The sequence below is a fragment of the Hypanus sabinus genome, chromosome 29, assembly GCF_030144855.1.
Source record: "Hypanus sabinus isolate sHypSab1 chromosome 29, sHypSab1.hap1, whole genome shotgun sequence".
NCBI classification, from domain to species: Eukaryota; Metazoa; Chordata; class Chondrichthyes; order Myliobatiformes; family Dasyatidae; genus Hypanus; species Hypanus sabinus.
The window spans coordinates 27640624-27712712 of record NC_082734.1 but is presented as its reverse complement, the minus strand read 5'-3'; the positions used below and the strand labels follow the sequence as shown (position 1 = coordinate 27712712).

At 44.7% G+C, this 72089-nt stretch overlaps 1 protein-coding gene across 2 annotated transcripts; it reads left to right on the top strand.

The window, feature by feature from the left end:
- The first annotated feature begins 38677 nt into the window (after positions 1-38677).
- On the top strand, positions 38678-71880 carry LOC132383159 (guanylate-binding protein 1-like). Of its 2 annotated transcripts, XM_059954029.1 has the most exons (11): positions 38726-38814; positions 51333-51421; positions 52222-52433; positions 52951-53078; positions 57276-57385; positions 59782-59969; positions 60599-60844; positions 62481-62761; positions 63254-63466; positions 64643-64745; positions 70279-71880. In XM_059954029.1, the coding sequence occupies exons 2-11, from the start codon at positions 51402-51404 to the stop codon at positions 70626-70628; spliced, it is 1851 nt and encodes a 616-aa protein (XP_059810012.1). In that variant the 5' UTR covers positions 38726-38814; positions 51333-51401; the 3' UTR covers positions 70629-71880. The 2 variants fall into 2 exon arrangements, with proteins under 2 accessions (XP_059810013.1, XP_059810012.1); XM_059954030.1 differs by lacking the exon at positions 51333-51421 and having other exon boundaries at positions 38678-38814.
- Positions 71881-72089: the final 209 nt, after the last annotated feature.

The following is a 72089-nucleotide window of genomic DNA, read 5'->3' as shown; positions in this document are numbered from 1 at the left end:
AGAGAGATCTACAATTAATATAGGCAGCATGGAGTAAATCAGGTGCTCGAGGAATATAAAGAATGTAAAAAGAATCTTAAGAAAGAAATTAGAAAAGTTAAAGGAAGTTAAGAGGTTGTTGTGGTAAGTATGGTGAAAATAAATCCAAAGGGGTTCTACAGTTATATTAATAACAAAAGGATAGTGAGGGATTAAATTTATCCCTTAGAGAATCAGAGTAGGCAACAATGTGTGGAACCAAAAGAGATGGGGGAGATTTTGAACATTTTTTTTCTTCGGTATTCACGAAGGAGAAGGATACTGAACTGTGTAAGATAAGGGAAACAAGTATTGTAGCTATGGAAACTATGATGAATAAAGAAGAGGAAGCATTGGCGCTTTTAAAGAATATAAAAGTTGATAAGTCTCCGGGTCCTGACAGGATGTTCCCTAGGACCTTAAGGGAAGTTAGTGTAGAAATAGCAGGAGCTCTGACAGAAATATTTCAAATGTCATTAGATACAGGGATGGTGCTGGAGGATTGGCGTATTGCTCGTGTGGTTCTATTGTTTAAGAAACGGTCCTAAGAGTAAACCTAGCAATTATCGGCCTGTAAGTTTGACGTCAATGGTGGGTAAATTAATGGAAAATATTCTTAGAGATGGTATATATAATTATCTGGATAGACAGGGTATGGTTAGGAACAGTCAACATGGTTTTGTGCGTGGGGTCATGTTTGACAAATCTTATTGAATTTTTTGAAAAGGTTACGAGGGAAGTTGACGAGGGTAAAGCAGTGGATGTTGTCTATATGGACTTCAGTTATGCCTTTGACAAGGTTCCACACGGAAGGTCAGTTTGGATGGTTCAGTCGTTAAGTATTAATATTGAAGTAATAAAATTGTTTCAACAGTGGCTGGATGGGAGACGACAGAGAGTAATGGTGGATAACTGTTAGTCAGGTTGGAGGCCAGTGACTAGTGGTGTGCCTCAGGGAACTGTACTGGGTCCAATGTTGTTTGTCATATACATTAATGATCTGGATGATGGGGTGGTAAATTGGATTAGTAAGTGTGCAGATGATACTAAGATAGGTGTCGTTGTGGATAATGAAGTAGTTTTTCAAAGCTTGCAGAGAGATTTAGGCCAGTTAGAAGAGAGGGCTGAAAGATGGCAGATGGAGTTTAATGCTGATAAGTGTGAGGTGCTACATTTTGGTAGGAATAATCAAAATAGGACATACATGGTAAATGGAAGGGCATTGAGGAATGCAGTAGAACAGAGTGATCTAGGAATAATCATGCATAGTTCCCTGAAGGTGGAATCTCATGTGGATAGGGTGGTGAAGAAAGCTTTTGGTATGCTGGCCTTTATAAATCAGAGCATTGAGTATCGGAGTTGGGATGTAATGTTAAAATTGTACAAGACATTGGTGAGGCCAAATTTGGAGTATTATGTACAGTTCTGGTCACTGAATTATAGGAAATATGTCAACAAAATAGAGAGAGTACAGAGGAGATTTACGAGACTGTTACCTCGGTTTCAGCACCTAAGTTACAGGGAAAGGTTGAACAAATCAGGTCTTTATTCTTTGGAGCGTAAAAGGTTGAATGGGGACTTGATAGAGGTATTTAAAATTATGAGGGGGATAGATAGAGTTGACGTGGATAGGCTTTTTCCAATTGGAGTAGGGGAGATTCAACCAAGAGGACATGAGTTGAGAGTTAAGGAGCAAATGTTTAGGGGTAACACGAGGGGGAACTTCTTTACTCAGAGAATGGTGGCTGTGTGGAACGAGCTTCCAGTAGAACTGGTGGAGACAGTTTCGATTTTGTCATTTAAAAAAGCAATTTGAACAGGTATACATAGAGGAAAGGAATGGAGGGTTATGGACTGAGTGCAGATAGGTGGAACTAGGTGAGAGTAAGCGTTCGGCACGGAGCAGAAGGGCCGAGATGGCCTGTTTCCATGCTGTAATTGTTATTTGATTATATTCTTGTTTAACTGTTGTCAACTTTCAGAGATGACGAGATGGGAAATGACCCATCACGAAAGTGGCCAACGAGATGATGGATGCTGTTTAATCCTCAGCAGTGTGGGCGCTGGGCCTTGGACAGAAGGGATAGGAGGAGAAACCATACTGAAGATGGAAGTGCTAGATCAGCCGATGAAGTGAGGATTTTTGGTTTTGCTGTGTCCTCAGTTCAGATCTTGTGTGTGTGTGAATTTTCTCTTTCTCTCGAAAGAAGATTACAGAATGGATATCAATATGTGAATCTGACAGCTAAAACATGACAGAAATGGCATTACATTCAGGCACAGAGAGGATGTCTACGTAGAGCCTCGGAGAGGGCCGGAGATGGGGGAGCAGGTAGGAGGGAGGAAGTGAGGAAGGAGAACTACAGGAGTAGTGTGCATCATGCCGGGGGATGGGTGGTGAGATGACCACAGCAGCAGGATCAGTCAGGAGAGAGGAAGCAATATGGGACAAGCAGCGCGCAGAGAACGCTTCAAAAGGGGAGTAAAGACAGAAGGGTATTGAGAAAGGGACCATTATGAGGGTGCGGGAAATTAAGGGTTATGGAGGAAAGGAAGGTAGGTGGATCTGAGTCCATAGGCAGATCAGCCATAATCATATTAAATGGCAAAGCATGCTCGACGGGCCGACTGCCACTCCTGTTTCTAGTTCGTAGGTTTCGGGTAGGGAGGGATGTGGAAACATGAGTTATGGAAAAGGGAGGGTTCACTGTAAACGGTATCAGAATTTTTTATTTTCGGCTTCAAACTGAATTAGCTCTTTACTTCCTTTATGTCATCCTATTGCAAACCTACGGATCAGACACTGAATTTAAGCTCCATCCCCCCCCACTCATCCCATCACACACTCTTGGGATTAGACACAGATCGAAGCTTGCTCCACCCCATCCTGTCACACACTCCCGGTATCAGGCACAGAATGAACCTCCCTTCACACCGTCCCATAACACACAACTGAGGTCAGACATAGAGTGAACCTCATTAATTTTCTGTCATCTCATACTCTTGGTGTGATACACAGAGTGAAGCCTCCTCAGCACCACCTGGACGTGTGAACATCCTTGCAGCTAGTCCGAAGGGTAGGACCAGCCAGGATTTTTCACTCCCCAAGGCACACAATGTCCCTCCATCGCGCTTGGGGCTAAGACTCATCCATACATTGAGGTGGCAGCTCCCTTCAGATACTCCGACGGGGGCTGAGTCTCGTTGAAAGTTCCGGGCTCCTACGAGCAGACTGGGAACGAAAACCTGCAATTCGGATCAACCAGCGTCGAAAGTAAAATGTTCACGCACCTCCGCACACTGATCAGCATCTCCCACCACTACTCCTCGCATCCCCGAACTCGGCAGAGCCCTGATAGAGCAGGGGAGGTACCTTTGGCAGCTTCAACAACAGCAGGCTTATGGACACAAACTAACAACGAATTCTGCGAAATGTTCTTGCGGCTAATGAGCAATGTCACGGGAAGCATCGATAAGGAAGTGAAACTCGCAAGCTTGCAAGTTCAAAGTAAACTTATGATGATCAAAGTTGGCATAATTACCATATACTGCCTTGAGATTTACTTTCTTGCAAGCATTTACAGGGAAAGTACAAAGCCAATGTGGTCCTGTTTGCCACAGTTTCTGCATTCTTTGTCTTTAAACCAACACTCATCAGGGTCATGTGACCTGTTCCCACAACGGTCACATTTCTTTCCTTCATTTCTGTTCAGTGACATTTTATTTGTAGCATATTCCAGAGATGTTTGTTGTATCTCTGAAGTGGGTTTGATAATACTCTCAATCTTGAATGGTCCCAGGCAGCGAGGGGCGAGTTTCCTGGGTTCACTCTTGAGGAATGAGAGAAGGCGCGTAAATGGGAGGAGAACGAGTAGAGGGAAGGAGGAAGGGAGAGTAGAGATGGAAAAGGGAGACTGCAGGAAAAAAGTGGAAGAGAAGAGTGAGAGAATGGGGACACCGAATGAGGGAGGGTGGTGGTGGAGAGAGTAAGGGAGAGGAGTGGAAGAAAGTAGGTGTGAAGGAGATATGGAGGAGAAGCAGGGGACGGCTGAGGAGGGGTAGATAGGGTGCACAAAAGGGACAGACGGATAGAGAGGGTAAGATAGAGTGCCGGGAGAAATAAGGAGGAGAGTGGGGTGGGGAAGAGATGGAGAGAGAAGTGAGGAGTGGGAGAGACAGAGCGCAGAGAAAGGCACGGAAACAGGGGAAGGATATACCAGAGATTGAGAGAAATCGTACTAGGGGACCATTCAATAATCTTATAACAACGTGAGAGAAGCTGACCTTGAGCCTGGTGGGATGGGTCAATTGTAACTTCTGTACCATGGGCGGGGGGGGGTGGGGGGCAGAAGACAAAATGTACGGTATGGGTCGGGATTGTGATAGTACTGTAGATAGAATCCGTGGAGGTGGCACTGTTTTCACAACGTGCTGAATTATGTCCACGACATAATGTCCATTATGTCCACGACCTTCTGCGAAATGTTCTTGCGGCTAATGAGCAATGTCACGGGAAGCATCGATAAGGAAGTGAAACTCACAAGCTTGCAAGTTCAAAGTAAACTTATGATGATCAAAGTTGGCATAATTACCATATACTGCCTTGAGATTTACTTTCTTGCAAGCATTTACAGGGAAAGTACAAAGCCAATGTGGTCCTGTTTGCCACAGTTTCTGCATTCTTTGTCTTTAAACCAACACTCTTCAGGGTCATGTGACCTGTTCCCACAACGGTAACATTTCTTTCCTTCATTTCTGTTCAGTGACATTTTATTTGTAGCATATTCCAGAGATTTTTGTTGTATCTCTGAAGTGGGTTTGATAATACTCTCAATCTTGAATGGTCCCAGGCAGCGAGGGGCGAGTTACCTGGGTTCTCTCTTGAGGAATGAGAGAAGGCGCGTAAATGGGAGGAGAACGAGTAGAGGGAAGGAGGAAGGGAGAGTAGAGATGGAGAAGGGAGACTGCAGGAAAAAAGTGGAAGAGAAGAGTGAGAGAATGGGGACACCGAATGAGGGAGGGTGGTGGTGGAGAGAGTAAGGGAGAGGAGTGGAAGAAAGTAGGTGTGAAGGAGATACGGAGGAGAAGCAGGGGCCGGCTGAGGAGGGGTAGGTAGGGTGCACATAAGGGACAGACGGATAGAGAGAGTAAGATAGAGTGCCGGGAGAAATAAGGAGGAGAGTGGGGTGGGGAAGAGATGGAGAGAGAAGTGAGGAGTGGGAGAGACAGAGCGCAGAGAAAGGCACGGAAACGGGAAGGATATACCAGAGATTGAGAGAAATCGTACTAGGGGACCATTCAATAATCTTATAACAACGTGAGAGAAGCTGACCTTGAGCCTGGTGGGATGGGTCAATTGTAACTTCTGTACCATGGGCGGGGGGGGGGGGTGGGGGGCAGAAGACAAAATGTACGGTATGGGTCGGGATTGTGATAGTACTGTAGATAGAATCCGTGGAGGTGGCACTGTTTTCACAATGTGCTGAATTATGTCCACGACATAATGTCCATTATGTCCACGACCTTCTGCGAAATGTTCTTGCGGATAATGAGCAATGTCACGGGAAGCATCGATAAGGAAGTGAAACTCGCAAGCTTGCAAGTTCAAAGTAAACTTATGATGATCAAAGTTGGCATAATTACCATATACTGCCTTGAGATTTACTTTCTTGCAAGCATTTACAGGGAAAGTACAAAGCCAATGTGGTCCTGTTTGCCACAGTTTCTGCATTCTTTGTCTTTAAACCAACACTCATCAGGGTCATGTGACCTGTTCCCACAACGGTCACATTTCTTTCCTTCATTTCTGTTCAGTGACATTTTATTTGTAGCATATTCCAGAGATTTTTGTTGTATCTCTGAAGTGGGTTTGATAATACTCTCAATCTTGAATGGTCGCAGGCAGCGAGGGGCGAGTTTCCTGGGTTCACTCTTGAGGAATGAGAGAAGGCGCGTAAATGGGAGGAGAACGAGTAGAGGGAAGGAGGAAGGGAGAGTAGAGATGGAGAAGGGAGACTGCAGGAAAAAACTGGAAGAGAAGAGTTAGAGAATGGGGACACCGAATGAGGGAGGGTGGTGGTGGAGAGAGTAAGGGAGAGGAGTGGAAGAAAGTAGGTGTGAAGGAGATACGGAGGAGAAGCAGGGGACGGCTGAGGAGGGGTAGGTAGGGTGCACATAAGGGACAGACGGATAGATAGAGTAAGATAGAGTGCCGGGAGAAATAAGGAGGAGAGTGGGGTGGGGAAGAGATGGAGAGAGAAGTGAGGAGTGGGAGAGACAGAGCGCAGAGAAAGGCACGGAAACAGGGGAAGGATATACCAGAGATTGAGAGAAATCGTACTAGGGGACCATTCAATAATCTTATAACAACGTGAGAGAAGCTGACCTTGAGCCTGGTGGGATGGGTCAATTGTAACTTCTGTACCATGGGCGGGGGGGGGGGGGGGTGGGGGGCAGAAGACAAAATGTACGGTATGGGTCGGGATTGTGATAGTACTGTAGATAGAATCCGTGGAGGTGGCACTGTTTTCACAATGTGCTGAATTATGTCCACGACATATTGTCCATTATGTCCACGACCTTCTGCGAAATGTTCTTGCGGCTAATGAGCAATGTCACGGGAAGCATCGATAAGGAAGTGAAACTCGCAAGCTTGCAAGTTCAAAGTAAACTTATGATGATCAAAGTTGGCATAATTACCATATACTGCCTTGAGATTTACTTTCTTGCAAGCATTTACAGGGAAAGTACAAAGCCAATGTGGTCCTGTTTGCCACAGTTTCTGCATTCTTTGTCTTTAAACCAACACTCATCAGGGTCATGTGACCTGTTCCCACAACGGTAACATTTCTTTCCTTCATTTCTGTTCAGTGACATTTTATTTGTAGCATATTCCAGAGATTTTTGTTGTATCTCTGAAGTGGGTTCGATAATACTCTCAATCTTGAATGGTCCCAGGCAGCGAGGGGCGAGTTACCTGGGTTCTCTCTTGAGGAATGAGAGAAGGCGCGTAAATGGGAGGAGAACGAGTAGAGGGAAGGAGGAAGGGAGAGTAGAGATGGAGAAGGGAGACTGCAGGAAAAAAGTGGAAGAGAAGAGTGAGAGAATGGGGACACCGAATGAGGGAGGGTGGTGGTGGAGAGAGTAAGGGAGAGGAGTGGAAGAAAGTAGGTGTGAAGGAGATACGGAGGAGAAGCAGGGGCCGGCTGAGGAGGGGTAGGTAGGGTGCACATAAGGGACAGACGGATAGAGAGAGTAAGATAGAGTGCCGGGAGAAATAAGGAGGAGAGTGGGGTGGGGAAGAGATGGAGAGAGAAGTGAGGAGTGGGAGAGACAGAGCGCAGAGAAAGGCACGGAAACAGGGGAAGGATATACCAGAGATTGAGAGAAATCGTACTAGGGGACCATTCAATAATCTTATAACAACGTGAGAGAAGTTGACCTTGAGCCTGGTGGGATGGGTCAATTGTAACTTCTGTACCATGGGCGGGGGGGGGGGGTGGGGTGCAGAAGACAAAATGTACGGTATGGGTCGGGATTGTGATAGTACTGTAGATAGAATCCGTGGAGGTGGCACTGTTTTCACAATGTGCTGAATTATGTCCACGACATAATGTCCATTATGTCCACGACCTTCTGCGAAATGTTCTTGCGGCTAATGAGCAATGTCACGGGAAGCATCGATAAGGAAGTGAAACTCGCAAGCTTGCAAGTTCAAAGTAAACTTATGATGATCAAAGTTGGCATAATTACCATATACTGCCTTGAGATTTACTTTCTTGCAAGCATTTACAGGGAAAGTACAAAGCCAATGTGGTCCTGTTTGCCACAGTTTCTGCATTCTTTGTCTTTAAACCAACACTCATCAGGGTCATGTGACCTGTTCCCACAACGGTAACATTTCTTTCCTTCATTTCTGTTCAGTGACATTTTATTTGTAGCATATTCCAGAGATTTTTGTTGTATCTCTGAAGTGGGTTTGATAATACTCTCAATCTTGAATGGTCCCAGGCAGCGAGGGGCGAGTTACCTGGGTTCTCTCTTGAGGAATGAGAGAAGGCGCGTAAATGGGAGGAGAACGAGTAGAGGGAAGGAGGAAGGGAGAGTAGAGATGGAGAAGGGAGACTGCAGGAAAAAAGTGGAAGAGAAGAGTGAGAGAATGGGGACACCGAATGAGGGAGGGTGGTGGTGGAGAGAGTAAGGGAGAGGAGTGGAAGAAAGTAGGTGTGAAGGAGATACGGAGGAGAAGCAGGGGACGGCTGAGGAGGGGTAGGTAGGGTGCACATAAGGGACAGACGGATAGAGAGAGTAAGATAGAGTGCCGGGAGAAATAAGGAGGAGAGTGGGGTGGGGAAGAGATGGAGAGAGAAGTGAGGAGTGTGAGAGACAGAGCGCAGAGAAAGGCACGGAAACAGGGGAAGGATATACCAGAGATTGAGAGAAATCGTACTAGGGGACCATTCAATAATCTTATAACAACGTGAGAGAAGTTGACCTTGAGCCTGGTGGGATGGGTCAATTGTAACTTCTGTACCATGGGCGGGGGGGGGGGGGGGTGGGGTGCAGAAGACAAAATGTACGGTATGGGTCGGGATTGTGATAGTACTGTAGATAGAATCCGTGGAGGTGGCACTGTTTTCACAATGTGCTGAATTATGTCCACGACATAATGTCCATTATGTCCACGACCTTCTGCGAAATGTTCTTGCGGCTAATGAGCAATGTCACGGGAAGCATCGATAAGGAAGTGAAACTCGCAAGCTTGCAAGTTCAAAGTAAACTTATGATGATCAAAGTTGGCATAATTACCATATACTGCCTTGAGATTTACTTTCTTGCAAGCATTTACAGGGAAAGTACAAAGCCAATGTGGTCCTGTTTGCCACAGTTTCTGCATTCTTTGTCTTTAAACCAACACTCATCAGGGTCATGTGACCTGTTCCCACAACGGTAACATTTCTTTCCTTCATTTCTGTTCAGTGACATTTTATTTGTAGCATATTCCAGAGATTTTTGTTGTATCTCTGAAGTGGGTTTGATAATACTCTCAATCTTGAATGGTCCCAGGCAGCGAGGGGCGAGTTACCTGGGTTCTCTCTTGAGGAATGAGAGAAGGCGCGTAAATGGGAGGAGAACGAGTAGAGGGAAGGAGGAAGGGAGAGTAGAGATGGAGAAGGGAGACTGCAGGAAAAAAGTGGAAGAGAAGAGTGAGAGAATGGGGACACCGAATGAGGGAGGGTGGTGGTGGAGAGAGTAAGGGAGAGGAGTGGAAGAAAGTAGGTGTGAAGGAGATACGGAGGAGAAGCAGGGGACGGCTGAGGAGGGGTAGGTAGGGTGCACATAAGGGACAGACGGATAGAGAGAGTAAGATAGAGTGCCGGGAGAAATAAGGAGGAGAGTGGGGTGGGGAAGAGATGGAGAGAGAAGTGAGGAGTGTGAGAGACAGAGCGCAGAGAAAGGCACGGAAACAGGGGAAGGATATACCAGAGATTTAGAGAAATCGTACTAGGGGACCATTCAATAATCTTATAACAACGTGAGAGAAGCTGACCTTGAGCCTGGTGGGATGGGTCAATTGTAACTTCTGTACCATGGGCGGGGGAGTGGGGGGCAGAAGACAAAATGTACGGTATGGGTCGGGATTGTGATAGTACTGTAGATAGAATCCGTGGAGGTGGCACTGTTTTCACAATGTGCTGAATTATGTCCACGACATAATGTCCATTATGTCCACGACCTTCTGCGAAATGTTCTTGCGGCTAATGAGCAATGTCACGGGAAGCATCGATAAGGAAGTGAAACTCGCAAGCTTGCAAGTTCAAAGTAAACTTATGATGATCAAAGTTGGCATAATTACCATATACTGCCTTGAGATTTACTTTCTTGCAAGCATTTACAGGGAAAGTACAAAGCCAATGTGGTCCTGTTTGCCACAGTTTCTGCATTCTTTGTCTTTAAACCAACACTCATCAGGGTCATGTGACCTGTTCCCACAACGGTCACATTTCTTTCCTTCATTTCTGTTCAGTGACATTTTATTTGTAGCATATTCCAGAGATTTTTGTTGTATCTCTGAAGTGGGTTTGATAATACTCTCAATCTTGAATGGTCCCAGGCAGCGAGGGGCGAGTTTCCTGGGTTCACTCTTGAGGAATGAGAGAAGGCGCGTAAATGGGAGGAGAACGAGTAGAGGGAAGGAGGAAGGGAGAGTAGAGATGGAGAAGGGAGACTGCAGGAAAAAACTGGAAGAGAAGAGTGAGAGAATGGGGACACCGAATGAGGGAGGGTGGTGGTGGAGAGAGTAAGGGAGAGGAGTGGAAGAAAGTAGGTGTGAAGGAGATACGGAGGAGAAGCAGGGGACGGCTGAGGAGGGGTAGGTAGGGTGCACATAAGGGACAGACGGATAGAGAGAGTAAGATAGAGTGCCGGGAGAAATAAGGAGGAGAGTGGGGTGGGGAAGAGATGGAGAGAGAAGTGAGGAGTGGGAGAGACAGAGCGCAGAGAAAGGCACGGAAACAGGGGAAGGATATACCAGAGATTGAGAGAAATCGTACTAGGGGACCATTCAATAATCTTATAACAACGTGAGAGAAGCTGACCTTGAGCCTGGTGGGATGGGTCAATTGTAACTTCTGTACCATGGGCGGGGGGGTAGGGGGCAGAAGACAAAATGTACGGTATGGGTCGGGATTGTGATAGTACTGTAGATAGAATCCGTGGAGGTGGCACTGTTTTCACAATGTGCTGAATTATGTCCACGACCTTCTGCAGTTTTAGGTGCAGAGCAGTTGCGCACCAAGCCGCCATGCGTCCCGATGCGCTGCACGTGACCAGTGATGGATTATGGGAAGGATAGGGAGGTTACAGACAGACCAGGGAGGGGTGTTCTATGTAAATAGTACACTAACGTGACCTGTTCCCACCTACAGAATCAGAATCTGAAGAGTAGGGACCCCATGGAGTATCCGAAAGACGCCATCCAGGATCTCCTCAAGGAAGAGGTTAGTGGGAGCAAGTGCGGGGCAGCAAGGAAAGAGAGAGGGTTCGGGGCGAGACAACGGGAGAGTGAGGAGGTAGAGCCGCGGAAATGGCGGAGGGTGAGGAGGAGAGGCAACGAAGGAGGTGGGAGCACCGAAACGCCTCTCTCCTCCCTCTCCGCCCAACCTGCGAGCTCCTCCTTCCCTGATCATTCAGCCTCTCCCTCCCTCAATACTCCTACAACCCCCTCCCCCACTCCTTTATCCATCACTCTCTATTTATGCTCCACACTCTCCCCCGATCCTCGTACCCGGCCCTCCGAATCCCCACCTCTCTCCAGCCCCGACAAGTAATCCATCTACATTTGTCCCCAGAACCCACTCTTCCCCCAACCGCCACAGCCCCTCCTATCCTGGCTATATTAGCCCTTCCCTCTGCAGCTCGATTTCCCTTCACTTTCCATTCCTCCCAGACTACCCGCCGAATCCTTCCCGCCCCCCCGTACTTCACCCCACTGACCCCTCCCGACAATACACTTATCTGCCGCTTCCTTCCCCATCCCCATCTCTCCTTCTCTCCCCTGTGCACATTGTCCCCGTAACTCGACCGGCCCACCAGCACCCAGTGCTCCCTTGGTCAACACCCTCCCTCGGACCATAATGCAGGGAACTGTAGGTAGCTCTGGAGCGCAGCTCGGACAGTAGGAAGTGTTTGGGAGGTTTCTTCTGTTGCTTTTGCTGACCGCAGACCCTCCTCTTCCCCCAATCTCCGCAGGAGATACCCGGGATTCAGGTCCAGACGGCCGTCTGCAACTTTCGCTCAATCCCCAAGATGACCGCATTCCACCTGAAGGGCTTCACACAGCTGCTGGTACTGAGGGGATGGGGAAAAGGGGGTGGAGTGGGGACGGGAAGGACGTAGGAATGTCACGGTGACGGGGAGGTGCTGGGGGAATGGTGGGGGTCACGGAGAAGGATGGGGTGCTGGGGGAGGAGAAGGGCCACAGACGGGCTTAGAAGAAGGGGTTTCTGGGAGGCGGAGCTGGAGAGCCTAGGGGGACACGCCCATGATGACGCTGTTGAGATCGGCTCTCCTCTCTGTGAACAGCTGTGAACACGCCAGCCAGAATGGAGAACTCAGCCACAAGGCGATGGTATAGAACCCGGCCTGATCCTGGGCATGGCGAGGGTGTGAGAATGTTCAAGAATCCGACCCACCAGTCTCTGATACATTCATCAAAAAATCTCCCCATAGATCACTCATTCAAACATTCCCGCCTCTTCCTATTTACTCCCATCGTCCGCACTCCCAGGAGGACCCCACACTCTCACATTCACTCATTCATTCCGCCCTTCCGACGGGAGTCCGCCCTTTCACGTTGATCTCTAGTCTCCGCTCAGCGTTGGGATTTGTGTAACTCCCCACGCAGGGACAGACGGAGGTGCAAATCGACCCAAAGAACAAAAGGACCCTGATGGTCATCGGTAGCGTGTGTGGGCTGTTTATACTCCTCGTTCTCGTCCTCATCCGCTGAAAGTTTAGGGCGCTACGTCTCTGGGATGGAAGGAAGGAAGAGGAGGAGCGAGCGAGTGCTGCTGAAGGGGGCAACGAGAAAGGAGAGTTGCGCTGGGAGCGTCAAGCTGAGTGGGAGCACCGTCGGGATGTAACAGTGTAGGAGAGAGTGACGCAGGAAGGGCGGAAAGGAGGGAGTGTGGGATGGGTGATAAGGGGCAAGAAAGGATGAGCTAAGAGGTGGATTGAGGAGTGGATAGATCAAAAAGGGACGCTAGGAAAGACAGAATAGAGGGGCGGCAAGAAGGGAGAAAGGGCCGCCGGCGGGATTGCTTGGGCGTATGGAGCCCCTTATTGAATGTTTGTTTTGGAGGTAGGCTGGGATTGAACGCGCTCCCTCTGGGTCAGATCCTCACCCCCTGATTCCAGTCCTTCTCCTTGGTTCCCAGTGTAGATTCTTCAAGCGGACTTCCCCAGAAAGTTATGGCGGCGGGGTGTAAGCAGCCGGGAATCAGAAAATGATAAAGATGGATGGGAAGGTAGAGGCTTCGGCAATGGCCAATAACAACAAGGGACCGGCAAACTGCAGCTCTCCATCGCCCAGTGACAAGATGACACCACCTAATGGCGACGCACCGTTGACCAATACGGAAGCCTCCCTGTCTCTTTGATCCCCTTCCCATGCCCGTCCCTCTCTCTGTTAACCCTTACAATACTCCCGCGTCGTGCAACCCTTTTTCCCTTGCCCACTCCTCGGTTCCGTGTCCCCCCGCCCCCGTCTCGTTCTTCCTTACTGCATCCACACAATGGACTAGGGTCATATTGTCTTTGATCTGATAACTCAGCCATTCCACTTGAAGGGTGGGGGAGGAGAGGGGTTTGCCTGTTCTGTCAGGCAAAAGCGAACGAGTGGAGTGATGGAAACGGTCTCAGATAGGGGTAGAGGGGGCGGGCGGTTATCCTCAGTCTTATGAAGGCATGGCCGGTGAGAACCAGCTGGATGGGATGGAGAAATCAATGCCGAATGGGGCGGAGGAGGCCGCTCTCTGCTGTTCTAGAGGCTAAAAACAGTCCGTTGAGGGGCATCCTGTGGTAGTCCGAAAGAATCCTTCTGGACAGAACTGTGGAATATATCGTCGAGCCCCGGCTTCCATTTTCTCTGCCAGCCCTCCTACTTTCCCTTCATCCCTTCCTGTCTGTGAAGCCACTTCCACTTTCCAGTCCTCCCGTCTCCGTGACTCTCGCTTTTCCGGACTTTCCTCCTCACTGCCGTGACCACCATTATCAATCTATGCGCAACACTGCCACCTAGTGGTGCCTATTTTAATAATAGTGAGTGAAACGGCTGGGAAGATAAAGGGCGTGAGGTGTCGGGGTCGAGGATGCAGAAAAGATTTGTAACCAAGGGACATAGAGACCTTTGTGGAAAGAGATAAAATGAGTAGTATTTCAAGCATGAAGGACCCTGTAGCATTGGAATTGCCTTATAATTATTGATAGAGTAAAAAATTGACTCGCATACAGTCCATACAGATTAGATCATTACACAGTCGATTGAGGTAGAACTAGGTAATAACAGAATGCAGAATAAAGTGCAACAGTTACAGAAAAAGTTCAGTGCAGGCACAGAATAAGGTGCAAGGACCAAGCCGTGGTACTTTCCGAGATCAATTGTCCATCTTAATGCACTTGGGAACCAATTGATAATCATAACAGCGAGGTAGAAAGCAGAAGAAATTCTGCAAATGCTGAAAACTTCCAGCGATACACAGAAAATGTTGGAGAAACTCGGCAGGTCAGGCAATATCTATGGAGAGGAATAAACATTTAACTTCTCCGGCAGAGATTCTCCATTGATGTTGTCCTACGTGTCTTCAGTTGGAAGCTGTCCTCAGTATGGTGGGGCGTGATTCTGTATTTTCTGCCGGTGGGGAGGGGGAAAGGATGAAGTGAAAAATAGATTATTTTTCTTATTCTCACATGTGCCAAGCTGCAGCGAAAAGCTCATCTTGCATACTGTTTAGACAAATTCCTTGGCTGCAGCGAACACGTGGCTGGACTGGTATAGGATAGGAACTTGAGGCTCTGAACCCTCTGGACCACTGATGTAAACAGAAGCCTGTGTATCGATCCCGTTTCTGAAGTCAATGACCAGCTCTTTTGTCTTGCTGACATCGAGGCAAAGCGTGTTGTTACAGCACCACTCATCTTTCAGAAGATGGCGTCAGCGGACCAATGGCGACATCCTCAGATAGTTCAAGAAACGAGTTCCTTTAACTTCTTTTGCGTCCTCTTTCGCGTCTTCTTTCAAATTTGGTTCTGCTATTGTTGGCGCCTGTGATCTACAGTTTAATAGTTTGTTTTCGGGCCGAATGAGCGATCCGGAGCCTTGTCTCCTTCCCCTTCTCCGATAGTCCGCTCTCTTCGCCAATCAGATTGCTTCCTCTCCAGCTCTTGACCTTCTTTACCCACCTGCATTCACTTATCATCTTCCAACTAGTATCTTTCCCCTTTCCGCACCTTTTTATTCTGGGATCTTCCAACTTCCTCCTCAGTCCTGAAATACAGACTCAGGTGAAATGTTGACTGTCTGTTCATTTCCATAGATGCTGCCTGACTGGCTGAGTTCCTCCAGCGTTTTCTGTGTGTTGTCTTAGATTGAACAGTGAGTGAAGCTCCCTCTCAATGTCTTGTCACACCTCGAGAAATGACCCCTTCACCACTCTCTGCATGGACTAACCAATTCATCCTCTGCCCCTTTTGTCAGCTTTGGAAGAGGAGCTCTCAAGAGTGAAACATGAGAGGGAGAAGATGGAGGAGAAGAGGAAGGCATTTGAGGAATGCAGGAATAAGGAGATCATGGAGCTGATCAAGAAAAGGTTTGAGGATGGTAAAATGTGCAGCTTGGAGGAGCTGAAGGAAGCCATGGAGCATATGAGGAGTGAGATGAAGAAATATAAAGTTGAAGGCAGGAACGAGGATGCAGAAAGGGCTCGACAGAGGTACGAATACCTGAAGAAGAAATATGAAGAAGCAACAGAATGGAGTTTCATGAAATTCATAAGGAGACTGCAGAGATTATTTCAGAGCAGGTAACTGTGGTAGGCGCTGTGGCAAAATTGTATCCATCGCAGGAAAGCAGTCAAAAAATGCATACATTTAGAAATGTGACCACAACACCAATCCTCCGACACCCCAGCAGCTTCCAACCACTCCCCTCCACAGTCTGATCAGTGAACTGGACCCCAAGTATTGTCCACCACACACATTCCACATCCATTCCCTAGCCGGATATCAGAGGCACATGCTGGAACATTTAAAGTGGGGTCAGATTCCAGATGGTGAATCTCAAAACCCCAGGGATGTGACTGAGCCAGCGAAAATATGTCCCACTCACTAAATCTCCTCACACAGCCGACGGACACTCTCACCCATGACTGACTCTCCTCACTGACTTAATCCCCTACCACAGTCCATGCACACTCACCCCCCTCACTAAATCCCCTCCCACACCCCACAGACACTCTCTCCCATCACTGACTCCTCCCCCCATCAAATCTCCTCCCACAGCTCATGGACAATATCACCAATTACCAACTCCCCACCTCCCACTGAATCACTTTGCACATTCCATGTACGCTCTCTGTCATCACCAACTCTTCCCCCCAACTCATTGAATCCTCTCACAGACTGTCTCCCTCATCACCAACTCTCCGACCTACTGTATCCCCTCACACAGCCCACAGACTCTTCTCAATTAGCAACACTCCCCACACACAGAATCCCCTCCTGCAGCCCACAGACACTCCCCCATCACCAGCATTTCCGCACCTACTGTAGCCCACGGCCACTCTTCCCCCCCCCCATAGAATTCCCTCCCAGAACCTATCTACATTCTCCCACACCAGCTATTTCCTCCACCCCAACCACTGAATACCTTCCCACAGCCCATGGACATAAAGCTCGCTCGTGCCCATTTCTTATCCATGTGTTTTTAATCCTCTTATATGCCTGTCCGCACTGTCCAAATTACCTGTACTATCAATTATAAGGAGCTGTGTTTGTCATTCATGGCACAGAATGTCAGCTCCCACGTCCTCCTTAACTGCTGGTTCGGTGTTCTGGGTCAACGGTCAGATCTATTCAATACTGACACTGTGTTGATAATGTGGCCTTCCTCCACTCTGCTCTGTGTTCTGTGGATCCCTCTTCACCAGCAGAGTTTCCTCCCAGAGCCTGATGGGAACCTTGTCAACTCCCTCTGGCTGCTACATTCTGACCACCAGCAATGAACAACTGGAAGATGAAAAGCAAGAATGGATAAACATTCAGCAGAGATGCGTGATACTGCAGGTGCTGGAATCTGGAACAAGCAGGAAGATGGAGGAATTCTTAGTGGGTTGAGTAGCATCTGTTCGTGGGGATGGGGGAGAAGGGATTATTGGTGCTGGGTCAAGATCATGTATTAGAACTGATGGAGGTATCCTCAGCACAGAGTCTCAATCCAAAATGTAGAGAATTCCTTTCCTCCCACAGATGCTGTTTGACCCACTGAGTTCCTCCAGCAGGTTATTGCTGTATATAATTTAAGTGAATAGTTTTAGCTGATAGATTTGTTAAGTAACGTAGATGCTGCATTTAACCACAACATAAATGCATCAATAAATCAGTAATCTTTCCAATTAGCCAAACCAATGTAACTGCAATAATAAGAATCAGGATTATATATGTGTGGATGAATGTAGATATTGGATCCTCATCCCACCACTTGCAAGTGTGGATTTAAATACTAGCAGTTTGTATATACTGGTAAATCTATGAAACTTTTATAAAGGTTTGCTATGAAGCAAAAAGTTGCTCTCTATTGCATTTAGGGAGTAGAAGAATATGATGGCCATATCTTTGTAGGCAAGATTAGAGATTATTGGTTCAAGGCTTCAACTCTGAGATTCTTATTCTCCAGGTAACCATGAAACAAACCGAAATGCATGACCATACACTTCCCAGCACTATATCCCATCTGCCAATACAAACCCCATTTCCAGAAAAGTTGGGATATTTTCCAAAATGCAACAAAAACAAAAATCTGTGATGTGTTAATTTACGTGAACCTTTATTTAACTGACAAAAGTACAAAGAAAAGATTTTCAATAGTTTTACTGACCAACTTAATTGTATTTTGTAAATATACACAAATTTAGAATTTGATGGCTGCAACACACTCAACAAAAGTTGGGACAGAGTTAAAATAAGATTGAAAAGTGCACAAAATATTCAAGTAACACCAGTTTGGAAGACTCCACATTAAGCAGGCTAATTGGTAGCAGGTGAGGTATCATGACTGGGTATAAAAGTAGCGTCCATCAAAGGCTAAGTCTTTGCAAGCAAGGATGGGTCGTGGTTCACCCCTTTGTGCCAAAATTAGTGAGAGAATTGTTAGTCAGTTCAAAAGGAACATTTCCCAATGCAAGATTGCAGAAGATTTAGGTCTTTCAACATCTACAGTACATAATATTGCAAAAAGATTCAGAGAATTCAGAGGCATCTCAGTGTGTAAAGGGCAAGCGCAGAAACCACTGTTGACTGCGCGTTATCTTTGAGCCCTCAGGCGGCACTGCCTAAGAAACTGTCATGCTACTGTGACAATTATAGCCACCTGGGCTCGGGAGTACTTCAGAAAACCATTGTCACTTAACACAGTCCGTCGCTGGATCCAGATATGCAATTTGAAACTGCATTACACAAGAGATAGCCATACATCAACTCTATGCAGAAACACTGGCGAGTTCTCTGGGCCCGAGCTCATCTCAGATGGACTGAAAGACTGTGGAACCATGTGCTGTGGTCAGATGAGTCCACATTTCAGCTAGTTTTTGAAAAAACGGGCGTCGAGTTCTCCGTGCCAAAGATGAAAACGACCATCCCAATTGTTATCAGCGAAAGGTGCAAAAGCCAGCATCTGTGATGGCATGGGGGTGCATCAGTGCCCACAGCATGGGTGAGTTGCATGTATGTGAAGTTACCATGGACTCTGAGGTGTATAATTAGGCTTTTAGACAGATATATGTTGCCATCAAGGCGATATCTCTTCCCGGGACGTCCATGCTTATTTCAGCAGAACAATGCCAGACCACTTTCTGCGCAGGCTACAACAGCGTGGCTTTGTAGACACAGAGTGTGTGTGCTTGACTGGCCTGCTGCCAGTCCAGATCTATCTCCTATTGAAAATGTATGACGCACCATGAAGAGGAGAATCAGACAATGGAGACCATGGACTGCTGAGCAGCTGAAAGTCTTGTATCAAGCAAGAATGGACAAAATTTCCAATTGCAAATCTACTACAATTAGTATCCTCAGTTCCAAAATGATTAAAAAGTGCCATTAAAAGGAAAGGTGATGTAACACAATGGTAAACATGCCTCTGTCCCAACTTTTGTTGAGTGTTTTCCAGCCATCAAATTTTAAATTTGTGTATATTTACAAATTACAATTAAATTGGTCAGTAAAACTACTGAAAATCTTTTCTTTGTAATTTTGTCAGTTAAATAAAGGTTCATGTGAAGTAACATATCACAGATTTTTGTTTTTATTACATTTTGGAAAATATCCCAACTTTTCTGGAAATGAGGTTTGTACTTTGCCCATTTCTCTCATCTAAGTCTTTCTGCAAACTCCCTTCCTTCCTCATTTCAACCAGCCCTCCACTTATCTTTGTATTTTCTGCAAACCTGGCCACAAAACCAGCAATTCCGTCATCCAAATCATTGTCATATAACTTGAAAAGAAGCAGTCCCAACATCAACCTGTGCAGAACACCACTAGTCATCGGATCATTACAAATACCTCCACAATCTGTTCAGCTACCTCTTTCAGAACACTGAGCTGTCGTCCATCTGGTAGAGGTGACTGATGCACCTACAGACCTTTCAGCTTCTCAAGCAACTTCTCCTAATTAATAGCAACTACACACATTTCTGCCACCGACACTCTCCAATTTCTAGCACAGTGAAGACAGACACAAAGCATTTGGTAAATATGTCCATCATTTCTTTGATCCCATTACTACATCCTCAGTGTCGCTTTCCAGTGGTCCGATATCCACTCTCTGCTCTCTTTTACTCTTTATACAATATATGTGAAAAAAATTGATATCCCCTTTTATATTATTGGCTAGCTTACTTTCATATTTTATCTTTTCACTCCTTATGGCTTCTTCAGTTCCCTTCTATTAGTTTTTAAAAGCTTCCCAGTCCTCTAGAATCACACTAGTTTTTATTATATGCCATCTCATTTACTTTTATTCTGTCTTTGACTTCCCTTGTCAGCCTCAGATGTGTCACCCTCCCTTTAGAATACTTCATCTTTGGTCTGCATCTGTCTGTACTATTACAAGGATCACCCCCTGTAATAATGATCAGAGAAGCACAGAAAGAATCTGTGATTGCCAACAAGTACCTTCATTGTCTAAACTGACAAGTACATGAAAACTAACAAATGAACAAGTGCCTGCTTGCACACTCACTCAGTTTCCTGACTCTCCTGAATAGCCAAACAGTAGAAAGGGTCTACGCCGGACAGGTGTTCCTTGTAATCCCAATCCACTCTCCATGTGTTCCATGTAGGGTCTCTCACCCTTGTTCTGTGCTGGTTAATCTTCAAAGTTATCGCTGTTTTGCCTTTGAAAGCCTCTGCTTTTATATTCAATCCTTATCAGATGTTGCATTTCAGTGTCATTTGCTATTAATCATCTGACTGACCATCAACATCTTATTGGTTCAGTATCTATTTCAAAGATTCAAAGAGCATTTATTATCAAAGAATGTATAAATTATACACCTTGAGATTTGATTGCTTACAGGCAGACACAAAGCAAGAAAACTGAAGAAAATAATTTTTTTTAAAGGCCATAACTACTGTGGTGAGAACAAGAAAATAAAACATACACGTACACACACCATGCAAACAATCGGAGCAAACGACGGCATTCCAACCCAGATTGAGTCCTCCTCCAGGTCCTCATGCCTCGATCGAGACAGAGCGTCCGCATCGACATTCCAGCTCCCAAGCCAGTACTTCAGGCTAAAATCATATGCAGCCAGGGCGGCTAACCACTGATGACCGGTGGCGTCCAGTTTCACCGAGGTCAGGATGAGGGTAAGCAGGTTGTTGTCCATCTGTACCTCAAACGTGGCCCCGTGGAGATAGTCACTCAACTTATCCACCACCACCCTTTTCAATGCCAGAAACTCCGACTTGTAGGTGAGATAGTTCCTCTCGGAGGGTGCCCTGATCCTGATGCAATTAGGCCCCTAACCTGTCCCGACTGGCATTGGTGTGTAGCACATAGGGCAATCAGGAGTCTGCAAAGCTAGCACCGGCATCTGAGTCAGCATCTCCTTCAGTGACTGAAAAGCTGCTTCACATTGGTCACCCCATCTCTTTCCAGAGGGCTCTGTCAGTTTGAAATATTCTCCAACCTCCCATCCTTTCCTCCCTTTCCTTTCTGTCCCAGTGGAGGGTAGCCACGCAAAAGCTGGTTCGAGGGATGGCCCACCTTTGCATAGCCCTTCATAAATCTCCAGTAGTATCCACAGAACCCCAAGAATGAGTGCAGACCGCTCACAGTCTGGGGCCTCGGCCAGGTGGTCACAGCTGCGATCTTAGTCGGGTCTGTAACTACTCCATTCTGCGAGATTATATGTCCAACATAGCTAACAGACGTCTGGCAAAACTAGCACTTGTCCAGGGAAAATTTTAACCCTTCATCCTTCAGCCGGTTGAGCACCTTCATTAGCCTCGCTTCATGTTCTTCCAAGGTGGATCCAAATACTATCAGGTCATCCAAATATACCAGCACTTCAAGCAGGTTCATATCTCCCAAGGTTTTTCCATGACCCTCTGGAAGGTGGCAGGGCCCACCGATATGCACTGGGACATCCTTTCGAACTGGTAAAATCCCAAAGGGCATATAAAGGCCGTCTTCTCCTTATCCGCCTCACTCATCAGGATCTGGTAATATCCACTCCTCTAATCCAACACACTGAACCATTTCGCCCCACTCAGACAGGCCAGCACACCTTTGACCCTGGGGACTGTACACTGATCAACGACCGTGCAACTATTCAGGGTCCTATAGTCCACACACATGGGAATCTTCCCATTTTTCTTCCTGGCCATGACTATCAGGGATGCATAAGGGCTGCAGGACTCTGTAATGATCCCAGCTTCCTTCAACTTACACAAATGCTGCCGCACACGCTCCACATCTGCAGGGGCCAGTCGCCGTGTCTTTTCTTGAAATGGGGTGTCTTCAGTCACCAGGTTGGTGTGGCAAGTGCTTCTGGAACAGCCCATGTCAAACTCATCTAGGAAAAAACATCCTTCATCATCAACATCTTTTCCACCATCCTCTGCTTCCAACTCTCCAGCACAGGCAAGGCCCCAAAGTTAAACACCCCAGTGGTCAACTTATCCCTGTTTTCCAATGGCCCTCCCCCAGCGAGGCTCACGGGGGCACTATGCATCACTGTCACCGGGAACAAATGCGCCAGGGGCATCCCTTGTTTAAAAGTGACCTCACATTGTGGGGTGTTCCTGACGTTCACCACAACCTGGCATGCTTGTTCCACCTAGAGCTTCTGCAGCTCGGGTCTCACCAGCACCACAGCCGGGAATCTCAACTGCCCCTCGAGATCTTCCCAGGTTGTCCACTAAACAGGCTTCATGCTCAAGCACTCCAGAGTATCTGGGGATGCCCATCACTCTCGCTACTTCACCGGGTTGTACCACCCTGGGCTTCGACCGGGCACACCATACAGTTCCTCTTTCCAATGTCATGTCCCACCCGGTGCGACCACACACCTCCTTAAAGGCAGCTTGAAACACTGGGTGCACAGACAGGGTCTCCAAAAAGTCCTCACCCACCTTCTCCTTGCAGGCCGCCAGGAGGCTCCGCACAATAGAGGTGTTGGTCCCTACCAGAATTGACACACCTCCAGTCGCAACTGGGTCCAGGCAAACCAGCACCAAGGCCTCACGAGCCTCAGACACTTCCACCTCAGCCTCGAGGAACTCCAGCCTCACGGACAATAACCATCATATGGGTAATCACCAGCATTGATACCCCAAATTTCCAGGGCACTGAAGGGCATCAAGGGTAAATGGGACAAATACTGATCGTAGAATGACTGGTACAATAGCGTATCATAAACACGTAGTACACTGCAGATGTTGGGGTCAAAGCAACACGCTGGAGGAACTGAGCAGGTCGGGCAGCATCCGTGGAAATGAGCAGTCAACGTTTCAGGCCGAGACCCTTCGTCAAGACTGTAGAGGGAGGGGGCAGGGGCCCTATGAAGATGGTGGGGGGAGAGTGGGAAGGAGAAGTGCTTTCCATAGTGCTTTCCCTTTACATTCCTTCTTCAGCTTTCCTGCCTGTCCCCTCCCCCACCCCTTGATCTTTCCTCTTACAGGTTATTCACCTGGCAGCTACCAGCCTTCTCCTTAAGGCTCTGAAGGTCCCCTAAAAGTTCCACCGTGTCCCCCGTCAGACCAAACTCCTCCAATGCTTCTAGATACTTCTTCCAGGTGCCTCTCAGGCCTTTTACTACTTCAGCTGCCACCCCTCTCAAACTATCTCCGCCGCTTCTCTTCCTCAGGACACTGCCATTCACCCAGCAGCCGAGTGACATGTTCCATCGAGGTCTTATGATCATCCTCCCCTTCAGGGTGAGAGTCCACCCTGAGGAAATTCTTAACTTCTGGCGAGGGCCCACCGCTTTGTTCACCAAGGCTGACGCCAACTCCGAACATCCCCTTTCCATGGGAAAGGGGAACTAATTAGATTTTCCAAATCTGACCGCTCTCTTCCTTCATCCTTCAAAAACGATAGGACCCGCTCTCGAAAATCTCCGCGCCCAGCGGCTGGCAACTCCTCTGGTGACCCATCAGACCCTTCAAACCTTTCCTCCGTGACAATGTGCGCGCCCCATGGCCCCGCGTCAATGAGGTCACCGATAGACAGTGACAGTCCCAACGTCAGCACCAATCTGCGCTAACACAGAGCCTAAATCTCCCATTTTACCAATCGTTCTGCTTACGATTTTGACCTTATCGATAGCTCCAACCGTACTCAAACATCGAATTAACACTTCGTCTGAGGTACGCATATCCACCCCACTTAATACGCAGGCATGATTAACCGGTAATCCCTCGATCTCAGACCAGAATTCAATCTTATCCAAATCCATCTCCCCTCGTTTAAACCGGGGCAAATTACACCGTATCTGACAAATTCAAATTCAGATCCCGGACGAGAAACCCGACAAATGTAGCATCCGTGCCCCCAATTTACCCCCGTTCGCCTAGGGTGAACCGCCGTCGCCCCGCCAATAGTGCGATACTTCAGTGTAAATACGGTGTAATACCCCCCCCCCCCCACCAGTACACGCTCGCAACACAAATACCAGACAACACACCAAAGGCGAGTAAATAATTGCAACTTTATAGTTATTTCTTAGTGATGGGTTAGTAGAAACATAACCTAAAGGCGCCAAATCAGTAAGTTTATCAGTTTGTGCACATAATACGTTGACGCTCACGCATCCGGTTCCATCTACAACGACCTTCCGACCCTTCGCCCACCGTCCGAACGGCCGATGTCCAGTATCCGCCACCCTGAAACCGCTGTCCGCTCCTCACACGTCCGTCCTCCTCGCTCACCTCCCGAAAAGGACCACGAACTCCCGCTCAGCTCACACATACAAAATAGCATAACAATTCTCCATTGGTTAGTTACCCCCTTATCTGCCAACTTAACCCAAACATTCCAGACACAGAAACCCATTACAGCATTGAGTAACGTTACAGAGAAGCTATTTCATTATAACAATACAGAGAGGCCATTTTGTTAGCCTAAACTGTTAACACCACAGTTAATGGTACTGAGAGCCCATCGTTGCCTACGTGCAGGACAGGGGGATGGACGCCTGCCTGGTCAGCTTGAACCTGGAGAAAGCCTTTGACAGGATATCGCACACGTACATGGTGGACGAAAATGGGATTTAGAGAGGGAATCCGGAATTGAATCAGACTGCTCTAAACAGACATCTGTAGTGCAGTCCAGGTCAACGGGTGGGAAACAGACAGCTTCCCCATCAGGTCTAGAGTCAGGTCTGGCTGCCCTCTCTCCCCTGTCTTGTTTGTGTGCTGGATAGCACCCTTTGCCAAAGCCATCAGGAGGGATTAGGGCATAAAAGGGGTGACACTACCACGCTGTGGAGGGACCCAAGTCAAGACCTCCCTGTACATGGACGACGTCAGCGTCTTCTACTCTGATCCGAGGTCAGTTCGCAGGCTGTTCAGCATCTACGAACAGTTCGAGCAGACGTCGGGGGCCAGGGTCAACCACACGAAGAGTGAAGCCACGCTCTTCGGCAACTGGCCTGTCCGATCCAGCGTTCCCTTCACCATCAGGTCTGATCACGTCGTCTCCACTCCCCGCTGCCCACAGGAGGACTGCAGTGAGGAGGAGTCAGTGACCCACCACTTTGCACACTGTGGGTTCACGGAGAAAGTGTAGAGGAGGATGGAAGGGACGGTGTCGAGATTCATGCCCGCAGCTGCGAAACCGAGGACTCTCTGATCTACGGGCTGTTCCCGGGGACGCAAACGGAGGCCAACATCCGGTGCTGCTGGCAGATCATCAGCTCGGTGAAAGACGTTCTTTGGTCGGCCCGAAACTTGATGGTCTTCCAGCACATGGAGATGTCCGTGGCAGAATGCTGCCGATTGGCACATTCTTGGCTGCAGGAGTATGTGCTGAGGGACGCACTGAAACTTGGTGCAGCCACCACAAAGGCCCGGTGGTGAAGGACCACAGTTTAGAGTTCTTCTCCCACGGGAGTGGGAGCGGTAGGGTGGCGGGTAGTTTACCCCTCAACAATAGTATTTAAAGATGAACCAACATAGTGCCACCTGAGTGGCTGAAAGTGTGGAAATGTACAGAATTTAGAGGAAATGACTGTAACAGATTGAATGTCATTGAATGGTTTATTGTAAATAATTTTATTTTTGAATAAAGTGTATTTTGCTTAAAAAATTTCTGGCCACAGAACTGCCATTCAAAATAACATTCCCTTTAAATTCTAGAGACTGTTGTGTGTGAAAAGCCTAGGAGATCAGCAGTTTCTAACACACTGAAATCATTCTGTCTGGCACCAACAAGCATTCTCTGATAAAAGTCTTTTACATTAGTTCACATTTCTGACGTTTTCGCTGAACAACAACTTGACCATGTCTGACCATTCTCTTGACCATGTCCGCATGCTTTTAAGCATTGAGCTGCTGCCACGTAATTGGTTGTTTATATATTCTTCGTATTATGTGGGTTTCCAGACCAACTGTACAGCCAAGGGCTTCAGTTTCCCCAGGAACTGACTGGAAAACTTGACCCATCAGGTCTGGGAGGTTCAAAATCAGTGATCAGCCCCATTGGTGGCCTGGTTCCTCACTGATTCAGTGACTGAAATATCGTGGAAGACTGAAACATTGAGACTGGAACCCAGTGACAGCAGATGGTGTCTTTGCTGACAGCCAGCTGCTGTCAGAGGAAGGTCCCTGTCCTCGAGTGATCCCTCTCTCTCTTGAAATGGGGGTTTTGGAGTAGCAACGAGGAAGACTGTAACATCGGAACAATGAGTTGCCTTTCTCTACTCTCGTTGTTGCAGGAGCAACTGCTCTCTCTCTCTCCCTGACTGGAGAGTGAGCCTGTCTGAGATACTAAAGTTCTGCCTTGTGAACTGTAGTTTGATGGAATCTGGATCCAAGGACTCTTTGGGTACTTCAGCTACTGCTTGTATAGTAGACGGACTAGGGGTGTCGGTGCTTCTGCTGGTGCTGTTGGTTGTGGGAGGGAAGCTTCAATTATTTTGCTGCTGTTTGTGTGAATGGAGTGGGAGGGGAGTTGCGGGATTGATATTTCTATCATTCTATGGGTCTTTATTTTTGTTTTGTGGATGTCTCTGAAGAGGACAAATTTCAGGTGATACACTGTATACGTACTCTGATATTAAATGTATTTTGAAATTTTGAACTTTATTTGCGTTAATAGACAAGTGTACCTGATAAATTGGCAGAAGATCAAGGAATGGCCCAGCCCCACCCATCTTCTAACCATCAATGTCAAGATCCTGGAAATTAACAACAACGTCTGTCATGCCCAGTCAGAAATTAGTTTTTTCTGAACTTGAGTCTATGAGGTCTTGGAAATGAAGTCAATTCTCAAGTGTGAGACTTACCATTCCCAGAACCAGCCAATAAACCTTCAGGGCAGTCCACCTTTGGTAAGAATATAAGGACCTGCCTTAAAACTTTCACTGTAACCTAATCAGTCCCCTTTCGCTGTAACCTTCTCAGGCCCTTTTTCTTCTTCCTATCATTGTAACCACCCAGACGAACACTCTCTCTGAAGGTAACATAATGCCCTCAGGTGCTAAGACTCCTCCATAACTCTATAAACACGTCAAGCCCTGTCACATCCCCCAGTGCCCTACCCCAATGGTTCTCAACCTTTCTCTGTTCATGGCCCACTTGTGACTTTCATTTATGTCTGTGCCCCTCCAAACCTGACAGTCTTCATTAGGTGCTTAAGTTTTTTAAAGTCAATTGAACTAATTTTTCATATGTCATCATATAACCATATAACAATCACAGCATGGAAACAGGCCATCTCGGCCCTCCTAGTCCGTGCCAAACTCTTAATCTCACGTAGTCCCACCTACCTGCACTCAGCCCATAACACTCCACTCCTTTCCTGTCCATATACCTATCCAATTTTACCTTAAATGACACAACTGAACTGGCCTCTACTACTTCCACAGGAAGCTCATTCCACACAGCTATCACTCTCTGAGTAAAGAAATACCCCCTCGTGTTTCCCTTAAACTTTTGCCCCTAACTCTCAAATCATGTCCTCTCGTTTGAATCTCCCCTACTCTCAATGGAAACAGCCTATTCACGTCAACTCTATCTATTCCTCTCAAAATTTTAAATACCTTGATCAAATCCCCCCTCAACCTTCTACACTCCAATGAATAGAGACCTAACTTGTTCCACCTTTCTCTGTAACTTAAGTGCTGAAACCCTGGTAACATCCTAGTAAATCGTCTCTGCACTCTCTCTAATTTATTGATATCTTTCCTATAATTCGGTGACCAGAACTGTACACAATATTCCAAATTTGGCCTTACCAATGCCTTGTACAATTTTAACATTACATCCCAACTTCTGTACTCAATGCTCTGATTTATAAAGGCCAGCGTTCCAAAAGCCTTCTTCACCACCCTACCTAGATGAGACTCCACCTTCAGGGAACTATGCACTGTTATTCCTAAATCTCTCTGTTCCACTGCATTCCTCAATGCCCTGTATGTTCTATTTGGATTATTCCAGGCAAAATGTAGTACCTCACAGTTCTCAGCATTAAACTCCATCTGCCAACGTTCAGCCCATTCTTCTAACCGGCATAAGTCTCCCTGCAAGCTTTGAAAACCCACTTCATTATCCACAACACCTCCTACCTTAGTATCATCGGCATACTTACTAATCCAATTTACCACCCCATCATCCAGATCATTTATGTATATTACAAACAACATTGGGTCCAAAACAGATTCCTGAGGCACCCCGCTAGTCACCGGCCTCCATCCCGATAAACAATTATCCACCACTACTCTCTGGCATCTCCCATCTAGCCACTGTTGAATCCATTTTATTACTCCAGCATTAATACCTAACGAATGAACCTTCTTAACTAACCTTCCATGTGGAACTTTGTCAAAGGCCTTGCATACACTTTCACAGTGGTATCCTTTGTCCTGCGGGCATGGAATGAAACCATGGCCGAGTTACTTAATGCAATATTGCTGATGGTTTTTTTTTTTTGTTGCGGTAGCTATCTGTTGTAAAAAATTAAAAAAATAAAAGTATATACATGTGTGTTTGTGAGAGTGAAAGAGAGAGAGAAATGTTAAGAACAATACCATTTTTTGAGGAGGCGCTATACAAAATTAGTAAATGTTGAAGAATTATAATAAGTGTTATCTTAGATGAAAAGGCATCAGTATTGTTAGATCCCTGTAGATCTCAATTCCTGGTTCTTTATGGAGTTCAGTAATCAGCAAGAAATTTTAATTCAGTGATTCTTCGCTATTATTCATTTTTAAGTTTAAAAAAGATACAGACTCAGTAGCAAGGCCCATGAGAGACAAGAGAAATTGAACCGATCCAGTAGCTTCAATGACAAGATGACACCTTTGAATAATTTATCACCTTTATACTTGAGATAATTGAAATTCCACAGATAACAGAATCCAATCAAAAGGAAATTTAAAAAATTATACTGTGTAGAATGTGCTAATGCATAGGCAACTAAAAATAAAAATGGTAAACCATTTGTAACAGATATAGGTAGCTGGTTTGTAACTGATATACTGCTTTCTGCCAGTAAGTACAGATGAACAACCACATACTCTGACAAATACATGAGTTTGTTAAAAATATAAATTGTTACAAGTACAAAGTATGGTCTCTTTTTAATGTCATAAATATTTTTAACATGCTACTACTTATGCAGATTTCTGGTGGGAATAAAGGTTGTGTACTCACCAAGAACAGTGCATCAAACTTCCGTTGAAAATATAGTTAAGTATCGGGGATTTAATGTAGTGATAGGTAGTGATGCAGTGGTGGACTTCATGTATTCTCGCCTCTCTGTAGTTTGGCTGTTTTTGACAGAATACTTGAGTACAGTAACTGCAGCCTTCATGTCACAGTTTAGAAGTATAATACACATGTTTAGAGGAAGGCAACCATGCTGACAGTGCATTCCTTTTTTGGTAAAGCCTCTACCCACCGGGTGAAGAGATCCATGATCATCAGACAGTCTCTGCTCTCCCTGCTTTTTGACGAGGGCCCCATGAAGTCCATCTGGATGTTTTGCCAGGGCCACCCCAGCAGTAGCTGGTTTGCTAGCCTTGCTTTTATGCCCTCCACAGGGTTATGCTGAGCACAAATATACAACAACAGAATTTCTCAATATCCCCATCCATCTCTAGCCAACACCAGTCCTGCCAGAAGATCATGATCCTGCTCTGCCTTCCCTGATGCAACACCCCTTGATATAACTTCAGTAGTATCCAGCACAGCGATTCCTGCTTCCCCTTAAGTCCAGCTCCAATGTGAACCTTCCTTTGCTCCCTTTCTCCTCTGCTTCCACCTCTTCGTGTAAGTTTACTAAACTGCCTTCAGTAGTTCCTTCCTGCACCCTTGCAATTTCAGTTGCTTCATGTTTGACTGCTGCCACCTTCACACTGATGTCTGCCCACTCATTTCCTTTCTGCTCCTTACTCTTCCCTTTCTGGTGACAGTTCAAGTCCTGCTGTCAGCCTCATGGATTCAAGCAATTCTTGTATTAAGTGCTCATACCAAATACCTGCCCCTGTTGATGTTACAAATCCTCGTCGTGCCCACACCATCAGATAATCATGCACCACCCCAAAGAAATACCATCTGCCTGTATATATATTTACTTGTCTGCCTTTACAGTAGCAGAGTGCTTTTGTCAGGGCCATCTGACTGCACCTGAGCTGACGAGCCTCCTGGCAATTCTCCTACAGCTAATTTCTCACGTTTCCTTCACCACATCCCATCCAGTCCATGGCTTCCCTTCTACAGTATGTACCTCTGAGACCCATCTAATAAAAAAATTCCTCTGCACCACCACTGTGTTGTAATTCCCTCCCTCATTGCTCCAGTGGAGGTGAGAGGGATGAACCACATCTGGTTACTCAAGTGCTGGTGCAGAAACAAGGGCTTTTGTGATCACTGTACCTTTTTCCTCATCTGGCCCCCATCTTACATCCTCCAGAGGGGAATTCCCTCCCTTAATTCAGGCCTGGATCAGTGCCACTAGTGCTGGGAACTCTGGTAAAGCGGCATGTTATTATGTGTGTACATGTAGAGCTTCAGATCCCAGTGGCAATGCAGGCGGTTCACCCAGAACCAGAGGTGATGTTGGTGGACTGGGAGCATGGACCAAAAGTGTAGAGCTAGATGCCATGATGGTCTCCAGTTAATAAATCTGTTACTGCTTAAACCCATGCAAGATTTGTCTTTCTTAAAGAACAAATGTAACATGGTGTCAGAAGTCGGCGTGAGGTCTAAATCCGAAGTGTAACTGAATACCATGAGGGTCTAAGAATCAGACATTAGATCATTAGAAAGTTTTTGACAAAATCAGGCCATTCAACCCAAAGCCTGTTCACATAGTGTGTTGAAATAACTATCAAGTTTAGATTTGAACGTCTCTAAGCGATTACTCACTGTGTAAAGAAATGTTTCCTGATGATGTCTGAAATCTCCCTTCAACCAGTCTCTACCTATGGCCCCATGACCTTGATGATAGATTAATTTTGAAGAGTAGCTGGATCCACCTTATTTATACACATAATGATTTTGAACACATCTATCATGTCTCCTCTCATACTTAGGCTGAAAAGATTTAATTATTTCAATTTTTCTTCATGGTTCATAACTTTCAGACCTGGAATGAGTCCAGTTGCCATTCTCTGAATGATGTCTAGTGTCTTCATATCCCTCACACAATACAGAGATCAAAATTGTACACCATATTCCAGGAGTGGCCACAAAAGCAACCTAAGGAGAACATTTCAAGATTTGAAACTCCACTGAGTGCATTATATAGCTTAGCATTCTATTAGCCTTCGTAATCACTTCTGTGCATTGTCTGGATGTTGATAGTGATGAGTCTACCAAGATGCCCAAATGCTTCTCATATCGTGCATTTTCTAACTCAAGACCCCCATTGTACATTTATATCCAATATTTCTACTTCCTATATTTCATACCTTAAACAACAACACACACAAAATGCTGGTGGAACACAGCAGGCCAGGCAGCATCTATAGGGAGAAGCGCTGTCGACGTTTCGGGCCGAGACCCTTCGTCAGGACCCGAAACGTCAACAGCACTTCTACTTATAGATGCTGCCTGGCCTGCTGTGTTCCACCAGCATTTTGTGTGTGTTGTTGTTTGAATTTCCAGCATCTGCAGATTTCCTCGTGTTTGTCATACCTTAAATTTCATCTGCCATTTAACTGCTGACATCTGGATTTTGATTACATCTAACTGAATTGATTCTCCTGCCTGAACATGATCAATGGCAAATAATTTTGTGTAATTGGCAAACCCTACCAGTTTATTTTTTATGTTTCTCCAAATCATTACTGTAAATTAAAAACAGCAGTGACCCCAAAACTGGTCCTGCGGAATCCAACTTTTATTGTCTTTTAGTTGTGAAAATGATCCTCTCACCGTACCTTGTTTTCTGTTTTTGAGCCAATTCTGTGCCCATTCTCACACCTTATCCTGAAGCCCTATCTCCTGTAATTTGATTATTAACCCCCAAAAAGCCTTTTGAAAGTCAAAGTAAATATATCAACTGCTCTATTGTTGTCATAAACTTTAATTGTATCTTCATAGAAGTTCAGCGTATTGGTAAAACATGATTTTCCTTTTCTGAACCCATGCTGGCTTTCTGCTAACATGCTTGTTCTTATCATCTGCTTTCCCAACTCATTCATTGTTATTATTTCCATTATTCTACCTACAATTATTCTACCTTACTGGTTTATAGTTACTAGTGTCAGTCCGATCACCTTTCTCGTATACCGGAACAGTGTTATCCCATTTCTGGTCCTTAGGGATTTAACCAGTCTTCGCTGTTTTTTGAAAAATATGTGGTAGAGCTTTGTACATATAATCACAAACCTCTTTAAGTACCCTTGGATATATGTTGTCTGGCCCTGGAGATTTATTAAGTTTCAGCCTTTTCAGTTGAAGTAAGATCTCACTTTCTAAGATCTCTAAGTCACTTAAAACAACCTTTTTTTTCTACCCTAACTGGCATATTGTGAATAACTTTTCAGGTGAGTACTTCCACAAAATATGAGTTAAGAGAATCTGCTACATCCTTCTCTGCATAATGCATCACTCCACTATTATTCCTAATGCACTTAATTTCCCCCTTGACATTTCTTTTACTACAAATATTGAAAACAAAATCCCTTGGGGTAACTTCAGCATTGTCAGCGATATGTTTCTCAGCCTTCCTTTTGACAATCTGGATTTCCCTCTTGACCATAGCTCTCATATTTTCATATGCCCTGCAATTAACATCATTACTATATTTTTTCTATTCCTTCTATAGCTGTCTTTCCTTCAATAATTTTGAATCATCCATGTAGTTGATCTATTGTTTTTATTGCTTCCTCTGACCTTGGGTGTGAACATTTCCTGCACTGCATGTGTTATCTCTCTAAATTGACCGCATTGTTTTTCAACTGACTCAACATCAACACTTCCTTCCAGTTTACTTTCTGAAGGCTTTGTCACATCTGCGCACACTTTGCCTTTCTGAAATTCAATTTAATGGCTTTTGTTGCTAATGATATACCCTCTCGAAAAGCTTGAGACTAATAATATTATGATCATTTGTCCTTAAAGGCTCGACAACTTCTGTACTCAAAATTCTATCCTGAATGTTATAGAATAGCAAATCAAGACAGGCCTCTCCTCTTGTTGGAGCATTAACATACTGGGTCAAAAAAACTAACTTTCAATAACTCAATGAATTCACTTTCCTGTAATCCCTGTGTTCTCCCACTCAATTTTTACAAAATTTAAATCTCCATAACATCATTCACAGAATTTTCTTTTTCTACTATTCTGCCAACCACCCTGAGACCAGACATTGTCCTTGTGTCTGAGTCTACGAAGCAGGTGGTGACGCTGGAGCTGACAGACCCATGGGAAGATCACTTGGCAGCAACTGCCAGCAGGCTGGATGGAGAGTGAGGTGTCTCCCAGTGGAAGTCAGTTATAGGGGACTTGCAGCCTGTTCCTTAGCAAGAGCCTTCAGCGATTTGGGCATCGAGGTAGAGGGGAAGAGGAGAGAACAATACCACCAATGCAACAGAGAGGGCCTCAAGATGGCTGTCACTCAAAAAAGGGGAGCAATGGAGTCATAAGTAGCTAGCCAGCTGGACATAACCTGGGGTCTGATCAGCCCTGGCTGGGTCACCTGGAGGAATGTGTGTGATGTTGAAAGACCTGAGACACCAGATGATTCCAGGAACATCACTGAAGATGTGTCCAGAGGCATCAGTAAATATATGCACACAGCAGATAGAGTTGTTTACTAAAATCACTATCAGCATTTGGGCATCTATAACAATGTTATCCATTTACCCTTACAGCTTTCAATTCTCCCCCAGATATCTTCACTGAGAGATCACTGGGTGCAAAGAAAAGGCTGGGAATATCAATAACTGTAGCGCTTCTCTTCCTGATGAACTTAACGTATTCTACGCAAGATTCGAACAGAAGAGGAGCAACCCGCCCCCTCCGGGTGAACCGGACATGGTGGCATCAAGATTCATCATCATTGAGGAAGACATTAGAAGAGCCTTCCTGAAGATAAATCCAAGGAAGGCAATGGGCCCAGATGGCATCCCAGGACGGGTTCTCCGGGCCTGTGCAAGCGAGCTAGCTGGAGTGTTTGCTGACATCTTCAACTGCTCCCTGCTTCAGTCTAAGATCCCCTCGTGTTTTAAGAAAGCAACGATAATCCCGGTGCCAAAGAAAAGCAAGGTGGCATGCCTGAATGACTACCAACCTGTGGCTCTGACATCAATTGCTATGAAGCGCTTTGAGCGATTGGTTATGGCACACATCAGCCATAACCTACCGGTCAACCTCGACGCTTTGCAACTCGCCTACCGGAGCAACAGGTCTGGTCCAGGTGTTCCTCCTTAGAACACCTGGATAATAAAGACCTATATGTAAGGCTCCTTTTCATTGACTACAGCTCTGCTTTTAGTACCAATCTTCCGAATCAACTGATTCCTAAGCTCCAGAAACTGGGTCTCAGCACTCAGATATGCAGCTGAATCTTCAACTTCCTCACAGACAGGATCCAGGCTGTAAAAATAGGGGACAAGCTCTTCTCTACAATGACTCTGAGCACCGGTGCCCCACAAGGCTGTGTACTCAGCCCCCTGCTGTACTCACTGTACACCCATGATTGTGTAGCCAAATTTCCATCAAACTCAATAGTTAAGTTTGCTGATGACACCACAATTGCAGGCCACATCTTAGTTAATGATGAGTCTGAGTACAGAGAGGCAATTAAGAACCTGTTCGCATGGTGCAAAGACAATACCCTATCCCTTAATGTCAGCAAGACAAAGGAATTGGTTGTTGACTTCAGAAGGAGTAGCGGACCGCATGACCCCATCTACATCGGTGATGCACAGGTGGAACAGGTCAAAACCTTTAAGTTCCTTGGGGTGAATATCACAAATGACCTGACTTGGTCTAACCAAGCAGAGTCCACTGCCAAGAAGGCCCACCTGTGCCTTTACTTCCTGAGAAAGCTGAAGAAATTTGTCCTGTCCCCTAAAACCCTCACTAATTTTTATAGATGCACCGTAGAAAGCATTCTTCTAGGGTGCATCACAACCTGGTATGGAAGTTCTCCTGTCCAAGACCAGAAGAAACTGCAGAAGATTGTGAACATAGCCCAGCACATCACACAAACCAATCTTCCATCCTTGGACTCACTTTACACCACACACTGTCGGAGCAGTACTGCCAGGATGATCAAGGACAAGGCTCACCCAGCCAATATGCTTTTTGTTCTACTTCCCTCCAGAAGAAGGTTCATGAGCATGAAGATTCATACAGCCAGATTTGGGAACAGCTTCTTTCCAACTGTTATAAGACTGCAGAACAGATCCTGACCCAGATCTGGGCTGTACCTTCCAAATATCTGGACCTGACTTGGACTACCTTACTTTCCCCTTTCTATTTTCTAATTATGATTTATAATTTGAATTTTTGTTATATTTACTTCGATTTGTACTTCAGGAAGTGTGAAGCACAGAATCAAATATCACTGTGATGACTGTACGCTCTGGTATCAATTGTTTGGTGACAATAAAATATAATGGTAATGGTTTTGATTCATCTATCACAAGCTGCCTCATGTTTAAATTCTCTCTTACATATATGACTACTCCTCCACCTTTACGATCTTGCCTATCTTTACTAAGTACAGTATATCCTTGAATACTATATGCATCAGCATCCTTTGAGGTCAGCCAGGTTTCAGTTATTGTTATTATGTCATACTTATACACATACTATGAGCTCATTTATTTTATTCTTAGTGCTTTTTTGCATTTATACAGGCCAATCTTAATCTATTACTAGTGTGTCCCTTCTCGCAGAATACTGGCCACCTACAGCCTTCTGCATCGTCCATCCCCTGAGGTGGTCTGACTCTCCATCAGTTCCATCATACGGGTGGCACACCCACTGATAAAAACTGGGACATCTCAGTTCTCAACTCTACCATGATCTCTTTTACCACACCCTGGGTTGTACTCTCCATGGTCTCTTCAACACAAGGGGCTACTACCGAGGACTGTACCCTGCTGATGGAGCCCTCCCGCACCTTTGATGTGTTCTCCTCCTTCTCCTGACGCATGTTCTGAAACCCCATCATGAGCTCCTTTGGGCTTCCTGTCATCCCAAACGCATTTCCCAGTGCTTGCATGTAAGCAGCAGCAGTGGTAACAGGGTACTGGGACTTTACAGCTCTCAAAACGTCAGCAGCCCACCCGCTCAAACTCTCAAACAATCTCTGTCTTTTTACATTATCAGAGCACTGCCACTCATATAACAACTGACTGGTCTGCTCTGCCCAAGTCTCATATTCCTCTTCCCCCTTACTCCTCAGAAATGAGAACCTGGTCTTTGAAGTCTCCAACCCCAGCTAACGGAGACTCGACTTGCGATTCAGCCCGCTCTACTACACTCTTCTCCTCCTGGAGAGTATGGACAGCCCACGGCACTCCTCTCCTGAGGCCCCAATAGTATGCGACAGTTCCACTGCTCAGTGGTAGTCTGAACTAAAACAAAGTCTGTGTTAGCCATTTTATCAAATCTCTGGCCCACAATCGTAACTTTGCCTACAGCTTTAATAGTACTTCAAAATCGAATTAACAATTCTTCAGGAGTACAAATATCTACCCCACTCGACGCGCCTGCATTTGTTATTAGTAACCTCGTGGATGCACACCACCGCTCAACCCTGGCAGCAGCCATACCCACGTATGGTACTCACTTTACTGGACAATAGCTCAGCACTGACTTAAACTCACAAACCACTGTTTCAATGCTCAGGGCATCCAACAAAATCAATCCTGGATGAGCCCCCACAATTGTATCCCTCAGGTTTAGCTGGTGGCATTAGTCTAGGGAAGACAGTCTCTGGCCCCGCCAAATGTCTGAAATCTGGGATGCAAAACCTCCTTTTCCTTCCCTTCCGCTGGTCCTCCATTAAATTTCCCAGGGTTCATCGACTCCTGGCCCCATTCCAAGTCCACTCCTTCCTAGTATCTGTGACCTCTCCTTTCTGGCATCTTCTCTCTTCATCTTCCGCCAAACAAAAGATCCAGATCACCTTGGTCGCAGGCACACATCAGGGGAAAAAACACTCACTTCATTGGACGATGGACATTCCAAAGCCCTCCTTATCTGTAGCTATAACCCAAACATTGATGATACAGGGAAAAAAAACACATTACATTAGCAGTGAAACATTTCCCGGGGAATGCACCAGTCCCACCCTATTTCCTAGTTGAAGCAGTCCTCAATTCACTGAAGCATAAGCCTACCCAGTACATTAGTGCCCCTCCGGTTCAAATGCAACCCATCCCATTGGTACAGATTCCATCTGCTTCAAATGGCACCCCAATATCCCATAAACCTATGCCCTTCTAACATACATCATGATTTGAGCCACACGTTAAATCTTCTAATCTCCTCCATTTTACCTGGCATTGCACAGGAAGAACTTCTGAGAAGACCACCTTGTCAGTTCTGTCCCTAAGCTTCCCAACTAACTCTTTAAATTTGCCTGCCCTTCCCCATGTCATTTGTTCCGATGTTGACAATGACAACTGGATCCACCCCAGCTCTGGTCAGGAGCTTATCTACACATCCAGAGAGGTTTCTTAATTGGGCTCCAGGTAGGCATCAGACCATGTGAGACTCCATGTCAGTACACACCTGATTCTTCACCCCGCTGACAATTGAGTCCCCTGCTATCACAACTATCTATTTACGAGGTTTTGGTTTACGATTAGGAGCCTGTTGGGCTCCTCTGTTCTGCCTACCATCTCAGAGATTTCATGTTCTTTGCCCGGCATTGATAGATGTTCTAAATGGTTGAACACTTCCAAGTCTAGAGATGATGCACCCGGACAGTGTGCAGTTTATACCCTGCGCTTCCTTCCCACGGTCACCTACCTCTCTTTCTGGTCTGGAGTCTCAACCCGTGGTTCTCTTGGGGTGCACACTACCTCCCTACAGGACATCTGCCAATTCTCTACAACATCGCAGGTCAGCAACCCCCTTCTCACGTTCAAACAAACCTTGTTCCCGAGGTATCGGCTTAGCTGGCATTTCTAGCATATAAACTCTTCAGGGAGCAACTGTCCGCGAGTCCAAACACAAGGCAAGACTGGCATTGCAGAGGCTACATTATTATACCTCCGGGGGGGGGGGGCGAGCGGGAGGGAGGGAAGAACTACTGAAGATTAGTGGTGTATCTGTTTTAATTCTTAAAAGTAAACTACTGTTTATACTACTACTTTGTTCCCTGGGTACCAGATAATGCCGCACAATTAGTGTGTGCTTGGACCTTCTAGATATGCGTTCCCTGATCGATTAGCATTTTCCGCCTGAAAACTATACCGCGAAGAGATTCTTCGTGCCGCCATGTTAGGCTTACAACTTCCCTACTATATAATTATATTATAGCATAATTATAATTATAGCATATAGTAATTATAGGGGTTTTCCTTTGCGACGCATGTAAGGCAACGAAACACAAGTTATAAAAGTAGCTGCGTTCAAAATTTAAAACTTAACAAACGAAAACGGAACAAACAAACGCTACAACCAAACTCTTTCTTACACTCTCACACTCAACCAATCAGTGCACACAGTATGCCAACACGAATAGCAGCACAACACGGAAGTTTCGGGAGAGAGAATTTCAGCAGTAAATTCCCCTTTCGATTGACTTTCGATTCTAGGTTCCGACGGAGAGAAGCTGCCGGCAAGAGAGCGAGTTGCTTCGATGTTCCGTGTACTCAGGTGAGAGAAGCATGAAATATTTTCTTACGGAAAATCTAAGTCAATGTTTCCTAACCTTTACTAGCCCATCTCCGCTCTAAAGCACTTTCATACTTGCCAACGTCCCTCTTTCCGGGCCCCAATAATGTAAAAACATGTTTTCCATATGCCAGCATGAGAAAAATTATTCTGCTTTAATTTTTTTTATCTTTAAACCGAGATTACACAGAAACTATGCGCGGTACAGCAACATCAATATCAATATGATCCTTGAGCTTCATGGTTTTTAGTAAAATTTGAAATATCTGGTTCAAGCTGTGACAACAAAGCTTTAAATCCCCACGCCTAACAATGTCCAAGCGGTTTCTGTTTTTGTTTTGTGAGAGTATGCGGTTCACTACACTGAACTAACTCACTTTCAACAGGGTAGGAGGATGGAAATACAATAAAGAGCAGTTTGGCTCTTCTCCAAAGACCAGAAAACTTCCTGTCACAGTGAAACCACACAGCACAAAAGCCGATATTTTTGAAAAACATTTTTGCTTCTTCATCATTCCGGATTCCGATGGTATAGTGCAGTACAGGAGCGGTACAGTATAGGGACTCAAGTGATCCGAAGGTGCCTAGAGCAGGGATCCAAGTGAGGACTGGCAGGAAGTGAAGGGCAGGGGAGCTGTTCAGGAAGCAGAGGCGAGGCTGGTGGGAGTGGTCACATGATGCCGAGCTGGGTTAGGATCATTTCCAACTCCCAAATGGACACCATCAGAGGGAAGGAAAGGCGCCATCTAGTTCAGGAGGAGGTAAGAGCAGCAGTGGAGGAGACGAAAACGTGCAAGGCGGTGGGAATGAAGCAACAGGGAGCTTGGACAAGATGAGAGAATGTGGTTGAGAGGAAAGTGACATGGGCTGAGCTTTGGAAAGCCGAGCCACACTGCATCCAATTTCTCATCCAGGCAGTGTACGATGTGATTCCAAGCCCATCAAACCTGAACAGATGGGGCAAAAAAGAGTCATCTGCATGCCCACTGTGCTCCAAGAGAGGAACCTTGGAACACATCCTCAGCGGCTGCACAAAGTCGCTTGGTGAGGGACGGTACCGATGAAGGCATGATCAGGTCCTGAAGACCATCGCTGAAGTCATCAGTGCAGGAGTTGAGTGGGCGAAGTGGTCTTGACCCTCCAAGCAGGCCATTCCCTTTGTCAGAGCTGGGGAGCAGCCAATACCCACCAAAAGGGGTTCAGACAGGCGGTTCTGTGAAGGTGATCAGGAGTCCCGGATGGTAATTTGCCTCCCTGGTGCCAGGGTTCGGGACATTTCTGATCGCGTCCAAGATATCCTGAAGTGGGAGGGTGAGGAGCCAGAGGTCGTGGTACATGTAGGTACCAGTGACATAGGTAGGAAAGGGGAAGAGGTCCTGAAGCGAGAGTATAGGGAGTTAGGAAGGCAGTTAAGAAGAAGGACCGCAAAGGTAGTAATCTCGGGATTACTGCCTGTGCCACGCGACAGTGAGAGTAGGAATGGAATTAGGTGGAGGATGAATGCGTGGCTGTGGGATTGGAGCAGGGGGCAGGGATTCAAGTTTCTGGATCATTGGGACCTCTTCTGGGGCAGGCGTGACCTGTTCAAGAAGGACGGGTTACACTTGAATCCTGGGGGGGGACCAATATCCTAGTGGGGAGGTTTCCTAGGGCTACAGGGAAGACTTTAAACTAGTAAGATGGGGGGGCAGGAATCAATTTGAGGAAACTATGGGAGAGGAGGTTAGTTCACCAGTAGAGCAAGTAAGTAGACAGTGTGTGAGGGTGGAAAGGCAGGTGATGGAGAAGGGATGCGCTCAGCCCGAAGATGTAGGGGAGAAGAAAGAAAAGGATAATAAATTTGAAGGCATTGTTAGGGATGAAAAGAGAGGAGGAGGTGGAGAGTATCTTAAATGTATCTATTTTAATGCTAGGAGCATTGCAAGAAAGGTGGATGAGCTTCAAGCGTGGATTGATACCTGGAATTATGATGTTGTAGCTATTAGTGAAACATGGTTGCAGGAGGGGTGTGATTGGCAACTAAATATGGATTTAGTTGCTTCAGGTGTGATAGAGTAGGAGGGGCCAGAGGAGGAGGTGTTGCATTGCTTGTCCGAGAAAATCTTATGGCGGTGCTTTGGAAGGATAGATTAGAGAGTTCCTCTAGGGAGGCTATTTGGGTGGAATTGAGGAATGGGAAAGGTGTAGTAACACTGATAGGAGTGTATTATAGGCCACCTAATGGGGAGCATGAGTTGGAAGAGCAAATGTGTAAGGAGATAGCAGATATTTGTAGTAAACACAAGGTGGTGATTGTGGGAGATTTTAATTTTCCACACGTAGACTGGGAAGCTCATTCTGTAAAAGGGCTGGATGGTTTAGAGTTTGTGAAATGTGTGCAGGATAGTTTTTTGCAACAATACGTAGAAGTACCAACTAGAGATGGGGCAGTGTTGGATCTCCTGTTAGGGAATGCGATAGGTCAGCTGACAGATGTATGTGTTGGGGAGCACTTCGGGTCCAGTGATCACAATAGCATTAGCTTCAATATAATTATGGAGAAGGACAGGACTGGACCTAGAGTTGAGATTTTTGATTGGAGAAAGGCTAACTTTGAGGAGATGCAAAGGGATTTAGAGAGAGTGGATTGGGTCAAGTTGTTTTATGGGAAGGATGTAATAGAGAAATGGAGGTCATTTAAGGGTGAAATTATGAGGGTACAGAATCTTTATGTTCCTGTTAGGTTGAAAGGAATGGTTAAAGGTTTGAAAGCACCATGGTTTTCAAGGGATATTAGAAACTTGGTTCAGAAAAAGAGGGATGTCAACAATAGATATAGGCAGCATGGAGTAAAGGAATTGCTCGAGGAATATAAAGAATGTAAAAGGAATCTTAAGAAAGAGATTAGAAAAGCTAAAAGAAGATACGAGGTTGGTTTGGCAAATAGGGTAAAGGTGAATCCGAAAGGTTTCTACAGTTAAACTAAAAGCAAAAGGATAGTGAGAGATAAAATTGGCCCCTTAGAGAATCAGAGTGGTCAGCTATGTGTGGAGCTGAGGGAGATGGGAGAGATTTTGAATGATTTCTGCTCTTCGGTATTCACTAAGGAGAAGGATATTGAATGGTGTAAGGTGTGTGAAACAAGTAAGGAGGTTATGGAACCTATGACAATTAAAGAGGTGGAAGTACCGGCACTTTTAAGAAATTTAAAAGTAGATAAGTCTCCAGGTCCTGACAGGATATTCCCCAGGACCTTGAGGGAAGTTTGTGTACAGATAGCAGGAGCTCTGACGGAGATCTTTAAGATGTCATTAGAAACAGGGATTGTGCCGGAGGATTGGTGTATTGCTCATGTGGTTCCATTGTTTAAAAAGGGTTCTAGAAGTAAGCCTAGCAATTATAGACCTGTCAGTTTGACATCAGTGGTGGGTAAATTAATGGAAAATATTCTTAGAGATAGTATTAATAATTATCTGGATAGACAGGATCTGATTAGGAGTAGCCAGCATGGATTTGTGCGTGAAAGGTCATGTTTGACAAACCTTATTGAATTTTTTGAAGAAGTTACGAGCAATGTTGATGAGGATAAGGCAGTGGATGTAGTTTATATGGACTTCAGCAAGGCCTTTGACAAAATTCCACATGGAAGGTTAGTTAAGAAGGTTCAGTCGTTAGGTATTAATGCTGGAGTAATAAAATGGATTCAACAGTGGCTAGATGGGAGATGCCAGAGAGTAGTGGTGGATAATTATTTATCGGGTTGGAGGCCGGTGACTAGCGGGGTGCCTCAGGGATCTGATTTGGGCCCAACGTTGTTTGTAATATACATAAATGATCTGGATGATGGGCTGGTAAATTGGATTAGTAAGTATGCCGATGATACTAAGGTAGGAGGTGTTGTGGATAATGAGGTGGATTTTCAAAGCTTGCAGGGAGATTTATGCTGGTTAGAAGAATGGGCTGAACTTTGTCAGATGGAGTTTAATGCTGAGAAGTGCGAGGTTCTACATTTTGGCAGGAATAATCCAAATAGAACATACAGGGTAAATGGTAGGGCATTGAAGAATGCAGTGGAACAGAGAGATCTAGGAATAACAGTGCATAGTTCCCTGAAGTTGGAGTCTCATGTAGATAGGGTGGTGAAGAAGGCTTTTGGAACACTGGCCTTTATAAATCAAAGCACTGAGTACAGAAGTTGGGATGTAATGTTAAAATTGTACAAGGCATTGGTAAGGCCAAATTTGGAATATTGTGTACAGTTCTGGTCACCGAATTATAGGAAAGATATCAATAAATTAGAGAGAGTGCAGAGACGACTTACTAGGATGTTACCTGGGTTTCAGCACTTAAGTTACAGAGAAAGGTTGAACAAGTTAGGTCTCTATTCATTGGAGCATAGAAGGTTGAGGGGGGATTTGATCAAGGTATTTAAAATTTTGAGAGGGATAGATAGAGTTGACGTGAATAGGCTGTTTCCATTGAGAGTAGGGGAGATTCAAACGAGAGGACATGATTTGAGAGTTAGGGGGCAAAAGTTTAAGGGAAACACGAGGGGGTATTTCTTTACTCAGAGAGTGATAGCTGTGTGTAATTAGCTTCCTGTAGAAGTAGTAGAGGCCAGTTCAGTTGTGTCATTTAAGGTAAAATTGGATAGGTATATGGACAGGAAAGGAGTGGAGTGTTATGGGCTGAGTGCGGGTAGGTGGGACTAGGTGAGATTAAGAGTTCGGCACAGACTAGGAGTGCCGAGATGGCCTGTTTCCGTGCTGTGATTGTTATATTGTTATATGGTTTATTTGGTTAAAAGAACATCTGCAGGTATCCTGACCTCTGCAAGGGACTGGCAGCTGTTGATGAACCTCAAACGCAGCTGAAGTCCCCCAACCATATCGCAGCCACCACCCTGTGACCAGACATTGTCCTTGAGTCTGAGTCTACCAAGCAAGTGGTGCTGCTGGAGCTGACAGTCCCATGGGAAGATCGCTAGGAAGAGGCCTTTGAAAGGTAGCTCTCCAACTATGCAGGACTGGTCAGCAACTGTCAGCAGGCTGGGTGGGGAGCAAGGTGTTTCCCAATGGAGGTTGGATGTAGGAGATTCACAGCCCGTTCTTTGGCTAGAGCCCTCAGCAATTTGGTCATCGAGGGAGAGAGGAAGTGGAGAGCCATTTGACCTTATCCAGCTCTCCCGCATCTTCCACTGGGGAGAAAGTTACAACACGTACAAAGGCATACCTGATTGGCTGACACAACATTCCTAAGTTGGACAACATGGCTCTTTATCGTTAGCTAAAACAAAAAATACTATTATTAACAGGACACTCTGCTTTTGCAGAAAAGTGCTGAAATAAAACCTTGAGAACATGCCTCAAGTATGGCTCCAGCATCGACACCTTCAATCAGAATGGATGCATCAGAGATTGGTTCCAGAATCCTTCAGGAATAGCGTTTTGCCTTTAATACACTGATTGGAATGTCAGGCCAGTCTTTTACTAGGTCCCACCATATTGCTTCTTCTCCTCTGTTTGATTGAACGCTGACTTACTTTCCAAAGATTTTCCTGTCCCACACAGTCTTGCATGAAGTATCAATCTTTTCTATGGTCGTAAGGGTCCGGTCCGGTCCGGAATCCATGTTCCAGGTCTCAATCCAGTCCGAGTGCTCCAGACACTGGGTCCTGCAGTTGTCCCTCCCATCACCCGTGAACTAGTTAGGACCCTCCTGGCTCAAGGAGGCACACCTGTGACTCATTGAGCTGCAGTTGTTTATAAGGGGCCTTGGGACTGGGACCAGGTGGGTGGTCATTTTGTCCTGTATCCTGTTCTGCCCTGGTTGCCACCCAGCTTGAAATCCTGTTCTGCCCTGGTTGCTGGACTGTTCTGTATATGCTCCATCTGGTTGGTCTTGTTCCCCTGCTTCTCTTGCGATGGTCCTGCGTTTCTGCCTTATTCTCCTTGCTTGCACTGCCACGCTGTTGGTTGCCTTTCCCAATTTACCAGTGTATCACAGTACTCCTGCTGTTCACCTTGGACCCAGTGTCCTACCTGTTGCCTCCGTCGGGCAGGTCCAGCCAGACTGCCGCTGCCCGGCGGGGGTTCTGCACCCTCCTACCCGTTGCTTCCATCCGGCAGTTCCGGTCAGATTGCCACTGCCCGGCAGGGGTTCTGCCCCTTCCACCTATTGCTCCCTAAGCATTGTGCCCCGCACCTGCCCAGGTGTCCGCGTCTGGCCCAGGCCTCCATGTTTTCCGCCTGGCAGGCAGCCCTGCCTGGGATCCATGCGGCCTGTCGTAGGGACTCTTACCTTTGACTCCCTTCGATTCCCATGGACTGTGCCCCACACCTGCCCAGGTGTCCGCGACTGGCCCAGGCTTCTGTGTTCCTGCCTGGGAGGTGGCCCTGCCCGGGATCCCTGTGGCCCATCATAAGGAATCTACCTGCCTGCCTGCCCCGAACTGTAGGACCAGCCTGCCTGCCCGAACTCCGGGAGCCCGCACCACTCTGTCTGCCTGACTCTCTATCTACCTGAACCCCAGCTCTACCCTTACATACCATGGCATCCCCATCCTGTCCTCCCCCTAGTACCTCAGTGTCTGCGTCCTGCGTTTGGGTCCATCCGGCCCCCATTCCTGACAACGGTTGCAGTAGAAAGTACTGGTCGCTCTATTGCCAAAACACCCTTTTCAGCAGCATTGCAGGTCCAACAGGTGGGTCATGGTTCCCAACATAGGTGTCATGTTTAGCTGAAACATTATCCAGTCAGATCAGCTTGAATGGTTTTCACCTTATTCCTCAAAATCTCTGTCTGTGGCATCAGGGGTCACTTTAGCCTCAGAAGCTACCTCTGAAGACATTACATAAGGAAATCTGCAGATGCTGGAAATTCAAACGCACACAAAATGCTGGTGGAACACAGCAGGCCAGGCAGCATCTATAAGGAGAAGCACTGTCGACGTTTCGGGCTGAGACCTATCATCAGGACTAACTGAAAGGAAAGATAGTAAGAGATTTGAAATCTCTTACTATCTTTCCTTTCAGTTAGTCCTGATGAAGAGTCTCGGCCCGAAACGTCGACAGTGCTTCTCTTTATAGATGCTACCTGGCCTGCTGTGCTCTGAAGACATTACTCAGCTTTCGGAAATGTTTCATTTCTCAGTCGTGTTTCCCCCTCTCTAACTTCTCTGAGTAACTCGGTAAAATATGGAGGAGGGTGCATCTTGTGGGTCATTCGAATACATGCAGCAATCATGTCACGTGACAGCGCTCCCTTCACAACTTCGTACACCCTCTAACAATTTCTCTCAGACAGTTGAATGCCCCTTTTGTGATACAAGCAGTGCAGCCAAAGCCCCATATTTGTCTTCCCCATCAGTTGCAGGCGTAACTCCAGAAAACATTTTCAGCCAATGAGAACTTCTCACATCGGACAACCCCTTTCCCTCACTTCACAGAAATGAGAACAACTTGACTTTAAAATCTTCACCATCAGCCACATTCCCCCGCCTCTCCAGAGATATGAACTGACCATGGCCCCGTCCCTACCCCACTGGGCAGCGCGACTTCAATCACGTCACTGGTAATCTTGTTGCAAGGGGGGGCACTGGGAGCAGACTCAAATGCAAGACACACACATTGAAGTACTGGGAACAGTACTAAGATGATCCAGAAAGCAAGAGAAGTCGAGTGGAAACGACGCTGGACATGGACATGGGCCCTGAACAAGACATGGACACCCGGCCTGGGCTAGGACTCAAACTAGGAAAGTGGGACCTGGACAAGAAACTCGTAACTAGGAGCCTGGACTAGGACTCCAAGCCAGAGACTGGACAGGGATCCAGAGCATGGGTCTTGACTCAGGCTCGGAACCCAGATACAGGCGAGGACTCAGGACTAGGATCAGACTAGACACAAGATAGTACTGGGAATACAAAGCCTTGGCTTGGACTGGACAAGGTTCTTGGATGTGGCTTGCAGCACAGAACGAGGAATCTCCAGCACCGGTCTGGGCAAGGAACTCCCGGGCTGGGTGAAGAACATGGACCGGATAAGGACACGAAGCTCTGACTTGGACAGGGCTGAAACACGATGCCTAGACTAGGTCTTGGAACAGAGGAACACAGCCTTGGACTTGAGCACAGGAACACAGAGCCGGGACCCTTTCTTGGAAACAGGACATACGGCCTGGACTTGTACACGGAACACAGAGCCAGGATCCCTTCTTCAGAACAGGACTTAGGGCTGGGGCTCCACACAGAGTCAGGAACCCTCCTTGGGGACAGGACGTAGAGCCGGGACTCTTCTTTGACACGGATGCTAAACACAGGGACACAAAGAGACAGTTCCAAACTCAATGGTAGATAGTTCCTTATCTTGGTGTGGCAAGGCTCTGGACTCACTCAGGTGGTTGAATTTGATGATGATACAGGCGAGGACACAGGCAAGGTTGCAGGCAAGATAGCGGGCAACAGTAACAGATGAAGGTTAGTGCCGAAGTAACTGTCAAGATACACTGCTGAAGTAATTGCCAGAGATTCAGAAGGGAGGGGAGAGAGATAAACCAGGGAATCCCTGGTTTGCAGAGGTATTTATGTGCCAGTCCAAATTGCAAATCAGGTGCCTCAATTAAGGCACCCAACAGAACAAGGGAAAAAACAGAAGACCTGGAATACGGATGAAATGGACCGGATCTGAACTGGAATACAGATTTCACGGACCGGACCATGACAAGTCTGGACTAACGCGACATCCATACCAGCCGATTGGTAAAAATACCATTCAATCAGTGTAACTTTCCCTACTTTTACAGAACACAGCACTCTAAGTAGCAGTTCATTGGGAATTTGAATATCGACCCTGCACACAACAAAAGCATTGCTTGAGGATATATTCTTTGAATTGCATCAAAAATTAAGCCCCACAGCAACCATAATAAAGTACTTTAATTAAGATGCACCTCACTTTCCACAAGCACCAGTTTAAACACTGGCTTAGCACACAAATAAAGCACTTAATGAATCCTTATACAGTATTCAAGCATTCACACAGCATCCGAATGCCTGAAGACCCCTACAACTGTAACCCTCTCACCGGGTCTCGAACACAAACTTATAGAAAAGGAAAAGAAAATTAACTGGGCTGATTACAGTTCATCCAGTGCAATGTGCACGTAAACGGTGGAGCTCATTTCCAGAGAAGTCAGGGGTATTACTTTACTCATGCGCCAAAGACAAAACACTATTATTAACAGGACACAGTGATTTTGCAGAAAATTACTTAAATAAAAATACCTCACAGCACAGCAGTACAAATCTTAACCAGAGCATTACAATTAAATAATTTAGGACTGTGCAGATAGAAGATAGATAGACATAGAAAACAGAGAGAAGATTTGAAAGAGGTTTGTAAAATCTGCAAGGCTTTTTCCACTGAGGTTGGGTGGGACAACAACTAGAGGACATGGCTTAAGGGTGAAAGGTAAGCTTTCAGGGGAACATAAGAGGAAGCTTCTACACTCAGAGGGTTGTGAGAGTGTGGAATGAACTACCTGACCAAGGGGTACATGCAAGCTTGATTTCAAAGATTAAGAGAAGTTTGGATTTGTACATTGATAGTAAGGAGATGGAGGGCAATAATCCCAGTTAGGTTGATAGGAGTAGGCAATTTAAATGTCTTCTGCATGGACTAGGAGGGTCTACTCTGTGCAGTACTTCTCTATGACTCTATAACAGGAAACGCTTCAAACAAAAATTCAGTATATATTTAGGGGCGAGTAGAGTCAGAGGGGAAGAGGAAAAATGGAAAGCATCTATCTTTCGACATATAATTGTTAAAGATATTTTGGACATCTACAACAGCTTTCGAGTTGATGAGGCAAACTTTAAATCGGACACTCTGATGACAAAATTTGGGGAGAATTTTGTCCCAAGTAAAAAAATTATGTTTGAGAGATACATGTTCTTCTCCTATGAAAAGAAAGAAAATATTAGCTTTGACCAATATTTAGCTGGGCTTCACACACTGAGTTAGTCCTGTGACTTTGGAAACTTGAGAGACTCACTAGTCAGAGACAAAATAGTTTGTGGAATCCCAATAATAGGCTCAAAGAAAGCAATCGATATTCATGCCATCAGGATGGAGGATACCCAGATGAAAAAAAGTATTTGCTCCTCCACCCTGAGGGTGGCCTCATCTTGGCACAAGAGCATGTCCTGGATGGATTTGTCAGAACAGGAATGGGAATTGGAATTTAAATGTTTGGCCGCCAGAAAGTACCACATCTGGCATATGGTGTAGAGGTGCTCAATGAAGTCATCATCATATTTACAATGGGTCTCACCAGCAGAGAGGAGTCCACACCGGGAGCAGTGGACACAATTTACAAACTCAACAGATTTGCAGGTGAAGTGTTGTCTCACCTGGAAGGACTGTTTATGGCCCTGAATGACAGACAGACAGACAGACAAACATACTTTATTGATCCCAAGGGAAATTGGGTTTCATTACAGCCACACCAACCAAGAATAGTCTAGAAATATAGCAATATAAAACCATAAATAATTAAATAATAATAATAGGTAAATTATGCCAAGTGGAAATAAGTCCAGGACCAGCCTATTGGCTTAGGGTGTCTGACACTCTGAGGGAGGAGTTGTAAAGTTTGATGGCCACAGGCAGGAATGACTTCCTATAACGCTCAGTGTTACATCTCGGTGGAATGAGTCTCTGGCTGAATGTACTCCTGTGCCTAACTGGTACATTATGGAGTGGATGGGAGACATTGTCCAAGATGGCATGCAACTTGGACAGCATCCTCTTTTCAGACACCACTGTCAGAAAGTCCAGTTCCATCCCCCACAACATCACTGGCCTTACAAATGAGTTTATTGATTTTGTTGGTGTCTGCTACCCTCCCTCAACCTGCTGCCCCATCACACAACAGCAAACATGATGGCTCTGGCCACCACAGACAGAAGTGAGGGCAGAGATGTTTGGGCATGTGTAGCACTTGGGCCACTTGCAGGGAAACAAAATGCATTCAGGGAGATTGCTGGGGAGGGAGGAATAGACAAGGGAATCACAGAGGGAGTGATCCTGCAGAAATTGAAGGGGAGAAGATAAAGATATGTTTAGTGGTAGGATCCCTTTGAAGTTAGTAGAGGTTGCAGTGGATAATGTGTTGGATACTCTGGCTGATGGGGTGGTACGCAAGGACAAGAGGAATTCTCTCACTATTAGGGCAGTGGGAAAATGGGGTGAGCTTGGATGAAAGAGAAGTGGAGATATGGGTGAGGGCAGCATCAATAATAAAGGGAAGGAAACTCCAAATTTAAAAGGAGGAGAACATCTCTGATGTCCCAGAATGGAAAGCCACATCCTGGGAACTGATGAGGCAGAGGAAAAGAAACTGAGAAAAGGGAATACTATTTTTAAAAGAGGCATTTTTAAAATGAGTATAGAACAGTACTGCACAGAAACAGGCTCTTCAGCTGACAATGTTGTGCTGAACCAGCTAGAAAGCAAATCAAAAATACCCAAACACTAATTTCAACACCTCCTACCTACACCATGTCTATATCCCTCCATCTTCCTTCCATCCATGTGCTTATCTAAATCTCTCTTAAAAACCTCAAATGTATTTGCATCCACCACACTCAGTAACAAACCTACACCCCACATATCCTTTGAAACTACCACCCTCACCTTCAACCTATGTCCCCTTTTTCAAACCTGTCTACTCCCTATCTCTTTTATATATGCCTCTCATAATCTTGTAAACCTCTGTCAGATCTCCTCCCAGCCTCCACCGCTCCAGAAAATTATGGTTGAAAATGCATAGGTTTATTAAAAGTATCGGTCGACTTTCTCTTCAGAGATGGAGATATTGAGATCAAGAAAGTGGAGGGAGGTGTCAGAGATGGACCAAGTGAATTTATGTGCAGTGTGGAAGTTAGAAGCAAAATAGATATAATTGCTGAGTTCAGCATGGGTGCACTAAGCTGCACCAACACAGTCATCAAAGTAGCGGAGGAAGAGTTGGGGAGTAAAATGGGCAAGGTTTCAAACATAAAACTGTTCTACATAGATGGTAAAGAGGCAGGCATAGCTTGAGCCCATACCAGTGCCCATAGCTACCCCTTGGGTTCAGAGAAAGTGGGAGTTCAAAATTCAAAGTGAATGCATTATCAGAGTATATACATGTCACCACATGCAACCCTGAGATTATCTTCCTGTGAGCATTCTTAGCAAATCAAAACTTTTTAGCATACTGGCCTTCATCAGTTAGTGCACTAAGTTTGAACTGGATCATTACACTACATTTGTACAAAGCATTAGTGTGGTCACATGGAGTACTGTAAACATCAGGAACTGCAAACTGGAGAAGCTGAAGGAAATAATTTCAGGGTGAGGACCAGTTCTGTCAGACAGAGGAGGGAGATGGTGGAGGAGAATTGGATGGTTCTCTTGTCAAGAGACAAGCAGGGGGCTCTGAGACCTTCCTGATGGGGGATAAATATTTATTGACAGAGTCTCAAGCATGAATATTCCTGGAATTGGCAGTCACTCCGACCGAAATTGGATCCTGCCTACTGGAGTATGAGAGTTTCTGGAGAGTGGTGAGGATTTCCCAACGCATGTTGTCAGGTCTCCCTACAGTTGCTCCCAGTAGGCCAATGTGGTTTGCAGACATTCATAGTCTCCTGAGTTCATGATGTCTCAATCATGCTGTAACATGAGACATGTGGATGGTGGTTAACCCAAGTGCAGAGAAAGGTCCAGAATTATTTCAGACTCAAAATAAACAAGATGATACAAACAAAATCCAAAGGCAAAATCATAAACAGTAGTACTACAAATGGAACTCCTATGATTGAGCACTGAGTGCTCAGCAGGAGGCTTTTAAGTACAGACCTTCCATGAAGGAATGTGGCAGGCAATAATTGGCAGTCTGAGTGTCTGAGGGACAGTGGCCGATAACCATACTCCAGGGAATTGGAGCGCTGGATCTTGGAGGCCTGCCGCTATTCAGTCAGGACCATGACAATATCACAACAGATCCCTTGGAGTGTGTAGCAGAAGGGTTCTTTGGGGTGTTATATTGTACAGCAGTAGATTCCCAGGAGTAATCCCGGGGTTTGGAACTTTCTGTATTAAACAGATCACTGGGACTGCTTTAGAGGCTTGAATTTAATGCAGGGATCTGGGGACTTAATATGTTGAATAACAGATTCCCAAGAGTGAATTATAGGTCTTAATCTATTCCAGGTGTTCAGAGGGAGTAGATATAAATTAACAAATCCCCAGCAACGATGTGGAGGCAGGGATACAATACGTGGTATTGGGGGCTGGTATATACTATAGATTAACATTTACTCTTATTCAATCTGTGTGTGATTCTCTTGCTCTGACCTTGTAGCTATTTCTCAAATGGACAGTCAGATGACAACAAACAGAAGATGGGGAAACCCATGCCACTGGTTTATAACACAGACGGGAAGCTGCAGCTGAACCCAGAGGCTCTAGAGCTCCTCCAGTCCATCGAGGTTCCAATGGTTGTTGTGGTTATGGTTGGTGCTGTTCGTACAGGGAAGTCCTACCTCATGAACTGTCTCGCGGGAGATAAGAAGGGTAAGGGCAGTGGCTGTAAACTTCCACCTCTAACCTTTCATCTCTGTTTACTATCTGTCTTGCAGAAATTATCCTGAGACCAGGGACACAGAGCACACTTGTATTGTCAAGCTGTCAACAGTGGGAAATGTACTGGAGACATCCACTAGTGTCACATTGGTGTTCCCATCACTGTTTTGGACAATTGATCTAGAGAAATTTGAGGAACTTAAACTGCATGCTTGCCTCATATCTTGAATGCAGAGAACACACTGGTCTCATTAATAATGACTAGAGTTACTTGCTATAACACTGACACTGCATTGACCATCAATTGTCCTCTTTCACAAATTCTACAGCAATCGAATTTTATTCTTCCCATGTTCCCAACAATTCCTCTCAAACTCTATCCCTCACTCACAAATGAGGGATAGGATACTCACAATCTGCACATCTTTGTGCTATGGAAGATCACAGATCCACTTATGTTCTTGCAAAGTGTACCTCTCTGTCCCTCTCTGTCTCTCTCCCTCTGCAGGATTCTCAGTGGATTCATCTGTCCAGGCTCACACCAAAGGAATCTGGATGTGGTGTCGATCCCTCCCTCAGAGACCCAGTGAGGTCCTCCTGTTGTTGGACACTGAAGGTCTTGGAGATTCTGAGAAGGTCAGTCCCTCCCTCTCAACTATTCCCCTCCTCAGAAGACTGGCTGCTTTCTTTTCAAATCTTCTTCTTCTTCTTCTTCTTCTTCTTCTTCTTCTTCTTCTTATTCTTATTATTATTATTATATTATTATTATTATTATTATTATTATTATTATTATTAAAAAATACACAGGTACATCAAAGTAACAACACTTTCAATGCCTCAAAAAATTATCTTAGAGATTGAAAATTTTTGTGACTAAGAAAAACCCTACTAAGCAAGAAAAGTGAGAAAAAAAACCATAGAAAGCTTCTAAAAATAAACATCAAACTGCCAACAAGAAGAAAACATATATCAAAACAAAATTTACACTTAGATCGCGGAGGAAATCTATCAGTTAACTGAAATGATAGTAACGAGCAAATGAGCCCCATCTCTTCTCAAAATCAAATAAAGGTTCAAAGGTTTGACTTCTAATTTTCTCCAAACTTAGAGACAGCATCACTTGAGAGAACCATTGTGACAAAGTAGGAGCAGGTATGTCCTTCCATTTCAACAAAATGGCCCTCCTAGCTATCAATGTAACAAACACAATAACATGTTGGTCAGACAGAGAAATACCATGAATATTTTGAGGAATTATTCCAAAAAGCACAGTCAATTTATTAGGTTGTAAATTGATTCTAAGTGCTTTAGAAATTGTCGAAAAGACTGACTTCCAGAACGGTTTTAATATAGAACATGACCAGAACATATGTGTCAGTGTAGCTATCTCAGTTTTACATCTATCACAATACTTGTCAACATTGGGAAATACTTTAGAAAGTCTCTCTTTTGTCCAATGGTAACGATGCATAATTTTAAATTGAATCAGTGAGTGACAAGCACAGAAGAGTTATCCAATTTCAGAATCCGCATCCAATCCTCCCATATAAAAGTCAAATTGAGTTCTTTCTCCCAATCCTGTTTAATCTTAAGTAAAGGACACTTATCCCATTGTAATAATAAATTATAAATTCTTCCAATAGAACCTTTCATCAAGGGGTTCATATTCATAATAGTATTTAACAAGTCAGCCTCCAATATATAAGGAAAATTTCTTAAATATTTTTGTAAGAAAATGTCTAACTATTAAAGAGAATATTTATCGACTAATTGTTCAAAAGACATCAATCTGCCTTCTTTAAATAAGTCCAAAAAAGACTTAATACCTTTATTTAAGTCAAAAAATTGGATCACTCCAGGAAGGTTTAAAAAAGTAATTACGATAAATTATACTACTAAATATAGAATTAAAAAATTGCAGAACTGGAGCCAAATACGTAAAGAGTGATTAACCACAGGATATAAATTTAAATTAGCAACTTTAGCTAATTGTATAGGTAGAGCAACTCCCAATAACGAAGTTAAGTAAAACTGTTTCACAGCTCTCAGTTCCAGGTCTACCCAGATTAGCCGATCATTCCTATCACCCCAATATAACCAAAAGGACATATATTGCAAATTAAAGCCCAATAATACATTATTAGATTAGGCAAAGCGAGACCTCCGTCCTTTTTCAACTTTTGTATATGACTTTTACTTATCCTTGGTCTTTTATTATCCCAAATAATCATCAGTTATCAACTGATAATAAGTTATCAACTCCTTTTTGATCGATTTTGGGTTGATCTAATTATGGAGGCATTTACACCCTGATAATAGAGAATATTCTTTCTTTTCGCATGTCCACAAAAACTATTCGAGGATTGATTATATTATAATTGATCCCCACCTTTTGCCTAATGTTAAAAACTGTGAATATGACGCTATTGCTATATCTGATCACACGCCTTTGAGTTTGTCCTTTGAATTTGATTATGTCATTTTTGTCCGTCCACCATGGCACGTCTCAGACTTTACTGCAAAACTCTGATTTTATCAGTTTTATTGAAAGCCAGGCAAAAGATTTTTTTCTTTTTAATGATGTAGGAGGTATGTCTAAATTAATTATATGGGATGCATTCAAAGCATTTTTACGTGGTTAGATTATTTCTTATTCAGCTAAACTCAAAAAAAAACAGACAAAAGCAGAATTAGATAAAATTTCAAAACAAATTAAAGATTTAGATAATGTCTATGCGGTTTCCCCTAATATTGACTTATTTTTGAAAAGGGTGGAACTTCAATCACTATATAATCTATTATTAACTCATCCAATCAAAAGTTATCTGCTTAAGTTAAAGAGCCTATTTTATTTGTTTGGAGATAAAAATAATAAATTACTTGCATTTCAATTAAAATCGGCTGGAGCCAAAAGGCAAATTTTGAAAATTCGTAGAAAGGATGGTACCTTGGCTGGGAATATGAAGAAATCAATAAGATTTTCCAAGATTTTTATACTGAACTTTATAAATCTCAGTCTTCAGTAGATTCTTCTGAAATGAATGCCTTTTTACGAAAGATTGATTTCCCTAATATTTCTGCTGAGGATCAAAAACTCTTGATGCCCAAATTACTGAATCCAAAATCCATAAAGCTATTTTTTCAATGCAATCTGGTAAGACCCGGGACTTGATGGTTATCCTGTAGAATTTTATAAAAGAATTTGGAAAACTGCTTTCTCCATCTATGTTGGAGATGTTTAAAGATTCTTTTGTGAAAATTGACTTACCCTCTACTTTCTATGAAGCTTCTATTACTTTAATCCTCAAATAAGGATAAAGATCCTACTGATTGTGCCTCATACAGACCTATCTCATTACTGAATGTTGATGCTAAGATTCTCTCAAAGATAATGGCCAATCAGTTGAAGAGTATTTTGGGTAAAATCATTTTTAAAGATCAAACAGGCTTTATAAAGGGTCGTTATTCTTTTTCAAATGTTTGGAGATTACTTAACATTATATATTCACCCTCTTCTAAAACTCCACAATGTGTAATATTTTTGGATGCTGAAAAAGCATTTGATCGAGTTGAATGGAAATATTTATTTAATGTTTTAGAAAAATTTGCTTTTGGTATTAACTTAATATTTGGATTAAAATTATATATAAAGCTCCTGTTGCTACTATTGTCACCAATAACTGTAGGTCTCCCCTTTTTCAGCTATCACGGGGACAAGACAAGGCTGTCATTAAGTCCTTTGTTATTTAACTTAATATTAGAACCCCTTGCTATTTCTCTTTGTGAAACTATAAATATAAATGGGATTTTTATGAATGAGACCATGCATAAGATCTCTCTTTATGCTAATGATTTATTGGTATATATATCTAAGCCTGAATAATCTATTCCTGCTTTGCTGAAATTATTTGACAAATTTGGAGATTTTTCAGGATATAAAATAAATTTTAGTAAAAGCGAATTACTTCCTTTAAATGAATTTGTCTCTATATACGATAATATTCCTTTCAAAGTTACAGATTCTTTTGGATATTTAAGTGTCAGAATTACAAAAAAAATAAGGATTTTTATAAAGCTGGTTTTCCTCCTTTAGTGGACTCTATGAAGTACTCATTTAGTAGATGGAGCCCACTTACATTTTCACTTGTTGGTCGTATTCATATACATTTGTAGTTAAAATGATGATTTTACCAAAATTTTTATATTTATTTCAGAATATTCCTGTTTTTTTGACTAAGAAGTTTTTTGATCAGATTGATTCTATTATTCTATCTTTTATTTGGGATAATAACAGAACACTGGTTTCATTACCATATGGGTAACCCACAGGAATGATCCACAAACCAGAGTTCAAATCCCACCACAGGCAATGGGGATGTTTAAATTCTCTCCACAATCTAGATGTGAAGTAAAAATTTATTAATTTGTTAACTAGTTAACATTTTAATCACGTACATGCTGAGCTTCAGGGAAGAATTCTGCCATCTTTTTCATTTGAACTGTATGTGATACAAGACCATCACCCACTCCGTTTCCTGTCCCACCCACACAATTCCCATCCCATTCTCCCGAATGAAAATGATGTTAAGGTACCACGACAGTGTGATATCCCCCAGCACTGTGGTGGTGAGCACTGGGCGAGGCTTCCCTTGGCCATACATCTGCCACTGGTGGTATTGACAGGAAGGATGCTGTGGAGGGAAGCCTCACAGACCAATCTCTGTAAACACCGAGCAGGAAATATCCAAAAATGGGACGGTTATTTATTAGACTGATCTCAGAGCAAGAGTTCTCACTAACTGTTCATCTATCCTACAAACTTTGTACGTGCAGGGAGACAGCAAGAATGATAATTTCATCTATTCGCTGGCTATCCTTCTGAGCAGCATCCTCATTTACAATGGGCAAAGAAACATCGACCAGCGATCCCTGCAAGACCTACAGTATCCTTCACTGGTGTCTCCCAGTCCTTCTCTTTCAGGGTGATATCTGTACAGTGACCAGTGTCTCTCTCTCTCTCTCTCTCTCTCTCTCTCTCTCTCTCATCTGCACAGCAACCGATGTCTCTCAATCCTACTGTCTTGGGGAGATATCGTATGCTGACAAGTTTTTCTCAGCCCCTGTCTCTCTCAGTGGGATATTGTATTGGTAAGTGTACGGGTGAGATGTGTGGATCTGAAAAATGGACACAGCAAGGCAATGGTTAACATTTAGAAATTTGTGGGTTTGTCCTGTTTTGAAGGTCTACCTGCATGTTGGGCAAATTGACCCTTGATATTAGATAAGGGTAGAACAATGTGATTCTTGGTCTACCTGATTAAATGGTCTAAAAGCAAACCAAAAGTGCTGATTTGTGTAAAAGTAATTAATCACCTTGTCTTTAAAGAATGTTTTTTTAACATTGTTTGGTTGTAAGATTAATAGAATACATTGTCCCTGAGGAGGCAGAGGCCAATTGCTGAAGGTCACCTGACGAAAAGGTTAAGGTCATGTAAATGTCGGATTGGATGCCTTGCCCCACCAGCTGGACTGGGAGGTGGTGATAGGTGGGCAAGTTCTTTCTTGGGCAGAGCACTCACCTGGGTCCCACCTTCAGGCCGAGCAGCTGAACCAGCACCGAGGACCTCCACCCTAGCAGGTCCACAGTTGATCGCCTGCATCAGGAACCACGCAGACGTTGCTAAGTATACTCGGCGGTGTAGACTACGAAGGGTTGCTTAAGTTAGCCCTACCTATTAGTGGTGTAGGTAGTGTACAATATAAAACATTTCTCACACCTCTTTATTTTCTTCTCTGTATTATCAAGCATCCACTTGTTATGGTTATATTTTTTCGGGTATCAGTTTTTGTGGAACAGATATTTGTGCACAGACACACATTTCTATGTCCCTTTCTTTTGGCATATATCTGTACACTGATCACTGTCTCTCAATCATAGAGTCATTGAGTTATACAACAGGGAAGGTATCCCTTTGGCTATGCTTGACCATACTGACTAAAATGTATTCTCAAGCTGATCCAGCACTTTCCCATATTCCTATGAATTCTCATCATCTTCATACCTGTCCACGTACTTCATAAATGTGTCTAATGTATGTGCCTTACCCACTTTCTCTGCTAGCTCGTTCAATATACTCAACATCCTTCATGTATACATAACCAATATCTCAGGTTCTTATTAATCCTTTCACTCTAACTGTAATACTATATCCTGTAGTTTTCTTCTCCACAACCTAGCAAACAAAGACCACTGACCCTATCAATGCCCTTCATCATTTTTATTACAGCTGTGAGACCACCCCTCATTCTTCTATGCTCCAAAGAATAAAGGCCAAGGTGTTTATCCTCACAGTTCCATGACTCCTAGACACATCCTTCAAAATGCTTCTTTGCACTCTTTCTGGTTTAATCACATCCTTACTATAACTGCATGACAAGAACTGTACACAGTACTCCAAGTGTGACCACATTAACACTTTGTACAATCATAGTGTAACCACCCACTTCAAACTTAGTTTACTAACTGATGAAGTCCAACATGCTAAAAACTTTATACACACCCCCGTTCTCTCTACTTGTGACTCCCTTTTAAGGGAACCTTGATCCAACACTTCAAGGTGCTTTTGTTATGTAGAAGTATCTAGATCCCTTACATTCAATGCAGAAGTCCTCCAATGATTAGTCCTTCCACAATATAACTCTATGTGCTTGTCTGAATTCCATTTCACATTCCTGAGCCCAGCTGACCAAGATCCCACTGTGCTTGCTGGTACTCATCTTCAATGTCCACTGTGACAGTGAAATAGTGCTTGAGAACAGTACACATCTCCAGCAGTTCCACAAACACATTTCCATCTTGGTCTTTCAGAGGCCTTATATTCCCTATGTTACTCTTCTTTCATTCATATATTTGTAGTGTCACTTAGAATTCTCCTTAATTTTACCAGCTAAAGTCACCTCATGCTCTGTTCTGCCCTCCAAATTTCCACACAGAGTTTACTCTGGCATTCTATATATGAGTTCAACGATTCACTTTCTCCCAGCTGCCTGTTTCTGAATCAAGACACCTTTTTCCACGATCAAATTTACAATAATCCTTGATATCCAGGATTCTCAAACAGCAGCAGCTTTGCCTTTTACTCATCGAGTCCCTCTTTCTCGGGGAGATATCTCCACAATGACTGGCGTCTCTTAGACACACTCTCTCTGAGAGGGAGATCTGTACACTGACCAGTGTCTCTCAGTAACTCTCTCTCAGGAGTCGATCTGAACAGTGACTGACATTCCTCACCATTTACCTGCCAACCTTTTATTCCTTTATCCTTGATGTTGCTCCCAGTTTTGTGACTGAACTGTCTAAGCGGATCCAGATGAAGGCCCAGCCCGATGACTGTGACAGTTGGGAATTTGTCCGCTTCTTCCCTGAATTTGTCTGGGTGCTCCGTGATTTGACACTGGATATGCACATTGATGGAAAAGATGTGACTCCAAATGAGTACCTGGAGCACAGCCTGAAACTGAAGGACAGTGAGTATGCAGCAATGCCAGTCTCTGAGGAGATAGGGAGAACTTGGAAAGGGGCCAGAGAATGGAGGGAGCAGGGTTGAATTCAATGTTTGAGAGGGTGGTGGAGGAAGGGGCAACCTCTTACATTTGAGAACCTCTTACACACTCCAGGGTCTCCATGGCCCATTCACATCTGTCATTCCCACTGACTCTGCATCCCCCTGCCCTGTTCACATTCACATTACGTCACAATTCCTTCCAATAATGATACCAAAGTACACCATCCTCTGGTTTGATGGTATAAATGCACCACTCCCACCCAGATGATGCTCCTTCCCATCAGAGTTTCATCCGATTGGCTGATTGCCACTGTCCCACACACCCCTCTCAATGAACATGATCCTCAACTACCCTATATGTCACATCATTCCCGTCTATGACAAGTCACCCATGACCCAATTACAATGGACGATGCCTCTCCCACACATCCTTTTCTTCACCATTACACCTTGCAAACTGTCTCCCCTCTATTTCCTTCCTGTCCTTCCCCTGTTCCTCCCCACAGTCCTGGGGGTAACAGTTGCCTTGTTGGGAATGGGAGAGCAGACTCATTAAGTTATTCAGGCCTGATTCCTGGTTCTTTTTTACAGGTGAGACCAGTGAGCAGGACAAGGAATATAATGAACTCCGCAGGTGTATCCGCAATCATTTTCCCTCACGTTGCTGCTTTGCATTTCCCACTCCCACATTCCGGAAGAAACTCAAGCAGCTCCAGGAACTGGAGGACAAGGATCTGGATGGGGAGTTTGTTACAGAGCGGCAGAACCTCATCAATTACATTTACACCCACAAGAAAGTCAAGAAAGTTGTTGGGGATCAGCTGGTCACGGGCAGGAGTGAGTAACCGGGCAAAACCTCACCATCTCTCTTCAGTATAACACACTAACCGAGCATGAGAAAATCTGCAGATGCTGGACATCCAAAGCAACACACACAAAATGCTGGAGGAGCTCAGCAGGCCAGGCAACATCTATGGAAAAGAGTAAACTGTCATCATTTCACACTGTGACTCTTAATCAGGACTAGAAAGTAAGGGGAGAAATCAGAATGAGTAGATTGGGTGGGGGGAGGAACAAGTATAAGGTGGCAGGTGATAGGTGAAACTGGAGGAGGTGGTGAAGAAGGGAGCTGGGAAGTTGATTGGTGAAAGTGATAAAGGGTTGGAGAAGGGGGAATCTGATAGGAGAGGAGAGAAGAGAATGGAAGACGGGAAAGGGAGGAGCACCAGAGGGAGGTGATGGGCAGGTAAGAAGAAAATCTATGAGTGGGAAACAAGGATAGAGAATGATGAATAAGATGAGGTTGGTAAATAACCAGATGTTCAAGAAATCGACGCTCATTCCATCAGAATGAGCACCTTCACTCTGTCTGCCCAAAAATGCGGTATTTCCTGGTGGCCACCCACTTCAATTCTTCTTTCCATTGCCATTCCAACATGTCAGTTCATGACCTTGTCTACTGCCACGATGAGGCCACGTTCAAGTTGGAGGAGCAGCACCTTATATTCTGCCTGGGTAGCCTCCAACCTGATGGCATGAATATCGATTGGATGTTTGTGTAACAGGCGTGAGTGAAAAGCAGGTTGGATCCAATTGGAGCAGCACCCAGCATCTGCAGATTTTCTCCTGTTTGTGATTTGATTACTACTCTGCGAAGTCTCTTCCAGGGTGCCAACCCTGGAGAAGTTTAAAACTTTACTTCGAAGTGAGTTCAGTGAAACCTTCTCTCACTGCTCCCCTTTGTGATCTCTGCTGCTCTCCAACACTTTAATCATATGCTTACCCAGACCATTCTCCTTGTGTTTCTCTCTCCCCTCTCCACCTTTGAAATCTACTCTGCAGCTTTTTTTCCCTCCAGCCCTACGGAAGGGTTTTAGTCTAAACGTCAACCTTTTCCATAGATGCTGCCTGGCCTGCTAAGTTCCTCCAGCATTCTGTGTCTGTTCTTTGGATATCCAGCATTTGCAGATTTTCTCTTGTTTGTGATGGGATCCAGTTGGAAGTCTGTATACTGGAATTGAATGGGAAAGGGGAGGGACCATTGGAATTGTGTTAAGTGGAAGTGAAAGGGAAAGGGTTGGGATCACATTGGAAGTGAGTACAATGGACATTTATGGGAAGAAGTTTGGATCCCATTTGTTGTGAGTACAATGGAACTTAATGTGAATAGGTAGATGGGAATGAGTGGGATGGTGTGGAATACCAGCATGAGTATAGAGGGTAGAAATAAATGCATGAAATCACTGCGAATGAATGGGAAGGTGTGGGGTCCCACTGGGAATATCAACTGTGGTCTTGAATAGGAAGGGTTGGAAGCATAGACTGAGTGGGATTGAGTGTATGAATGATGAGAGAGAATTGGAGGAGGTGTGATTCCATTGAAAGTGAATAAGAATATGTTGTGATGTGGAGAGTGGGAATTGAGGGTGTGATCAGATCCTCAGGCACTGACTTTTCGAAACATTCCACACAGGATTTGCTGAATTGACCAAGGCATACATGAGCATGATGTCGGATGGGGTCCTACCATGTGTGGAGAGCAGTGTCGCTAAATTAGCGGAGGTGGAAAACCAAGCAGCAGTAAATGAAGCCCTGAAATTCTATCACAATGAAATGAAAAAAATCTCAGAACCTCATGATCTTACCATGAGCGGAATCATGGAGAATTACAGTACGAAGAGCATAGAGGCACTCAGTATCTTCCACAAAAGGTCTATGAACAACAACATTGACAAATACATCCAGCAGCTGGAGGTGAGCTGCTAATGTTCAGTGACTACCAACTGTCTCATCTCTGAACACCTGTCCCTGGACCCAACCCATACAGACATAGACTGAGAAATAGAGAGAAAAGATATATCATCCTGAAAGTGAGGGACTGAGAGACACTGGATAGTGCAGGTTACTCCATGACTTAGAGGGGCACAGAGACACTGGTTTGTATACAGATCACTCCTTGTCAGAGTACAAATTTCTCCCTGAGAGAGAGCAACTCCAAGACACAGTCAGTGTACAGATCTCTCCGTGAGAGAGAACGAATCAGAGATATAGTTAGTGTACAGATCTCCCACTGAGAGAGATGGACAGAGAGATACTGGTCAATGTACAGATCTCTCCCTGAGAGAGAGCAACTCAGAAATAAAGTTATTGTGCAGATCTTCCCCTTATAGAGAAGCACTGAGAGACACTGGACAGTGTACAATACTTGGTTTCCTCATTTATTGTACTTTTTTCCCTCACTTCTAGGAGACAATGAGATCCTCTTACATGTCTCTCATGACCAAGATCAAGGAAAAGTCTCAAGACCACTGTCAGGCACAACTTGAAGAAGTAATGGAATCAATTAAGGAAAACCTGACATCTGGACATTATCAGAAATCTGGTGGTTACCAGGAGCTGAAGAAGGATCTTGATAATTCCATAAAGGAGTATGAAGAAAAGACCAAGAACCAGATCGAGGTGTGTTATGGCAAGGCATTTAGTTTTCAATTCTCATAGCTTTTCCTTCCTCTGACTTACATGAATTCAGAACACTCCTCTCTCTGCCTCTTTCCATTCAGCCAACAAAAGTGAATCCAGTCTCTGTAATATCTGGAATGGGATTAACTGGGTAGATTGAGTCTGTAATCAGGAAACCAGTTATAGTGGCTGGTGGAGGAGATTCGGTGGTAGGATTTGTCAGTGATGGGGGTAGTGCCTTTGGGGCTGTGGGAGGAGATTCAGTGAGTGGAGAGTCAGTAATGGAGCAGAGTATGGGAGAATTCTTTCATCACTGGTTTTCAAAGCCATCCAATCTCTCCCTTAAAAAATCTTAACTGTGCTTCAGTGGAGAGAGTTCCAAGAGCCAATCCTGCATTGAGGGGAAAAAAATTATTTTCATATCTCCATTGATCAAGCTACCTGTTTATCTAACTCAGCTTTGCAATTCATGACCATCCAGTCCATTTGCTGATTCTGTGTTTTCCCACAGAAGTGAATAGTCCCAATCTGTCCTACCTACTCTAATAAGGTAATATGTCCTTCCAGGTATCAGTCCAGGAGCCCATCACTGAAGTGTTAGTGTTAAAGGAGACCTATACTGTCCATACTCCAGATGTAATCTCACCAAAACCTGATATATCTGTAACTAAAGTATTTCCCTTCCACTTTTGTTACACGCTCTATCTCTCCCTCTTACTGGCACATAAACATTTTGCAAATCTTGTACTACGAAACCCAGATCCCTCTACATCTCAGAACTTCATAAACTTTCCCATTTGGATAATATGCTTCTATTTGTCTTTCTGCCACAATGGTATTTTGCATTATCCCACATTGTGCTTGATTTGCCTGATCCTTGTTCATTCACAGAAAATATCTCTCTACTCTTTGCCACTGCTATGTGTCGGTCTTGCAACTTATCCTTGTGTCATTTAGGAAATAAATTCTGCCTTCATCCAGGCCACAATATAAATTGCACATAGTTTTCAGTTGCAATTTTACCAATTTCCTGTAGATTGGTAAGTTGAGTTCCCTTATTGCATATCAATCCCCAGCACTAGACATTTGATGATGAGAGCCTGTCTCTGGACTCTTGTGGATTGGTGTCATGGAAGAGAGTTGGATATGGATGATTGTATCTTCTCTTCTCTGTAGGGGTGGGCTGTCCTCAACAGTTTCCTGGAAGAGGAAAAGTCTCGTCTAGACCAGGTACAGGAGATGGACAACAAGCTGACAGAGGAACAAAGGCGTGTCTCTGGTAAGAAAATAAACAAAATGCTCAAAATATTCAGGTCAAGGAGCATCTGCAGATTTAAAATTAATTCTTCATGTCTGAAAACTTAAAATGTGAGACATTTCTGCTGAGTATTTCACCTCATTGTTCACCAGAAACATAGTGAGATCAGGGAGGGATGTGCTTATGTTCTTGGACATCTTCATATGAAGAAGAGCTTGGTGTTGGGTCTCGCGAAGAACATAAATGCAAGGCCAGAATGGCATGCCCAAGAGGAGTAGGTAAATTTGAGGCAGGAGTACGGGTCATCAGTGAGGAGTGGGTAATCCTTATTGAAGAGTTATAGATGCAGAGACAACAGAAGGCCTTAGCATGTGATGTAATTGAAATTCGAGCATAAATACTAACTCATTAATCCTTTATTGTTCACTGGTCATTTATGTTTGAAATGTATATATTAAAGGTCATTGCCCTATACTGTAATGCTGCCATAGAACCATAGAGCCATAGAACATTACAGCACAGAAACAGGCCTTTTGGCCCTTCTTGGCTGTGCCAAACCATTTTTTTTTTTGCCTAGTCCCACTGACCTGCACCTGGACCATATCCCTCCAAACCCCTCTCATCCATGTACCTGTCCAAGTTTTTCTTAAATGTCAAAAGTGAGCCCACACTCACCACTTCATCTGGCAGCTCATTCCACACTCTCACCACTCTCTGTGTGAAGAAGCCCCCCCCCCAATGTTCCCTTTAAACTTTTCCCCCTTCACCCTTAACCCATGACCTCTGGTTTTTTTTCTCCCCTGGCCTCAGTGGAAAAAGCTTGCTTGCATTCACTCTATCGATACCCATCATAATTTTATACACGTCTATCAAATCACCCCTCATTCTCCTATGCTCCAGGGAATAAAGTCCTAACCTATTCAACCTTTCTCTGTAACTCAGTTTCTCAAGTCCCAGCAACATCCTTGTAAACCTTCTCTGCACTCTTTCAACCTTATTAATATCCTTCCTGTAATTAGGTGACCAAAACTGCACACAATACTCCAAATTCAGTCTCACCAATGTCTTATACAACCTCACCATTACATTCCAACTCTTATACTCAATACTTTGATATATAAAGGCCAATGTACCAAAAGCTCTCTTTACAACCCTACCTACTTGTGATGCCACTTTTAGGGAAATATGTATCTGTACTCCCAGATCCCTCTGTTCTACTGCACCCCTCAGTGTCCTACCATTTACCTTGTATGTTCTACCTTGGTTTGACCTTCCGAAGTGCAATGCCTCACACTTGTCCTCATTAAACTCCAACTGCCATTTTTCTGCCCATTCCTCCAACTGGTCCAAATCCCTCTGCAAGCTTTGAAAACCTTCCCCACTGTCCGCTACACCTCCAATCTTTGTATCATCAGCAAATTTGCTGACCCAATTTGCCACATTATCATCCAGATCACTGATATAGATGACAAATAACAATGGACCCAGCACTGATCCCTGTGGCACACCACTAGTCACAGGCCTCCACTCAGAGTAGCAATCCTCCACTAACACTCTCTGGCTTTCCCCTTTGAGCCAATGTCTAATCCAATGTACTCCCTCTCCATGTATACCTAGCGGCAGAATCCTCCTAACTAACCTCACATGCAGGACCTTGTCAAAGGCCTTACTGAAGTCCATGTATACAACATCCACTGTCCTCCCTTCATCCACTTTCCTGGTAACTTCCTCGAAAAAGTCTAATAGATTAGTTAAACATGACCTACCACGCACAAAGCCATGCTGACTGTTTCTAATAAGTCCCTGTCTATCCTACCTCTTAGTATGCCTTCCAATAATTTACCTACTACTGATGTCAAACTTACTGGCCTATAATTTCCCGGCTTTCTTTTTGAGCCTTTTTTAAACAATGAGCTATCCTCCAATCCTCCGGCACCTGACACGTGGGTATCGACATTTTAAATATTTCTACCAGAGCCCCTGCAATTTCAACACTAGTCTCCCTCAAGGTCTGAGGGAATACCCTGTCAGGTCCTGGGGATTTATCTACTCTGACTTGCCTCAAGACAGCAAGCAACTGTTCCAATCTACGCTTTTAGAACTTCAACCCGAGAATCAGATCTACCTTTATCCATGATCAAGTTGAAATTAATGGTGTTATGATATCTGGAACCAGTGTTCCCCTACACGCACTTCTGTCACCTGTCCTAACTCACCTCCTAATAGGAGATCTAATATTGCATCTTCCCTGGTTGGTACATCTACATATTGATTTAGAAAACTTTCCTGAACGCATTTCACAAACTCTAACCCATCTAGACCTTTAACAGTATGGGAGTCCCAGTCAATGTGTGGAAAATTAAAATCCCCTACAATCACAACTTTCTGTTTCCTGCAGTTGTCTGTTATCTCTCTGCAGATTTGCTCCTACAATTCTTGCTGACTATTGGGTGGTCAATACAACCCTATTAATGTGGTCATACCTTTCCTGCTTCTCACTCCACTCATATAGCCTCGGTAGACAAGCCCTCTAATCTTTCCTGCTGAAGCACTGCTCTAATATTTTCCCTGACTAGCACCCGCCCCCCCCCCCCCCCCCACCCTTCATCCCTCTGCCTCTATTACGTCTGAAACATCAGAACCCTGGAACATTGAGCTGCCAGTCCTGCCCCTCCTGTAGCCGAGTTGCAGTAATGGCTATGATGTGTGTTATATATATATATATATATATACATATATTCCATGTGTCAATCCAGGCCCTCAGCTCATCTGCCTTTCCCACAATACTCCTCACATTAAAACATACACACCTCAGAAGATTGTTACCACCACACACAACCTTACTATTTACGACTTTGCATGAACTACTAACATCATTTATTTTTACCCCCGTTCCACTATCTACTCTGGCACTCTGGTTCCCATCCCCCTGCAAATCTAGTTTAAACCCTCCCCAATAACACTAGCAATCCTCCCTGCAAGTATATTTGTCCCCTTCTAGTTCAGGTGTAACCCGTCTCTCTTGTACAAGTCCCATCTGCCCCGAAAGAGGTCCCAATGATCTAGAAATCTGAAATCCTGCCCCCTACACCAGTTTCTCAGCCACGTGTTCTTCTGCCAGAGCATCCTACTCTTACCCTCACTGGCACGTGGCACAGGCAGCAATCCAGAGATTACTACCCTCGAGGTCCTGTCTTTCAACTTCCTACCAAGCTCTCTGTACTCACTCTTCAGAACCTCCTGACTCTTTCTACTTATGTCATTGGTACCGATGTGTACCACGACATCTGGCTGATCACCCTCCCACTTCAGAATGCTGTGCACGCAATCAGAGACCGCCCTGACCCTGCACCCGGGAGGCAACAAACCATCCGGGAGTCTCTGTCATGACCACAGAAACTCCTGTCTGTATCCCTGACTATGGAGTCCCCTATCACTACCGCTCTCCTCTTCTTCCTCCCTCCCTTCTGCACTGCAGAAGCAGACTCAGTGCCAGAGATCCGGCTGCCAAAGCTTGTCCCAGGTAAGCCATCCCCCTCAACAGTATCCAAATCGGTATACCTGTTCTGGAGGGGAAAGGGCAGGTAGTGCAGGGTTCCCCGTGGCAATCTTGAGAAAGACTACTGAGAATGCATCTGTGATAGCTTTCTGAAACAGTGTGTTACTGAACCTACAAGGGAACATGCTATCTTTTGCTCATCCGGGATAATGGGAAAGGATAATGATCTTGTAGTTGGATGGACTTCCAGAGCCAGGAACAATGAAGCCATCCTTCAGTCTGACACCTGATGTGGAGAGGGTCCCTCCCTATGGTTACCAACAGGCTCAGATTCCCCTGAGGTGTCTGAGGATTCCTCCACCACTGATCCTTTGGTTAGGATAGCGTTGGAGATGGAACAAGCTGGTGGCTCTAGGAGACTCGCTACAGAGAGAGGATTGCATGTGTCATCTATAAGTGGCTTCTCCCTGGAAGGGGGCAGGTACTTGTGTGGTTGGGGTGTGAGCTGGTCTCCATTGACTGTGAGAAAATGGACTGCTGTGTGTTCTGTGCAATGATTCCTCTCATCCTAGTCCTGCAAAAAGACGCCACTGGCTACTGACTTCTAGCTTAGAAATGGCACAGCTCATGAGGTGTGTCCACACCATTCTCCAGTACACCTGGTGCTGTGTTAGGACCACCACCTGTTGTGGGCAGAGTTCATTCTATCACACATGTGGTCAGGGACCATGTACTGGCAGTTTAAAAACTAGCACTTTAATAGGGAAGGAGAAGTTGTTGTCCTTTGCATATATATTTGTAAAGAATAATCTGAGAAATATCTAAAAGATTACTTTTTTTAAAAAAACAGGTTTAACAGTGATGCCCATCTTTAAAGAATGGGATTTCCCACCCTCCAATTTTGATACTGACCTCACACTCCTCTCTTCCATTTCCCTAACATCTGCACTTACCCCATCTTCTCACAGCCTTCATAGTGCTAAATTCGACTTGTCGTTACCTACTACCTCATGATCCCCAAACACATCATTCTCCACACCTTCCATCATCTCCAAAGGGGTCCTACCAGTAAATATATCTTTCCCACCCACACTCTGCTTTCTGCAGAGATTGCTCCCTCTGTGATTCCTTTAGCCATTCAACCACACCCCCGCCCAAATAATCACCCTCCTGGCACTTATCCCAGCAAGCAACCGAAGTGCTCACCTGCCAATATGCCTCCTCCATCATCTCCATTCAGAGCCCCAGTCACTCCTTCCAGTTGAGACAATACTTCAGCTGCAAATCTGATGGGGTTGTCTATTGTGTCTGTTGTTCCCGATGCAGCATCCTCTACATTGGTGAGACCCGTTGTAAATTGGGAGACAGTTTTTCGAGCACCTCCACACCATCTGCCACAAGTGGGACTTACCGGTAGCCAAACATTTTAATTCTGATTCCCACTCCGACATGTTGGTCCATGGCTTCCCCTTGTGCCAAGAAGAGATCACCCTCAGGGAGGAGGACCAATAGCTTATATTCTGTCCAGGAATCCTCCAACATGATGGCATGAGTATCAATTTCTCCTTCTGGTAAACAAGTTCCCAACACTTCTCCCTCTATTTCCCCCCCCCAGCCATTTACTTCTTCTCACCTGCCTATTACTACCCCCTGAGTCCCCTCCTCCTTCCCTTTCTCCTATAGTCTGCTCTCCTCTCTTATCAGATTGTGTCCTCTCCAGCCCTTGACCTTTCCCACCCAACTAGCTTCACCCATCATTTTTCAGCTCGCATATTTCCCCTCACCTCCCCTTTTTATTCTAGCATCTTCCATCTCAGTCCTGAAATAGGGACTCTGGTGAAACATTGACTGTCTATTCATTTGTCATCAACACTGTCTAGCATCCAGAGGTGCTGCCTGACCTGCTGAGTTCCTCCAGCATTTATGTGTGTTGTCTTAGATTGGACAGTGAGTGAAGCTCCCTGTCAATATCTTGTCTCTCACACACCTCGAGATGTGACCCCTTCACCACTCTCTTCATGGACTAACCAATTCATCCTCTGCCCCTTTTGTCAGCTTTGGAAAAGGAACTCTCAAGGATCAAAGAAGAGATGGAGAAGATGGAGCAGGAGAGGAAGGCGGCTGAGGAACGCAGGGCAAAGGAGATCATTGAGCAGATCGGGAAAAAGTTTGAGGAGGGTAAAAAGTACAGCGTGGAGGAGCTGGAGGAAGCCATGGAGCATATGAAAAGAGAGATGGAGAAATACAGAGTCGAGGGTAGGATGGAGGATGCAGAATGTGCTCAGAAGATATACGAGTACCTGAAGAAAAAACATGAAGAGACAACAAAATGGAGTTTCAAAAATTTCATACAGTATTTCATAAAACTTTTTCCATTCCTGAAATGCTTTTCGGGAAGACCGTAAGAAATTGGAGCAGATTTAGGCTCTTTGGCCCATTGAGTCTGCTCCAATTTTTAAGCATGGCTAATCATTTTTCTTCTTCTTAGGCCCATTCTTATGCCACTTCCCACCCCCATCTCACACACTACCTCTCCTCCTGGACACTCTCCCCCACCAAGTAGGGTCATGGACATTCAACAGTTGTTGGACTCTGGAGCTACTGCTACCAAAGTATCTCCTGAGGTTCATTTTATGCATTCCCACATCAAGGTTCTAGACTCTGCCAGCTTTTTGGTAGCTAATTATACAAGTACTGTACGTCTCCAGTTCTTATCCATAGAGTATGTGTTTCTCTAATCCTCTCATATACCTGTCTACACTGCACCACAATTACCTGAAATATCAGGTCTGTAATTTTAAGGGGGTGTGTTTATCCTTGGGCAATTCATCAAACTCTCACTGCCACAGAATGTCAGCTCCACACCCTCTTTATCTGCTGGTTTAGCATTCTGGGTCAGTGGTCAGCTGACCCTGTGTTGATAATGTGGCCTTCCTCCACTCTGCTCTGTGTTCTGTGGATCCCTCTCTCACCAGCAGAGTTTCCTCCCAGAGCCTGTTGGGGAACTTGTCATCTCCCTCTGGCTGCTACATTCCCACCATCAATCCACGATTAGTGTGATTACTGGATCACACTAATTATCCAGGCAATAAAACTGACCACCAGCAATGAACAATTGGAAGCTTAAGTGCAGGAACAGATGTACTTTCAGCAGAGAGACGTGAGACTGCAGGTGCTGGAATCTAGAACAACAAACAGGAAGATGGAGGAATCTTCAGTGGGTCAGGCAGCATCTGTTGGTGGGGGTGGAGGTAAAGGAATTGTTGATACTGGGTCAAGCTCAAGTATTAGAATTGATAGAGATGTCCTCAGCACAGGGACTTGACCCAAGATGCTGCTTGATCCACAGTTCCTCCAGCAGGTTATTGCCTTTTATAAGTTGAGTGAATAGTTTTAGCTAATAGATTTGTTAAGTAACATAGATGCTACATTTAACCACAATATAAATTTATGAACAAACCAATTATCTTTCCAGTTGAACAAACCAATTATCTTTCCAGTGAGCCAAATCAATGTAACTGCAATAATAAGAATCAGGATATATACGTGTGGATAGATATTAGATCCTCATCCCACCAAATGGAAGTGTGGATTCAAATACCAGCAGTTTGTATATACTGGTAAATCTATGAAACTTTAATAAAGGTTTGGTGTGAAGCAGAAAATTATTCTCTGTTGCTTTTAAGACATTCTGGGAGTAGAAGAATGTGGTGGCCATATCTTTGTCGGCAAGATTAGAGATTATTGGTTCAAAGCTTCATTTATTAGCAAAGTATGTATGCAGTATGGAACCCTGAGATTCTTATTCTCAAGATAACCATGAAACAAACCGAAATGCATGACCATAAACTTCCCAGCACTATATT

Excerpts from the sequence above, each read along its gene's own strand:
- LOC132383159 (XM_059954029.1), top strand. The coding sequence starts at position 51,402 with ATGAGAGTTTCTGGAGAGTG. Across the intron at positions 53,079-57,275 it reads GTCTTGGAGATTCTGAGAAG|GGAGACAGCAAGAATGATAA; the intron begins GTCAGTCCCTCC and ends TTGTACGTGCAG. Across the intron at positions 64,746-70,278 it reads GGAACAAAGGCGTGTCTCTG|CTTTGGAAAAGGAACTCTCA; the intron begins GTAAGAAAATAA and ends CCCTTTTGTCAG.